This window comes from Equus quagga, chromosome 9 (assembly GCF_021613505.1).
Source record: "Equus quagga isolate Etosha38 chromosome 9, UCLA_HA_Equagga_1.0, whole genome shotgun sequence".
NCBI classification, from domain to species: Eukaryota; Metazoa; Chordata; class Mammalia; order Perissodactyla; family Equidae; genus Equus; species Equus quagga.
In genome coordinates this window covers 38,264,966-38,337,054 of record NC_060275.1, presented here as the reverse complement: position 1 = coordinate 38,337,054, position 72,089 = coordinate 38,264,966, and the positions used below count along the sequence as shown (strand labels likewise).

Below are 72,089 nucleotides of genomic sequence, written 5' to 3'. Positions count from 1 at the left end.
TTAGAACGGGAGGGGAGAGAGAGCAGGGATCAGTTTGTCTTTGTTTGGGGAAAACTTTAGGTCTGTAACAACAACAAACATCAATTGTGGCGGGTGGCCTCAGCCCTGCTGAAGGAAATCCAGGCCACATTAAAATCCAGGGAATCTGAAACGGCAGCATCTGTGGTGGCTCGCAGATTTCCACTGGTGATTTCTTGAAAGCCAAAGAATTATAATTAAAATAGAAATGGATCCAATTATATCTGCCTTCTGTCTGAAAGGATGTAGCTGGTAATGAGAATCACATGTCTAAACTTCAGCTCCTTCTATTTCCAAGCAAACTGTCCCATGAGAGAAATTCCTTCTTTTCAGCAAAGCTCAGTAAACCGTATTTCTCCCTCCTCCTTGGCTACTGTGGTTTTGCACTGATTTTGAAACGTTCCAGCAATGGAGCTCAGTCATGGTAAATGCTCTCATTTCTCCCTCCTTTCTTCTCTTTATATGACATGTCGGGGAGATATGTCATATTTTATTGTTTCAAAGAGACAGAGATCAGGAGAATAAGAATGCTCCCTCTTTACCAGCCTAGATGCGCCCTATCGGGAATGACAGACTAGGTAGCTCAGGCCATTGCCACCTGGGATATTGTTAGCCTGTCAGGATGTGGCCAGGTGACCCAGGGGAGGTGAGGAGCTTACTAGGTGGCCAGAAGAGGCCAGTCTTAGGGAGAATTTTACCCACTGGGTGCGTGAGACTCAGAAAACATGGTGACCCTCAATGTGCCTTGAAAATGGCACAGCCTGTACTGAGGCACAATGCCATGGTTGCCAGGAATAAATAGAGTATGTAATAGTGTTGTTCTTATCATCATTACTACAACGACTCAAGATAGATTTGGTCTGCGTAAGACAGATCCATTCAAACACAGCAGGGCGTCCAACATTCTCCTCTTTCCAGGAAGGCCTAGAAGCAAGAACAGGAGCAGAGCCAGCCCCCAGTGCCCAGCTGTTATAAACGATCACACATAAGTCTTTGTGTACACTTATGTTTTCATGTGCTTTTTAATCATTTGAGTATCTTTTTTAGTGAAATAGTTATTAAAATCTTTTGCCCATGTTTTAATTGAGCTGTTTGACTTATTATTGAATTGTAAGAGTTCTTTGTATACTCTAGATACAAATCCTTTATCAGACATAGATTTGCAAATATTTTCTCATAGACTGAGGTTTGTCTTTTTATTTTCTTAATGGTATCTTTTGAAGAGCAGAAGTTTTTAATTTTGATGAAGTCCAATTTATTAATTACTACTTTTGGTATCATATTGTGCTTTTTGTACAGTATCTAAGAACTCTTTACCTAACCCAAGGTCACAAAGATTGTCTACAATGTTTTCTTCTAGAAACCTTTTACTTTGGCTTTTACTTTTAAGCTTATAATTCATTTTGGGTTAATTTTTGTATGCGTTGGGAGGTAAGGGTCTAAGTTCATGTTTCTGCATATGGATATCCAATTGTCTCAGAAATATTTGTTGAAGACCATTCTTTCGCAACTGAATTACTGTGCCATTTTTGTTGAAAATCAATTGACCATTATTGTAAGAATTTATTTCTAAATTCTCAATCCTGTTCCATTGATCTGTATGTCTGTCTATGCCAATACCACATTGTCTTGATTACTGTGGCTTTGCAGAAGTTTTGAAATTAGGTAGTGTGAGTCTTCCAACTTTGTTCTTCTTTTAAAAAATTGTTTTGGCCATTCTAGGTCCTCTGTATTTTCATACACATTTTAGGATTTGGCTTGTCACTTTCTATAAGAAATTCTGCTGGGATCTTGATCAGGATTCTGTTGGTCCCTTTGGGGAAAACTGCCATCTTAATAATATTGTTTCTTTCAATCCATGAAGATGGACTATATCTCCATTTATTTAGATCTTTAATTTCTCTTGTAATGTTTTTTACTTCTTACTGTACAAGACTTACACTTCTTGAGTTGAGTTCATTCCTAAGTGTTTTATTCTTTCAGATGTTATTGTGAACAGGATTTTCTTAATTTCGTTTTGGGACTGTTCACAGTGAGTATATAGGAAAAACTGATATTTTGTATATTCATCTTATCCTAAGACTTTCTACATACTGGCTTATGCTGTCTGTGAATCAAAGTTTTATTTTTTCTTTTCCAATTTGTATATAATACATTTGGTTGATCTTTCTTCTTTTATTTACTGGCTAGAACCTCCAGTATTATGCTGAATAAGAGTGGTGAGAGCAGATATCATTTTGCTTTCAACCTATTTGTGTCTTTGAATTGAAAGTGTGTGTCTTGTAGTCAACATGTAGTTGGATTTGCTTTTTTACCCAGCCTGACAATCTCTGACTTTTGACTAGAATATTTATTTGATTTACATTTAATGTAATTATTAATATGGTTGGATTTAAATGTGTCATTTTATTTATTTTCTATATGCCTCATGTCTTTTTTGTTCCTCTAATCCTCCTTTGCTCATTTCTTTTGTGTTAAATAATTTTATATAATATTTTAATTCCTTGATTGATTTTTAAGCCATATTTTTGAGTTATTGTTTTAACATAATGCTCTAGGAATCACAATATGCATTTTAACATATCACAACCTACTCAGGTTAATACTAACTTAATCCCATAAAATATAGCAACTTTGTTCCAATATAACTTCATTTTCTCCCTTCCCCACCCTCACTTTTGTGCTGTTAGTGTCATATATATCACTACATCTGTATATGTTATAAACTCCAAAATAGACTTGCTTTATATAATTTTATGCCATTTAAAGAAATAATAGAAGAAAAGAGAAAAATGTATATTCATTAAGTCTTTTACAATTACACACATTTTTAGTCTTCATTTTTTTTGTGGTTTCACGTTACGAGTTAAAGTCATTTTCTTTCATCCTGAAGGACTTCCTTTAGTATTTTTCATAAGGCATATCTGTTAACATCATGTTATTTCAGTCCTTGTTTATCTGAGAATATCTGTATTTCACTTTCCCTTTTGAAGGATATTTTTGCTGGATATAGAATTCTTGGCTGACAATTGTTTCTTTCAGCACTTTGAATATGTCATTCCTCTGCTTTCTGGCCTCCATTGTTTCTGATGAGATTTAGCCATTATTTGTATTGTTGTTCCCCTATGTATGATTAGTTTTGCTTTTGCTGCTTTCAAGATTTCCTCTTTGATTTTGCTTTCAAGAGTTTGATATGACTAAGTGAAGATCTCTTTGTGTTTTTCCTACTTGGGATTCATTGGGATTCTTGGATCTATAGATTAATGCTTTCATCAAATTTGAGAGGTTTTCAGCCATTGTTTCTTCAATTTTTTTTCCTGCCCTTTTTCTCTCTCCTCTTAATCTGAGACTTCCATTATACAATTGGTATGCTTGATGTTGTTCTGTGAGTCTCTAAGAATTTGTTCATTTTTTTTTCTCTTTGTCCATCAGATTGGGTAACATTCTTTTAATCCATCTTCAAATTGACTGATTCCTTCTTCCAATATCTCAAATCTACTGCTAATCCCTGATAATAAAGTTTTCATTTTGCTATGATATTTTTCAACTCTAGAATTTCCATTTGGTCGTTTTTTTAAAAAAAATTCTATTTTTTATTGATATTCCTACTTATCGAGTCATTTTAATAATATTTTTCTCAAATTCTTTAAACATGGTTTCCTTTAATTTTTTAAACATAATTAAAATAGCAGCTTTGAAGTCTTTGTCTATTAAATCCACCATCTGGGCCACTCAAAGACAGTTTTCACTGCCTTTTTTCCCCCTGAGTATGGGTCACATCTTCTTATTTTTTTTGCACAATTCATGCATTTTTGTTGAAAATTGGATATTTTAGATAACATATTATAACAAATATAGATTCTATTTTCTTTTTATCCTCTGAGATTCTTAGTTGTTACTGCTTTTTGTTTGTTTTTAACTTGCCTGGACTTGATCTGCAGAGTCTGTCACCCTGCTGATGACTCTGCTCAGTTTTTCTTTTTTAGATTCTTTTTATGTTTTTTTCTTGGGGGACCTGACTTCTTTCGGGTCACCTCTGTGTTTTTATGGCTTAATGGTCACTCAGTGATTGGTCAGAAGTTGTGCTTAAACACCACCCTCTGTTGGTGGATTTATGTTTGCATTAGGGGATATATTCAAATTCGGCAATCTTCAACTCTGCTCCAGGCTTTTCCTTTATTGCCAGTCCCTCTTGGGTCTCCACTGTGCATGCACACAGGCTTCCAGACAGCCAGCGTCCTGTGGAATGCTTACCAAGACCTCAATGGCTGTCTCATTTACAGGATCTCCCTATTCAATTTCTGGCTAGTCTTATACTGCTCATCCCAGCCAGGACCGCAACTTCAGGCTAGGAAATCTGCAGACTTTTCTCATTTGCTGCTGGCTGTTGGTTTCTACTCTCCACTCCAAATTAAGTGAAGGCCAGTCCTATCCTGGTAGAACAACCATGCTGACGGGGCTGGGATGAAGGGTGGAGACATTCCCAGGCAAGAATGCCACATATCCCCACTGTTTTTACCAGAGTCTCCACAGTTTTTCATGAATCTATGTTTTTCAATTTGTTGTTTGCCTATGGTCAATTTACAGAGCCCTGAAATGATTTGTTTTTTACAATTGTGACCAGTTTTATAGTTATTTTTAGGGAGGAAGATTTATTGATCTCTTTACTCCTTCATAGCTGTAAGTCCCACCTACACACCATATATTTCTAAAGAAATGTATTTTATTATTTTTAAGCATAACCTCTTATCATTTTAGCTATGAATAAATATTAATAAGTTAAGCTAAATTCAGAAAAATGGAATCTGTTCTCAGCCTTTTGGCTAAGATCAAGTGTAGAAAAACTGTAGTTCACAATAATGTGATTGACATTTTATGATCAGAAATAGAAAAGCTTTTCAAAAGACATTTTAAAGTAATTCCTAAGATTTCAAGTCTTTGATTTGAAAAATCTACTTATCTGAATAGCAAGAATCTCATATTTTTACAGGAGAAATCTTTTCAAGCTCTTAATTTAGCAACAAGCATATGAATGAACTGGAATCTAAATTTAATAATTTCAAATTTATTCCCAAACTTGGTTGTCATTGAGGCATAATAGAAATATTTCCCTGGTGTCCTGTGTGGGGTTGAGGGAATTTGGGGGTCATGATTTATGTGTTTGCCATCTTCTTTTCAATGGATTCAGCTCAAATGTCTATGGCACCAGGAGAACGTAGAAGTCTGCCCACAGACCTGGACTGTGACCATTTCAGACACTCAGCCAGACCACCTTCCTGGATCCTTTCCAGCTCACTCCTCATTTTCAGCCTGTTCCTCTTGCTCCTGACTCTGATGGGGACGTGGAAAGAGGGGCTGCAGGATCTGGAGGACATCTAGCCCTGGTCTCAGAGACCACATGATCACAAGGGAGACTGAGACATCCCAGAACCCTGGAAGTAGGGCAAAGAGCCATCCATGTGGAGGCTGAGGGGACACCTGGAAAGGAAGGCCTTCCTCCTGGAACCAGCACAAACTTGTCTCTGGTGAGGTTTGAAGCCATTGGCCTTCCCATTCTACTTGAAGCTCTCCTTCCTTGTGTTTCCTGCAAGCTCTTATTTTCATCACTGACCAACCCATCTTTCCTTAAGTTTCACTCTCTCCTAAAGAAGAACTCCAAGGTTCATCTTTGTCTCCCCAAGGCTGAAAGCATCAGATAACCAGTTTCTACCCTCATATTGATGGCTCCCAATTCCTGACCCTTTCACCTTCACTTCAATTCCAGATGCCTCCTGATTTGTCCCCTTCATCCATCCCTGCCCAGCCCTAGGAGACCCTGTGTTTCCCACATCACTCCCCTGCTCAGGACTGGCTGGCTCCCTACTTCCTACCCAAGCTGTCCAGGTCCCGCTGGCTTCCTGGGTCTTCTAGGATCAGGCCTGGCCTCACCTACCCCACTTAATTCCCAACTGGACAGCATGATGGGCATGGGGTGACGAACAGTGAGAAGACCAGTCATTCAGGCCTGCACAACCGTAAGTGACTGCCCACTAACCAAAATGCCCTAGCCTTAGGAACATATAGATAATTTTTCCATGAAATCAATAACAGAAGCACTCAGAGTAATGCATGTTTTTAAAGGTCTTAATGGGAGTGATTCAGAGTCAGCAGTTCCAGGGTGTGGATGTGAGCTCAGAAGGGCTTCTCTGCTGCAGGATCTATGACTGGATCCCACAGCTGCCCAGTCCTTTCTAACCACTGTCCCTTTCCTGGCATAGCATTGCATTGTGGGTTAAATGTGTCCCCCTAAAACATGTGTTGAAGTCTTAACCCCAGGTGCCTCAGAATGTGACCTTATTTGGAAATAGGGTCGTTGCAGATGTAATTAGTTGGGATGAGATCATTAGGGTGGATCCTAATTCAATATGATTGATGTCCTTATGAGAAGAGGGAAGACAACATGAAGACAGACAGAGAGACCACCATGTGAAGACATGAGGAACAGATACAGAGGGAAGATGCCATAGAAGATGGAGGCGGAGATTGGAGTGATGCTGCCTTAAGACAAGGACTGCCTGGGGCTATCCGAATCTGGAAGAAGCAAGGAGGGCACCACCCCTAGAGACTCTGGAGAGAACCTGCCCTGCTGACACCTTGATCCCGGACTTCTGGCCTCCGGAACAGTGAGACAATCAATTTCTCTTGTTTTAACCCACCCAGTTTGCGGTACTTCGTTGTGGTAGCCCTAGGAAACAGGTAAACATGGTCTGCACGGTTTATCACGTTGGTTCACTCCATCTTCACAGCTAGCTCCCATGCCTGTTCCCAGTCTGGGACACCAGCCTGGCTGCCCCGTCCTCTTCTGGGCCACACAGTCATGCCATGTGGGAAGCAGGCACATTTTACTCCGGATTTCAAAAAGACAGGCTTTTTATATTTCCCACAATTTCTCACACTGTCAACATCTGGTATGTTACAGAGGAAAGCATCTTTCACGTTCACAGTGAAATCGCAGCTGTTTCTTGGGTACTATTGAAGAACTAGGCAGGCCTGACTCTGACTCGAGAGTAAGAGAAGTGGCAGGAGCATGAGGCCGGTGCCCTGATTACAAAGTACTGTCCTTGGGAGAGGCCAAGCCGAGAGTGGGCTGAATGGTGTGATGGTGGTGTGTGCCCCATCTCTGGGCCCTGTCCCACCTCCTCCCCAGTTCAGGGACTTCACACAGGCTGCTGCCTCTGCTGGTGACTCTCTAACTTGGCTCCTTCTCCTAAGGCATGGCTCAACCTAAGCGTCACTTTTTTACCTAAGGGAGCACTCTTGTCCCCCTCCCCATACGTGCCCTCCCCAGCCCATTCTTTACTTGCTTCATAACATTCGTTATGATTTGTCACTATTCAATTTGTCTGCTCACTTGTTTTTTGCCATGGTGAGCTCTTTGAGTATAAGAGCAATGCCAGCTTTACCTGCCACTGTATCCCAGGTACTGGGCACAGGTCCCCAACACATATCAAGTGCCCAAAACCTCCTGAGGGATGCATTCCTACTTGAAAGGCTCAGTGACATACATGCGAACACCTTGGACACCACCAAGGGCATTTTTATTTTTATTGTACTTCTCAGAACTGTCTGCAGCTCCCCTGATCACCGAGAGTGAAATTTCAGGACATCACTGTGCCCACCAGGGCCTTCAGGGTCAGGTCCCAGCTACCCCTCTGACTCCTATCCCCTGCCCTCCTCCTGGCACACACTGTCCCTTGGTGCCCATTGAGCATGCCACATGCTTTTCTCTAGTTGGGCCTCTGCCAGGGACACTGTCTACCCAGATAAATGCATGTCTGTCTCCCCCATCTCTTTCAAGTCTTAGTTCAAACGTCACCTTCTCAGGGACCCACCTGGGCTACCCTATTTCTTTAAACTTTTTCTTGTGAGACAATTACAGATTCACATGTAGTTTCAAGAAATAATACAGAAATATCTCACTGTGCCCCTTACCCAGTTTTCCCCAACGGTAACATCGTGTAAACCTATAGTATAATAGCACAACCAGAACATGGGCATTGATATGGTCAAGATACAGAACATCTCCATCCTCACAAGGATCCTTCATGCTGTGCTTTTACAGCCGCACACACGTCTCTCCGACCCCACCCCCTCCATAACCCTGGCAACCACTTGTCTGTGCTCCATTTCTCTAATTTCATCATTTCAAGAATTTATATCAATGGAGTCATACAGTATGTAACCCTTTGGGGTTGACTTTTTTCACTCAGAATAATTCTCTGAAGATTCCTCCAGATTGTCGGGTGTATCAAGAGCTCATTCCTTTTCATTGCTGAGTAGTATTCCACAGTAAGGAGATGTCAGTTCGTGTGATCATTCACCCAATGAAGAACAGCTGATTTTTTTCCAGTTTGGCTGTTACAAATAGAGCTGCTATGGAAATTCACGTATAGGTTTTCGTGTGAATACATTTTTTTTTTTTTAAAGATTGGCACCTGAGCTAACATCTGTTGCCAATCTTCCTTTTTTTTTCTTTTCTTTTCTTTCTCCCCGAAGCCCCCCAGTACATAGTTCTATATTCTAGTTGTGGGTCCTTCTAGTTGTGGCATGTGGGACGCCGCCTCAGAATGGGTTGATGAGCGGTGCCACGTCCATGCCCAGGATCCAAACCGGCGAAAGCCTGGGCCGCCGAAGCAGAGTGTGCAAACTTACCCACTTGGCCACAGGGCCGGCCCCTGAATACAAGTTTTAATTTCTCTAGGATAAACACTTGAGAGTACAATTGCTAGGTTACATATTAATTGCATGTTTAATTTTTCAAGAAACTCTGGCCATTCTATTTTGAACTGTAACTCCCCCCACACACCCAAAAACATTCAACACATTTTACCCTGCTCTACTTTTATCTTTTCCACTGCATTTCACCTTCTCATACATTATATAAGGGGCGTATTCATTTTTTAGGTGTATTGTGTTTGATCTGTCTTTCCCATGCCGCCCACTGTCTTTCCGGGCCAGCGCAGGCATGAGGAGCACCCATGCAGGCAGTAGACCTGAAGTCAGACTGACCAGTGTCCTCCATCAGCGGAAAGCCTGCTGGGATCATGAGGGCACACAGAGGCCAGCATGCCCATGAGCCGCGTCCTATGCTTGTGATGACGAGACAGAGCCTGCGAGTGACTTCCCCAGACGAAGCAGTCTGCTAGGTTTATAAGCAAATCACATTGAGCTCACAAACCAAATTAGTGCTCTCCCTAATAAAACTTACTGCACTGGAGTGTTTTAACTCAGAAACTCTGTTGATTTGTAACCTGATCAAGCAGAGTTGCGGTCCCTGCCGACCCCCGCTCCCGGCCAGCAGTGATTTTAGGCACCCGCCAGTCCCAGGGGAGAGAGTCTTTTTGCAAATAACGGGAGAGGATTCTAGTTAGAAACCTTCAGAGAGACCCAGAGGCAGGAGAATCAAGACAAGACTGTATTTCATACTGAAAAGTGAAAACCAAATAAACAAAGCTGCCTGTCATGGCAACTGGCCAGCTCAGCTGTGTAAGTGAACAGCGAAAACATTCCTCCACTCTGTGGAAGCCCCTGGAAGAAATCCAGAACCTTGTGTACTTAGCCTGACTGTGGGGGTGGGGGGTTGTTGTTATTATTATCATGACCATAAATTCATTTATTTCTTAATACATTGGTTTCTTTCATTTTGAACATATGCTTGACATTTGTACTGATTAGGCGGATGCTGGAAGAAATGATTAAATAATATTGTAAAATAATGCTTTGGCCTGACTCAAAGTGGAAATGTTTATAGTGTTCTCATTAACACCAGATGATGTCAGCGCAACTATTGTGCTGCTTTTTCAAAAACACACAGGGCTGGAAAAAACCTTCACAAACAATCCAAAAGAAGTCAAGGCTCTAAAAGACTTTTTCCCCATAAACACCCTCCTCTGTGATTTGGTCTTGGCAGCAAAACCCATGAGGATATCGGGAGTGCGGTGGCTCTGAATGTTGGGAACTCACATGTCCCGTCATCCGAAGCGTCATTCAGAGAGATGACTCAGGTCACTGTGCACAAGTGCTGTCCTCCCCCAGCCTGGCCCTGCGGGGTCTGACGTCTCTGTGCTCTGATTCCTGAGACAGCCACTCTCTGTTTTTCTTCCTGACCCTTTTTCACCCTCTGTTTCTCCCTCTTTTTCCTCCCTCTTCTCCTCCCACCCTAAGCTAAACCAACTAAACTAACCAACCAACCTAACTAGGCCTGAGCCTCAGGTCATCAGCGCCCATCAAGGAGATAGAGCTGCAGCCTGGATGCCATAAACCACCAACCTCAGCTGGGAACTGAGACATCCTCAGCCCAAAGGCCCTCAGCCCTGGGCAACTGGAAGGAAGAGAAGGTGTCTAGGTCCAGGGAGTGACGTGTGCCAGGGGACAGTGCTCAGTGCTCCTCTCCAAGCAGAGACCAGCTTGCCCTGCCCAGACCCTCTCCATACAAGCCCCACCTCGACCCCGTCCTGGCCGCCTTGGGCTCCCTCAGTGCCCCAGAGGACATAAAAGACAATCACCGTGGTCTCCTCACAGTGTCCTGGGGTGGAGGGTGCAGACCTGCGGAGGGAGGTTTCATTGCAGGCTTCAGTGTGATCTCTGGGGATGACTATCAGATTATCAACTTCTGGGAAAAAGCAGAGCCCACTTCCAGCGGGTCTTCAAAGACTAAACTATAAATGCTCAGTGAGCACTACAGGCCAGGGATGGGAGAACAGACAGAGACCTGCCTAGGCCCGCAGCCCTGGGTCAAGGAACCGCTGTGGGGACCATTGTCTTCAGGATTCAAGGCTCTGGAGCCTGGATCCATGGGCCAGGCCATACTGGGCCAGTCTCATGGTGACTCCTGTACTAGTCTGCTCAGGCTGCCGTAACAGAAGACCACAGACTTAAACAGACCAGGCTTAAACAACAGAAATTTATTTTCTCACATTTCTGGAGGCTAGAAGGCCAAGATTAAGGTCCGGCAGGGTCAGTTTCTGGTGAGGACTCTCTTCCTGGCTTGTTGACAGCCACCTTCTTGCTATGTCCTCACATGATGTTTCCTCAGCGCATGCACAGAGAGACAGAGGGAGAGGGAGAAAGAGCAAGAGCAAGAGCAGGCCCTCTGGTGTCTCTTCGTACAAGGACATTAACCCTATGGGATCAGTGCCCTACTCTGATGACCTCATGTAACCTTAATTACCTCCTTACAGGCCTCATCTCCAAAAACAGTCACGGGGGTGGGGGGTGTTAGGGCTTCAATGTACGAACGGGGGGGGGACACAGTTCAGTCTACAGAGCTCCCCAGGAACTGATGTTCCATTTCCTCAGTTGGAAGAAGGCCAGGGATTCCCCAGCATCAGTTTCAGTTCTGCTCGTGAAGCATGTCTACTGCTCAGGCTGGGGGCTGGGGCCATAAAGGGGTCAGAGCACCCCGAGTGCCCCTGCCCTGGGAGAATCCCAGATGAGAATGGGGAACGTTACGATAGATGAGTTCCTTCCAGATTGAGCTGATGTGTAAACTCAGGAGCTGTGTGCTGGCCCTCAGTCTCGAGAGCTTCATGGGAAGGAGGGGTAGGCCATGGGGCATCATAGACAGCCCTCTGGCTGCCCAAGGCATCCTCTCCCCAATTCCTCCTCCATGCAGTGGGGATGATACAGTGGGTGCCAGGCACCTGCAGCCTTGTGTGGCACTTGCATGGGCTCATGTGTGTGGAGCCCTGAGAAGTGCAGGGAGAAGCTCTCAGGAGGTGGAGGCAGGAGATTAATCTCCTCACTTTTTCATCGTGCCATGGGAAGCCAGGCCCTGGAATGACAGCCCCAGCTACCATCTGTCTCTCTGGCACTTCAAGGTATTTGTCTCTAAACCTAGACTCTGATAGAGCCACCACGTGTCTTGTGACCAAAATTGGAGGCCTGCCACCCTTGCTGCTGTTGAATGAAGAGCAACTCAGAATGTGTCCTGGAAGGGCAGGGCAGCAGGGTGGGTCTAGCAGTTGTCGTGAACCAGAAGGAGAGCCGCTTACCTCAGAAAAGAGGGTGTGGGTGGTGTGTGTGCGCGCACATGCGTGTGCTAGAGATGAGGGTTGTAGCCATGAGTCCCTCTAGCAATTGGCTAAGACTCTGGGAGGCTGGAAACATGGCCCAAGCTGACTCTAAGATTCAGCACCTTGGGTCCCATTGTTCCCAAAAGCCTGTTATCCTCGCCTAGGACAAGGCCCCTGAAAGACTGGACGAGCTAAATGGAGGTGACATGCATTGTGACAGACGTCTGAGCAGCATGTCCCCAGAGACGAAGGCCCTCTGTAGAAGTGTGTATATGAGTGTGCAAATGAGTGTGTGTTGGGGGGGAGGATTGGTTGGTGCTGTAACACTGACCTCCTCCCTCCCCTGTCCCCTGGGAAGGGGTAACCCAAGAAGAAGCTTAAACAGAGACTTATCGCCCTCACTCCCCTGCAGCCAGTTCTCCCAGCCATGGTGGTGGGAGAGGGTCAAGGGGACTCAAGCTTTTGGGAAAGATCACAATATTTTAAAAGTAGATAAAAATTACTTAGCTGGAGGCCACAGATGGGTGTCACGAGTATCCCACATAGTGTTGGCAGACCTAATTTGAGTTACATGAAGCATGCTGGCCCCTCAGTTAACTGAATTGGTCATGGAATATGCTGTTCTCCACAGGATAACATTTGGAAATGTCCATTTCACTCATGCAACAGGTTTCTGTAGAGCCCCAGGCTGTGCCAGGCCAGTGCGGCACTAGAGACGCATCAGTACACAAATGGGACAGAGTCCCGTCCCATGGCGCTTGCACTTAAGCAGGAGGAGACAGACAGTGAGCCACTAACAGAGTCAATCAGTAAATTTCACTGTGTACCACAGGTCAGATAAGTGCCACAGGAAAAAAAAAAAGACAAAAAGAAAAAGAAGAGGGATGGGCAGTGACAGGGTGGGTGGAGCAGTGTATAATTGTGGTCAGAGAAGGCTCATGGGGAAGGTGACATTTGAGAAAAGACAGAAGAGCAAGAGTAAGCCAGGTGGATATATGGGGTAAGAGGCTTCCAACCAGAAAGAAGAGCCAGTGCAAAGGACCTGAGGCAGGTAAGTGAGGGCTCATGGATAAAGTTCACGTGGCCAAGAAGGAAGAGTGGAAAGAATATGGATACCCACATGGTGTCCTGGATCAGAGTCTCCACCATGTGATCTTAAAGATGTCCCTTCACTGCCAGGTTCTGCAAGCCACAGGCCTGCCCCAGGCCACGAGGCCAGCACCTCATGAAGACAGGCTTTATCGCACTGGGCTCACCCCACACTCAGTCTCTGGACTTGATTCCAGCTCCCTACATTTCAGTCCTAAAGACTCGGTTTTCCAGCAGCTCCTGTGGTGCTCTGCCCTTGTGTCTGCTCTATCTTTCACTTCCCTCAAGGGTCGTGGTCCACACTCAGCTAGTTACACCCTGCTTGGATGCCTTCGTGCCCCTAGGAAAGGTCTCCTGACTCAGTCCAGCTCCAAGAATCTTTCACTGCAGAACCTGGAAAACACAATCTCATGTCTAGGTTTTTCCTGGACCCAGAGTCGGGGTCACGACCATGCAGCTCTCAGAGAGCATTAAATTAGATGATTCATTAGATCCTTTCAAGGTCTCATATTCCAGGATCCTAAGAGAAATCTCTAACAATGTAATATGCTCCTCACCGCCTTAGCAGCTGGTGCAATGGACACATTTTATCCTTTCTGTAAAATGCAAAGTCGTAATTACAATATTTTAGAATCATAACAGTTTTGGATTGCCCTCTGCTACAGGGAAGCAAGGAAGATGTGGGGTTATGTGAATGCTGGCCCCAGGAGAGACCTTGAAACATACCTGCTTGTACAAGCCTCTGCTTTCACGTTGGTTTTTTTGTTTTTGTCATTTGACTTGTTCTCATAAAATTAGAATGAAGACCTCAGTTCTCTGACCTTCTGAACAACGTCCAGAAAAACTCATTACTGATTAAAAGAGGCTGTTTTCTCTCAACGCGTTTTCTTCCCCATAGCAACTCTTCACTGTTAACCAAAACCCTCCAAGTACACTTAAACCCATACCTTGTACTGTCATTTGGGCTTCCCGCCTACAGAGATTCTCCCTCCAGTTAGACCGTACTCTCCCTCAGAGAAGGAGAAGAACGTCATAAACCTCTCTGCATCCTCTATGGCACCGAGGAGGGCCTATTACATACCAGGCCCTCAACAGACTTGCTGAACCAACTCTAACCCGTTTCTGAGGTTCCTATCAGAATAGCCCAAATATTTTGTCACTTCTACGAGCCTGAACTCTCAGGCCCCGCTGAAAAATTTTTTCAAGTCCCACAGCAAAGTTGTACAGAGTAAAATTCTTTATGTGGGATTTGTAACTGACGCGTAGCTATGCTGGAAAAGCGAACACCTGCAAAATCTGGAAAAGCAAACATCCGCAAAAGCAAATACCTGAAAAAGTTTCCTTTCTTGCTCCTACTGCAGGTCCGCCATGGTCGGCTAGGGGCGCTGCTTTGCTCTCTGTCATTCACTAAGGAATACAGGCTGACTGCCTCCTTAGTGCTTGGAGCAGTGCTGTTGCTGTGACGGAGTGGGTGGGGTGTATTAGTTTCCTATTGCTGCTGTAATGAGTCACCACAAACTTAAGTTACTGGACGCAACACAAATTTATTGTCCTACAGTTATGGAGGTCAAAGTCTGAAAGGAGTCTCCCTGGGCTGAAATTGAGTTGTTGGCAGGACTGCTTTCCTCCAGAAGGCTCTAGAGGAGAATCTGTTTCCTTCTCTTTCCACCTCTAGAGGCCTCCTGCATTCCTTGGCTCATGGCCCCTTCCTCCATCTTCAGAGCCAGGAGGGTAGCACTTTCAAATCTCTCTCTCTGTTACCTCTGCTTCCAGCCTCACATTTTCTCTCCTTCTGACTCTTCTGCTCACCTCTCATAAGGAATCTTGTGATTACATTGAGCCCCACTTGGAGAATCCAGGATAATCTTCTTAGCTCAAGATCCTTGACTTAACTGCATTTGTAATATCCTTTCTGTCATGTGAGGGAACATATTCACAGGTTCCAGGGATTAAGATGTGGACATCTTTGGGGGCCATTATTCAGCTTCCATACAGAGGGGAGTGGCAGTGTCCAGTCCCACACAGCCTTAAATATACTGCCCAGAATTGTTCACAGTTCACATTTCATTGGTCAATCAAGTCACATGGCCATGCTTAACTTTTATGACACTGGAAGTACAATCTCCCTCATGTATACAGAATGAAGAGGATAAGAATAAACACCCTGAATTCTTCAGGATTAGGATGAAGAGGGGTGCAAAAGGCCTTCACTACTGTGGTAACAGTAAGATAAATCTAAATAAATGAAGAATCATACTTTTCTATTTGGTGAGTGAGTTGTAGATGCAAGGAAGCCCTGATTAACTGAATTTCAGGTAGGGATGAGCCCCTCATGGTTGAACCAAAAGCTCTAGCTGAGGTGAGCCCCTCCCTGGTGCAGGCAGGTGGAGTAACAGGCCTGTGCTAGAGGAAGCTGATGTGGGTGGGAGGCAGCCAAGCTTTAAATGACAGTTAGGCTAGGATTAAACCAAAGAAAACAAATATAAGCCTACAGACCCAAGAAGCTGAACCAGTCACAAGCAGAATAAAAATAAAGAAAAATCATACTCAGGGACTTCGTAGTCAAAATGCTGACAACATAGTTAAAGAAAAAATCTTTAAAGAAGCTGGGGGAAAGACATTATATGCACACAAAATTAAAGCTGACATCTCATCAGAAACAATGAAGGCAAGAAGACAGTGGAACAACATCTAAGTGCTGAAAAACACCTGCAACTTAGACTCTATAAGCTACCAGAATATCTTATAAAAATTAAGGCCAAATAAAGACACTTTTGGTTAAACAAGAGCTGACAGTCACCTCTAGTAAATTCACACCACAAGAAATGCTAAAGAAGGTCCTCAAGGCTGATAGAAAATGACATCTGATTGAGTTAACAAGAAAGAAAAGACAAATTTCAAACATCAGGAATACAAGGAGGTTATCACTAGCAGTCCTGCAGACATAAAGGATCAATAAAGGTTAATAAAGGGTTGTTGAACAATTTTATGCTAAAAAATATGAGCAAGTTAAATAAAATGGACAAATTCCTTGAAAAACACAACTTAGCAAAACTGACACAGGAAGAAATAGAAAATCTGAAGACCCCCATGTTAAGTTTAAAAATTGAATGTGCGATTAGAAAGCTTTTGCAAAGAAAACTTCAGTCACGGATGGTTTCACTGGTAACATCTATCAAACTTGCTGGGAAGAAAGTATACCAATTGCACACAAACTATTTCAGAGAAGGAGGAGAAAATCATGTCCCAATTTTTTAGTTTTTTGGCCAGCCTAACCCTAATACCAAAACCAGACAAAGACATTACAAAGAGAGAAAACCACAGACCAATATCCCTCATGAACATAGACAGAAACATCCTTAACAAAATATTAGCAAATTGAACACAGAATTTTTTTTTTAAAAAGGATAATATAACATGACCAAAACCTGGGAATTTTTCCCAGGAATGTAGGGTTTTTTATTTTTTTAATATCAATCAATCAATATAATTCATTGCATTATCAGAATAAAAGAGAAAAATTATGTGACCATCTCAGTAGATACAGGAAAAGCATTTTATAAAATTCAACACCTCTTCATGATAAAAATTCTCAGCACACTGGGAATAAAAGGAAACTTTCTCAACTTGATAGAGGGAATTTCAAAAAAACTTACAGCTAGCATCATACATAATGATGAAATAGTGACAGTTTCACCTTAAGATGGAGAGCAATGCAAGGCTGTCCACTCTTACCACTTCAATTCAACATTGTACCGGAGATCACTATTCACTGGGACCATGGGGGCGGCCGGGGGGGGGGGGAGTGGCGCGTGTAGAAAGAAATACTAGGCATAAAGATTGGAAAGAAAGAATTAAAACTGTCTAGAACTAATAAGTGACTTGAGCAAGGTCTCAGACTACAAGGTCAACATACAAATATAAATTGTACTTCTATGCACTAGCAGAAAACAATTGAAAAATTTAAAAAATACCATTGATAGAAAGGATCAGGTTGAGGGAACACTTTAGGGTGTTGGAATTATATTTATGCAGGTAGTAATGCACCATCTGAAAATAAACTTGAGAGAAATTCCATTACAATAGCATAAAAAAGGATAACATACTTAGGGATAAATTTAACCAAGGAGGCAAAAGACTTGTACACTGAAAACTACAAAACATTGCTGAAAAAGTTAAAGAAGATTTAAATAATTGGGAGGGCATCCCATTTTCATGGGTTGGAAGACTTAATATTGTTATGATGACAATATTACCCAAAAGCAATATACATAATCAATGCAATCCCTATCAAATCCCAATGGCATTTTTTTACAGAAATAGAAAAATGCCTCCTAAAATTGAGATAGAATCTCAAGGGATTCCAAATTGCCATAATAATCTTGAAAATAACAAAGTTGGAGGACGCATGCTTCCTGATTTCAAAACTTACCAAAAAACTACTATAATCTAAACAGTGTGGTACTGGCATGAGAATAGACATATAATCCAATGAAATAGAATAGAAAGTGATAGTCAACAAGGGCCAAGACCATTTAATGTGGAAAGGATAGGCTTTTTGACAAATGTTGTTAGAAAAATTGGATATCCATATGCAAAGGAATGAAGCTGGGCCCTTAACTTATACCATAAACAAAAATTAACTCAAAATGGATTAAAGACCTAAATGTAAGAGCTAAAACTATAAAACTTTTAGAAGAAAACATATAGGAAAATCTTCATGACATTAGATTTGGCAATGATTTCTTGGATATGACACCAAAAGCACAGGGAACAACAAAAAAATAGATAAATTGGACTTCATGAAAAATTTAAAGTTTTGTGTGCCAAAGAACCCTATCAAGAGAATGAAAGAAAATTTACAGAATGAGAGAAAATGTTTGCAGATCATATATGTGATAAGGGTCTAGCATCTAGAATTGTCAAAGAACTTTATAATCCAACAATAAAAAGATAAGAACCCAATTTAAAAATGGGCAAAGACTTGAACAGACATTTCTCCAACAAAGACATACAAATGGTCAATGAGCACGTGAAAAGATGCTCACCATCATTAGTCATTAGAGAAATACAAATCAAAACCAATGAGATATCACTTCATACCCACTAGGATGGTTATAATACTTTAAAAAGAACAACAAACAAGTGTTTGAGAGGATATGGAAGAATTGGAACCTTCACACATTGCTGGCAGGAATATAAATTGTGCAGCTGCTGCGGAAAACAGGTTGATGGTTCCTGAAAAAGTTAAACATAGAATTACCAAATGATTCAGCAATTCTACTCTTAGATATATACCCAAAAGAATTGAAAACAAGTATTCAAACAAAAACTTGTACAGGAGTGTTCATAGCAGCACTATCCACAATAGACAAAAGGTGAAACAATTCAAATGTCCATCAACTGATAAATGGATAAACAAAATGTGGTTTATCCACACAGTGGAATATTATTCAGTCATAAAAAGGATTGAAGTACTAATACATGCTACAACATGGATGGACCTAAAAATATTATGCTAAGTGAAGGAAGCCAGATGCAAAAGGTCACATATTACCTTATTCTGATTATATAGAATATCAAGAATAGGTAAATCCGCAGAGACAGAAAGCAGGAGGTGGGGAAATAGAGACTGCTAGTGGATACAGGTTTTATGGGGGGGGATGATGGAAATGCTCCAAATTCAAATGGGGTAATGGTTGCACAACATGTGCGTATACTAAAAACCATTGAATTGTACTCTTTAAAAGGGGTTTTATTGTATGTAAATTATAATTCAATTTAAAAAGTTCTATGCAACACAGAACTGTACACCAAAAAAGTGCATACTGCCACTATACATCTATTAGAATGGCCAAAATCCAGAACACTGACAACATCGAATGCTGGTGAGGATGTGGAGCCACAGGAACTCTCATTCCTTGCTGGTGGGGATGCAAAATGGTATAGCCACTTTGGAAGACAATTTAACAGTTTCTTACAAAACTAAACATACTCTTACCGTACAATCCAGCATTCTCTTTCCTTGGTATTTACCCAAAGGCATTGAAAACTTATGTCCACACGAAAACTCCACACAGATGTTTATAGCAGCTCTATTGATAATTGCTTAAACTTGGAAGCAGCAAAGATGACTTTCAGTAGGCGAAAAGATAACTAAACTGTGATACATCCAGACAATGGAATATTATTCAATGCTAAAAAGAAATGAAGGACCAAGCCATGAAAAGACATGGAAGAACCTGAAATGCATATTACCAAGTGAAAGAAGCCAATCTGAAAAGGCTACATAATGTATGATTCCAACTAGATGACATTCTAGAAAAGGTAAAACTATGGAGACAGTAAAAAGACCAGTGGTTGCCAGGAGTTGGGGGACAGGAGGGATGAACAGGTGGAGCGCAGAGTTCGGAAGGCATTAAAAATACTCTATATGATTCCATAATGATGGATACATGTTATTATACATTTATTGAAACCCTGACATCATACTCAAAATAATTAACTTAAGATGGATAAGAAACCCAAATAGAAAAGGGAAACTATAACGCTCCTAGAAGAGAGCATAGGAAAATTTCTTCATGACCTTGAAGTAGGCAGAGATTTCTTAGGCAGAACACAAAAATCACTAATTGTACAAGAAAAATAGTGATCAGAAAAAGGGCATCAAAATTAAAACTCAGCTCATCCAAAGACACTGTTCAGAGATTGAAAAGAATGAACAGCCTGATTAGTAGCAGCCAGCCCCAGCGCCATTTGCTGGCTTCCCACTTTCCTGTTCCAAAGGCTTAGACCTTTCAAAAGACCTTCTCAGCTCCTACCCATCTTTTCTCTCACTTAGATTGATAACATTTACAGGTTGTGAAGGATGCATCTGACCCTGACCAATGCAAGAACCGTCCTGTCTAACAATAAAGCCTACAATAACATTTCTGCAAATACCAAACAGCCATGGTTTTCTCAGCCTTCTTTATCATAACCAATTGGCCGCAAAGTTCCAAGCAGGAAAGGCCTTAAGAGTCACACTTTGGGGGCTGGCCCCGTAGCCCAGTGGTTAAGTTCGCGCGCTCCGCTGCAGGCGGCCCAGTGTTTCGTTGGTTTGAATCCTGGGCGCAGACATGGCACTGCTCACCAAACCACGCTGAGGCAGCGTCCCACATACCACAACTAGAAGAATCCACAACGAAGAATATACAACTGTGTACCGGGGGGCTTTGGGGAGAAAAAGGAAATAATAAAATCTTTAAAAAAAAAAAAAAAGAGTCACACTTTGAATGTCACCATGAAATTGACAGTTCTGAAACTGCCTGGCTAATACCTCAACTTGCGCAAGAAGCATCTTCTGTAATATTTTATACTATGAGTACCGAGGTACGTCATATCTGTAGCAGCTCACAAAGCACATTTATGTGAAATTTCACATAAGCTCCACGACACGCAGGAATTATTACCTTCATTTTCAGATGAGCGCATTAAGAGCTCTGAGCATTCTTGTAACCTGTCCTTTTGCCTGTCTCCTAAGGAAAGGCTTGGAGCCCAAACCCAGATGGTCAGCGTCCAGCTCCGCCACCTCCCACCTCACCGTGAGGCCTGGCCCCGAGACTGATGGTGGAAATAGCATCAGTCGCTAACTCTGCTTCATCAGCGTGGGGCTGAATTCATGTGCAAAGACGTTTAGCAGAGTTTACAGAACGGTGGTGGAAAGAATCAGACATTTTGCCTATCCCAGCATGACCTCAGGTGATGTAAGCAGCCAACATGGAGCCGCTGAAGCCTCTGGGAAACGTACGATTTTGTTTCATGGAAGAAAGCAGCGCTGGGACCTCCAAGGGGGCGCAAGCCAGCCAGATTTTGCTTAAACTGGGGATCCTTTGATCACCAGCTACCAGTGGAGGGGAAGTGAGCAAATTGCCCAGAGACGAATCTCATGAGGCCATTGCTCTGGGTGTTCAGAAAGGAGCTTTAAGATGTTGAAGTCACTGGGTTGCTCTGCAGCATTTTTAGCGGCTGATTGTTTTGTGAGCCTTCTAATCGCAGTTTCATTTTAAAATGCCAAAGCCATTGTTAACTAACGGAGACAAGCAATAAAAGTCTCAGACGGCCCCCCTGCCCTGAGGCTTTTGGGCCAGGTTTTCTGTGCTGACTCATACACAGGTGAGGGTATGTGCTGGACAGGGGCGAACATGAAACCAGGAAGGAGCTGGCAGAGAGGAGAAAACAGGATGCAGGACTGAGGGGTGAAGGAGCCCAAGAGAGCAAAGAGCTGGACAGATGGCTGGTAAGACAAAACAGGGAGATGCCAGGATTTCAGCCATGCGGCAGGTCTGTGTGACAGGGCTCGTGGTACGTATTTCAGTTTTTCAAAGCCTGTTTATTTTCCATTCAACATGAAGTCTTCCATAACTTGATTCCGTGATGGCACCATGATGTGTTGTATGCCACAAATAGGCAAATAAGACACTAATATTATATTTGAGACATTTCTACTGAGAACAAGAAAAGCTTCTCCCCAAATTTCCCCTTGAGAACATCTCTCCCTTTCTCAAATCCACCCATTCCCCATAAAACAACAGCACAAAAACCACGTGATGGATGAAGTCAGAGTAACACATATTTAAAGTGTCACAAATTACTCCAAGGAAGAATGCGCCAGACTTTGCATATGCACAGTAAGAAATGAAATCTACTTGTTTTGAATTTGTTGCACCTAGCTATTCCTGGAAATTACTGCTTTGCTATCATAATTCCTACAAGGTAGAATGTGGTGGAGTCAGTGAGCATTATGAGTCATTTCCAAAAACGCTTTTAAGGGAAGTTCTGCAAATAATACTATTTCTTAAGGAAGAAACAATTTTTTGTTTTCAAGTCACACCAAATAACGTATTGCATTTTGAGTCAGAAATAAGTCTAACCAGAATTTTTTTTTTCTTAAGATTGTCACCTGAGCTAACAACTGTTGCCAATCTTTTTTTTTTTGCTTTTTCTCCCCAAATCCTCCGGGTACACAGTTGTGTATTTCAGTTGTGGGTCCTTCTAGTTGTGGCACGTGGGAGGCTGCCTCAGCATGGCCTGATGAGCAGTGCCGTGTCCACGCCCAGGATCTGAACCAGTGAAACCCTGGGCCGCTGAAGCAGAGCCACTTGGCCATGGGGCCGGCCCTTAATCAGAAACTTGAAAGTACATATTAATAATAGTTCTTGTGGATTGTGTAATAGATATTGAAAACAGCAGTGAAGAAGGCTAACGTGGATGAGTTTCCACTTGGTAACTAGTTGATGCTTTATCATGCCTGTAGTTTGAAAGGCAGGATTTAGGATCCATGAGGAAGATTTTCTTCCATGATATGTGATCCAGCAGCAGCCGTTCCACTGGGGGTTGTAGAATGACTTTTTTTTTTAAAGTCTTTATTTTTTGTTCTAATAAACTTTTTTATTTTAGAATAGTTTTAGATTAACAGAAAAGTTGCAAAGATAGTATACAGAGTTCCCACATACCCCACACCCAGTTTCCCTGATTATCAACTTCTTATATTAATACGGTACATTTGTTAGAATTAATGAACCAATGTTGATACATTATTGCTAACTAAAGTCCCTACCTTATTCAGATTTCCTTAGTTTTGGCTTACTGTCCTTTTTCTGTTCCAGGACTCCATTTAAGATACTGTATTACATTTAGTCCTCATGTCTCCTCAGGCCCCACTTAGCTGTGACAATTTCTCAAACTTTCCTTGTTTTTGATGACCTTGACAGTTTTGAGGAGTGCTGGTAAGTTATTTTGTAGAATGTAGCTCAACTGGGATTTGTCTGAGGTTTTTCTCATTGGACTGGGCTTACTGGGTTTTGGAAGGAAGACTACAGAGGCCAAGGGCTATCCTCATCACACCCTGTCAAGGGTATGTGCTATGCACACGACAGCACCACGCATGATAACAGGATGAAGTTTTACCTCTCCGGGGAAGCAGGGAGCTCTCTGAAGGATGGGCCAGAATCTGGCCCCCATGTGTGTGTAGAAGAGGTTGTAAAGAGAGGGGTCTGAGGTCCAGACTCCATTACAGAATGAAAACAGTGGAGAAACCTGATGAGGCAGGGGCCTCTGCTCCTGGGAAACCCCAGAGAGTGCTTCCCAGGGGAGAGAAGGTCCCCTGTGCCCACTCCCACTCGGTGCCTGATGAGTGGATGCCCAGCAAGGGTTTTGACCGTTCTGCAGGGAAGCCCAGGGGTCCCGTGGCGGGTAGTGTTGGTTCAGGTGGCAGTAATTTATGAAGATGGCTACTTGCTTTGCAGGCAGAGGCTATGTTTAAAACGTGAGCCTGTTTAAGGGAGCATCCTAAGTAAACGAAGGCACAAGTATCACACAGATATGGCACAAACCGGGCTGGTAGGAGAAACGTGCCTGAGGTTTGAATCCATGGGTTAGAAGCCACAGAGCATGGGGACACCCCAGGCTAACCTGGAAAGGGTTCAGCACAGCTCGGGGCTGCAGGGCCCCAGAAGTCAGGAGCCAGCAGAGGCTGTAATGAAGCTGTCTGCACAGCGCACTGGACGTCAGCCATGCTTCCTCCCCAGTCTCCACTGTGGCTTGGTGATGGAGGGTTAGCATTTCCACACTTCTCTCCTTGCTCACCCTTGTGGACTCTGCCTGGCATGCAGGCCAGAATTCTCTCAGACTATGGGTTTCCACATATGCTCCTGCACGGAAAGTCCCCAGGTTGCTCCAGGATGTCCTCTGCAGTGCCCCATCCTGTCCTCCTTATCACAGCTGCAGTCAGCCTGAGCCACATTCCTCCTGCCTGAGTCACAGCTCCAGGCCACAGGCTGCCTTTCCTCCAGCTTGGCCTAGGAACCAGCCACTGTCCATTCCATCTTGTTGCTTCAAAAATACTACAGATTTATTTTTATTGCCTACATGGAATGGCTATTTATTATCCAAAGAAAATTTTCCATCCTGAAGTTATCCCCTTTCCCTTTCTGCATCCTTCTCAGGATCTAGCCTATCCCATCCCTCCTGGGCCCAGTCCTAATTGCAACATTATTTGTATACTTCTTTTTACCCAGTTTTCCTTAACTATTACAACACCATTTTGATCAAAAGTCTAGCCTGTCCTTTCAGGCTTGGTCCATGCGCTCCCACCCACCAATCGGTGTACTTCTGACCTTTTCCTTGTTGCTCATCAATGTCGTATCTCCTTGACCACCTTACTAACCCCGCTACAGCAAGAGGCTGCCATCCCCATATGAATGGATGGATGAATGAATGAAAAATGAACAAACACGATGGTGCCAAATGTCTAAACTAGGTGATTTTAAATTAGTTGAATTGACCAGCAATTTTGAGACCATGTGGATCTTATTTATCTTAAATAATTGGCAGATCCCTGGTGTCATGTCATATGGAATTTTAAGTTTAAAATACGTATAATAGATAATTTGGGGGTAAATTTTATGCTAATTACTAGATTTTAAATAAGCAACAAGGAATGCCAATGATTTCAGAAAATTCTTGGGAGGAAAACTTAAAACTGAAATATTCTCTTCATGACCATTGACATTTTTACCCACAAATGATAGTGACACTGCCTAGTTAGTCCCACAGCATGACTTCGGTCCGGGGATACTTGTTCTGAGCAAAACCCTCTCACTTTTAAGAATTAGTGTGTAAATGTTGAGTGCCCATTGTGTATCAGGGAAGATGAGTTGTAATTTCTCGTCATTTCCCCCTATAACAAGGAAATATCCCCTAGTGTATTCACTCCTATCATCTCCATGGTCTAGTCCACAAATGCTTACCCAGCTCTACCATATGCAGATGCTGCTTGGTGTCAGGCCCCTGCGTTTGAGTATCTCAGCCTGGTTACCATACCAGGCAGCAAACGTGGAGCCAGGTCTCCGTGGGAGCGCTCGGGTTGGGGGGTGGCAGGGGGCGGGATTCAGGGACAGGGAAGGGAGCGAGAAGCTTCCTGGAGGAGGTAAATGCTAAGCTCAGTGCTGGGGGATGAGGGAGCTCACCAAGCGATAGGACACAGGGAACTAGCTTGCCGCGCTGTGGGAAACAAAATGTTGTGTTGGACACGACTTATTTGAAAGGAGACGTTAGGCCGGAAATTTAAGTGGGAATTGAGAAGCTCTCTTCCCTATCCAGGACGATGCTCTGAGGACGGTGAAGCCCGGATGCAAAGTCTCAGTCCCTTCATCAGGATCTGCTCAAGAAGCCTGGGGAATGGGGATTCCAGAGAAGCCAGGGCTCGTCCTCCCGGACACCATGCTCCTTCCCAGCAGCCTCGTGACCAGCATGGACCACGACTCCTATGCAGCCTGCGGCAGACTGCCCAACATCCTTGAGCCTCAGTTTCCTTCATGGTTAAAGTCAGAGCAATGATGCGCCCCTACTGGGAGCTGTTTCTTCGGGCTCCTCTCCCAGCTTTTGTAAAACGCAAGTGCTGCGAGGCAAAATGCTTAAATGAGCTTATGCCGGTCTCAGCATCATGTACATGGTGACAAGGGAGAGTTGGCCCACGGAGAGGCAGTGTGTGGACAGAATGGCATTGGACCCCTCCTTAAAGAAGGGACCTGCATGGCGAGAGGTACAGGGCACTTGCGGTGGGACTGTCAGGCAACAGGGCCTGCCTGAGAGTTCTTCTTCTGGCTTGCCAGTCCCCATTTACTCTGATTTAAAAGACAAAACAAAAACTATAGTTTCTGGAGTGGTGGGTCATAAATCTTCAGAAATGGAAGGCATCTCACCACTCATTGCTCTCACCCTCCCTCCCCTGATTTAATCAAGACAATTTCTGTTCCTTTCCATTAGATTCAATGACTCAGAAGAGAACAAGACAATAGTTTCAGTAAATATCACATCTGGCAAAGGCATTGAGCCTCTTTGGTCTAGCTGTTGATTTTCACTCAAATTATTTATGAAGCATGAAAGATGTGCAAGCCTAACTGCTGGAGTGGTAATGCCAGTAAAAGGTAGTTTAAGTTCAATGTGTCCACCTAAACTTCTCCTGTAGAGAAAGTGTACTGGTCAGGGTTCTCCAGAGACCCAGAACTAATAGGATGTGTGTGTATGTATAGAAAGAGATTTATTTTATGGAATTGGCTCATGTGATTGTGGAGTTGCAAGACGGAAACCTGAAGAGCAAGCCAGCAGGGAATCCAGGGAAGAGCTGATGTTTCAGCTTGAGTCTAAAGGCAGCCTGGGGGCAGAATTTCCTCATTTTAGGGAGACCTCACTCTTTGTCTCTTAAGGCCGTCAACTGATTGTATGAGGCCCACCCATATTATGGAGAATAATCTGCTTTATCCAAAGTCTATTTCTACCCCAAATCTGCTCCCTTCTCCAAAGGAGACAACTAATAACTCCTTGGCATGACTCGTTTCACATCCTTTATTACTGATTTTTTTGTTACTACAAAAATAGAGTTCACGTATGGCTTTGTAATTTTTTTAATTCACTTAGCAATACACCATACATGTCTTTTCATGTTTAAATCTGGCTTTCTGTATAGTATTTTTTTTTTCTATTCACTTAAATTAGAGAAAAAGTATAAAGAAGGAAAATAAATAAGTAAAAGATGTTTTACAAATGAAAGATAAACCTTGCTGTAGGCCTAGGAAATCAGCTTTTTGAGAGTGTCCACATTGTCCAGCCCCATTTTCTCTGGAAGGGCCTGGCCCGGACACTGTGATCACGATGGGCTGCCTTTGCTCCTGCAGACTCAGTGAGCACCCAGAAGTCCCCACTTACACCTTCCATTCCTAGAGGGCTCTGTCTTGCCTTCCTCCTTCCCTCCTGTAGCCATGGTTGCCTCTGAGGCTGAACCAAAAGCTGTTGGCCCTCTGTCACACTATAAGCAAAGAAATGTCAGTGTAGAATTTCAGAGAAATTCCTAACAAGTGGGCAGAAATCCTTAGGTTATTGTTTCTTTACATAGCCTTCCAGACAGGCAAGCAAGGAGTTTGGGGGAATTGTACCAATGTGTACTTTTGGAACACCTCATTTTCAGGATCTGATGTTGTCTCTGAAGGGACTTTTTCTTTGACAAGACCAGAAACTCAGTCATCTTTATCTCTGGTTAGCAGTTTCCTCCCCAGTTGTCATTAGGGGAGATATCAGTCACCCAGCCTCGGTTGGGTCTCTGAAAACAGCCCTTGCACTATCCCATATCACAACACCCCAGGCCATGCCCTTCTGCATTCACGCTGGAAAGATCTGAGGCTCCGAGTCACCCAGACTGGTGGAGGTGACTCATCTTCCTGACTCTGCGTGGAGGAGAGTGGCGTGTTTGGTGCACACTGTGTGCCTGTCAGCAGTCGGCATCCTGTTGGCCAGGAAAACACTGCCTCTTCCCGGGACAGGCTTTGTCTGCCGCTGGCACAGATGCACCAGTGGACAGAGGCCACGGAGTCATGGAAGAAAACCAGGCTGAATCCACGGGTTCTGTGTTCGCAGTGGGAAGAGCGATGCCCCATTTTCCCACCAACTCTGACACCAAAACAAGCAGACAACTTGCCCCTTTTTTGTTTTTGAGGGTTTTATGGCCCATCATTACAGGAAATAAACAATGGCAGCATACACGACGAATACCAAGGAGGGTACAAGCAACACTGATTTTGAAGAGGTCCGGGGGTGGTTTCTTTCCCCTCCTCCTCTCCCTCTTATTCTGGAGGAGCTCATTCATCGAGTCCTTGACTATCCATCCCATGACTCCTCTCTTCCCCTAGCCGCAGTCAGATTGCTTATTTACTTAGCTAGTTATTTGCTCCTTCCCTTGCTCCATAAAAAAGTTGAGCCAGCTTATAAAAATACACAGAATAAAGGCTGGAATAAATGACCAAGATAAGCAATGAAGAACACAAGAAAGTAGTTGATAGAGCCAGCAATAAGATAAGCTCACAGAAATGTCTGTCGTTTGATGTTGCTCAGTTACTACAAATGGACTGGAAATTTGGATCTAAGAGTCCTAGAAGCCAAAAAAAAAAAAAAAAAAAAAAAAAAGAGAGAGAGAGAATAATCAGGCAAAAGGTACACGTCAGCAAGTCAGGAAAAGATCCACCTCGCTAAAGATGAGACCAGAGGGAGGTGGGGGATGGCAGTCCATACTTGCTGGGCATGTGGGCCAGGCACTGAGTTAAATGCTCTTCCAACATTTCCTCATTTGATCCTGGCAACCGGTAGGGTGCATACTATTATGATGCTCATGTGACAGAATAGGAAACTAACTGAGAGTCAGTTAGTAACGTGTCCAAGACCAGAGAGTTAGTCAACTGTAGAAATGAGATTCCATTCCAGCCTATCAGGCTCCAGGTCTGGGTGACTCTGCAGGACAGTAAGGGGTGCTAGGGGGATATTTCTGCAACAGATGCAATAGGGATGTTTGTAGGGCTGTGTCTCCTCACTTCTTTCAATGCAATTCCCTAATATAGGCACAAAAGCATAAATGCAGTTGAAACTCAGGGAAAGCAATTCCTTGAACCAAAAGTTTGTCTATGTTCTTAGTTCTCTGATGATCTAATTTCCTTCTCTGTGTGGATGTATAAATACAGACATGCGCTGCATGATCGCGTTTCAGTCAACAACGGACCACACGCAAGACGGTGGTCCCATAAGATTAGCACTATATAGCCTAGGTTTGTAGTAGGCAACAACGTTTAGGTTTGCGTAAGTACACTCTATGATGTTCACACAAACACAAAGTCACCTAACAATGCATTTCTCAGAACATATCCCGGTCGTTAAGTGATACATGACTGTATTGCAGATTCTGCCAGGAAATAGATCAACAGGTATTTTCTCAAACCACCGTCAGTCGTTCTAATGCATCTCAAACTCACTCCAGTACCATTTATTTACACGCCAAGAGAAACTTGAAGCTGATGACTTTGGTCTCTCCACTCCCACGCCTACCTCTACACAGGAAATACTCTCACAGCCATCCAAGACCATGGAATACCCAATGAAGACCTCTACTAAGAACACCTAAAGGACAACTTCACCTGCCTTGTGGTTCTTTTCTTCCAACCTACTCCCTATGAAATGAATTAAGAATTGGGTATTCTCTCTATTCAAGACCTCATCCTGTTCAGGCAGCATTTCTCAAACTTTCAGCATCCACAGCCACTTCAAGACCTCCAATTTTAGGTAAAAATTCATCACAATTTTTAGGAATGAAACATCATATTCTTTTTAAAATCTTTTTATTATGGAGAAATTCAAATGCATATGAAAGTAGAATAGAATAATGAACCTCTATGTACTCATCACTCAGTTTCAACAATTGTTGACTCTTGGCCAGTCTTGTTTCAACACTACTCCCATCTACTTCCTCTTTCCCATGTTATCCTGAAGCAAATCCCAGATATCATATCATTCCATCCATAAATATTTCAGTGTGTGTCTCTAAAAGATATGAATCCTTTCCTTCAACATTATAAGACCATTATCACAACTAAAAGTATTCATGAGTTCCTAAATATCAAATTTCCAACTGTCTCAAAAATTTTTGTGTTTTTGTTTGAATCAGGATCCAAATAAGGCCCACACATTCCTATTCAATACATTATTTTAAATAACACTAATTATTTCGTGCAGTTTTTTAATGTTCTGTGCTTTTTTTTTTTTTTTTGGCTGAGGAAGATTGGTCCTGAGCTAAGCTCTGTTGCCAATCTTCCTCTTTTTGCTTGAGGAAGATTGTCCCCGAGCTAACATCTGTGCCAATCTTCCTCCACTTTGTATCCGGGATGCCGCCACAGCATGACTTGACAAGCGGTGTATAGGTCAATGCCTGGGATCCAAACCCGTGAACCCTGGGCTGCTGAAGTAGAGTACATGAACTGAACCACCATGCCACCAGGCCAGCCCCTATTTCATGCGTTTTTAAGAGAACATCATTTTCAATCTCTTCCCAAGATATCTGTCCTGTCTATTCTGTCCTATTTGGTCAGGTTTCTTTCCTCCATACTCCATCAGTTTCTTTCTTTACTCTTTAATTTTTACTAAGTTAAGAACTGCCATCTCACAGATATCTCTTCCCAGTGGCCAATGGACTCAGAAATGAGAGATTTTTCATTGAAAACACTTTTGTCCCAATTACAAAACCTATTCAAAATCTGGATGGATGCACGCTTTAACTTGGGAGATAAGGGAAAAATGGGTCCCCCTGATCCACATGGTCTGCCCCCAGCTCTGGAAAGCATTTGTCCAATAGGACAGGTAGTTCCAAACTATGCCCAACAACAGACTGCTCTCCATCTCTTAAAGTGAAGACATGGATCAGATATTGAAAAAGGGTATGAACCCACTCAGAGCAGACGAGACCTCAGTTTGATCTTATGAAAACAATCTAATTCCTCAGCTAACTGGTTTCTCTTTTAAGGGGCTGAGTTTATCCTTTGGATACCAGAGGCCAATGCCAGAATTGACAAGGCATCTGAGACAAATCACCAGTGGACATGCCGTGATGGGCAAAGTCAAGTTCTCGCCCAAAGCTGTGGGAAGGCCCTCTGATGGCAGAGGGGAAAGCAGAGGGGTGGGGAACAGATGACCAGAGAGAGCAGTTGGGAGGACACCGAAATGTCCAGGCAGGAGACAATGTGCTCCTGAATTTGGGTAGGAAGAGGACCAGGTGGAGGGGGAAGGATCAACATCAGAGAAGGAGAGGGGACTTGGGGACTGACTGAACATGGGGGGTACAGATGGAAGAGGGAGGAATCTTCAGTGACATTCATATTTCCAACACCAGTGCTGGGATGCTGTGTAAAAAGGAATCCTAAATACACACACACTCACAAAAGGGCCCCCCTTCCAAATTGCCCAGGGCCCTGGGATGGAAAGAGCCGGTTGATCTGTGAGTTAGAAAACACCGCAGGTGAAATATCCTCTTTGTAGTTACAGCAAGGGTTCTCAACATGGGCTGCACGTTAGAATCATCTAAGGTGTTTAAAAAGTACTACGCCCAGGCCCCAGCTCAGGCCAGTTGAATCAGAATCCCTGGGTCTTTTTACACCTCGTCCCACCATCCCCCCCAACAGAGGTGACGCTAATGTGCAGCCAGGGCTGAGAACTGCTGGGCCAGGCATGGACAGCAAGGGCTATTTCAGCAGAAAACTACCTGCCTGTTTCAAAACCTGTAGGAGGACCCCTTTTGGAACTGTTCACAGCTGGAAGCTTTGTTTGGCTCAGCTTGGACCCCTGTTGCTTGGGGTGAGAACAACGACCTGACCTTTGGAACTCAGCTCTCCGGCAAAAAGAGGCTGGCAAGGAAGGCCTGGCAGGGGGACAGGAAAGAAGGGAGCCAGGTGTCCGGCACATGTGCTTCCCCTCTGCCCGGGGAAGGCAGCAGTTCTCACACTCCTGCACGTCACATTCACACTGGGATAGCTGTCAAATGCAGACGCCTGGGCCGCAGTCCTGTGTTGGTCAGAGGTCTAGGTGTGTGGCCCAGGAATCTGCATTTTTATGGGTCCCAGGTGACTGTGACAGAGCATTCACGGCACATACACCCCCAGAAAACCATGAGAGGCCTGCAGAAGCAAGTCTGTGGGCCTCCGCAGGGGACATGTGCAGGGCAGGGCTTCTCTTTCATCCCGGACCCTGGCCCAGGAGAGTCTGAATAGGCGGGTCTGAGGTAGTGCCCAGCACTCAGCATTAGAAATGATTCTGGGGCTCTATCCAACCAAGGGGACTTCATGGAAAAAAAAGTGGACCTGCCCCAAGTTTTCATTGTATAACAGAAGGTGGAAGCGAAGCAGGAAGGGCCCTTGGCTCACTTACTCCCTGTTTCCACCAAAAGGGAAACTGGGGGGTTTTCCGGGGCTGACTGCTGGCAGGAAGTGCGGGAGCATGAGCGCAAACCCAAGGAACAGCCTCTGGACTTTCCGAGAACTTCAGTTTCAGCAGCGGCTTTCAAAGTTAGGTCCCTGGACCAGCAATATCAGCATCACTTAATAGAAATGCAAGTTCTTGGACTCCCACCCCAGATCTACTGGCTCAGACTCTCTGGGCGTGGGGCCCCCAATCTGTTACAACAGGGCCTCTGGTGATTGCAATGTTGTTCGGGTTTGAGGATCCCTGTGCCACAGGTTCAAATGCTTCAGTGCTCCTGGGCTTAGCAAAGTTCCCACCTCTCCTGGCCATTCCCTCAGTCCCTTTTCGTGGAGGAAGGGAGGAGAGCCACACAGCACCCCTCCCACTCTCACCACCCAGTACTGGGAAGGTGCTGACTGACAGGGGCTGCTGCGCCAGCAGGAAAGGAAGCCAGATTCCGGGCAGCTGCCACCTGCCCAGCAGGCTGTTCTCCCAGCTGACACTGCTTTGTTTTCCTTTTCTCGGTGCCTGGAGAGGGGTGCAGGAGGGGCTTTCCCTCCAAGAGAAAGGGCACCTGGGTGCCTAAACCCCCAAAGCAGAGGTGGCTCTGGCTCAGAAGCCTCGGGGTCTGGTTCCACTGTCCTCCCCAGAGAAATACAGAAAATAGGCTCAGAGGAACTCGGGACACATCTCCACACTCCTTCTCCTGGTCCAGGAGTGCTTCCTCTTCTCAGGGGATGGGGAAGCAGGCTTCGGTCAGAGGGGCAGCATCCTGTACCAGGACACAAGCCCTTCTTGGAAGGGGTGTCGACGTTTGTACCCCACACCTCCAGCAACGAGGCCAGGGCTGGTGATGCAGTCAGCTCGGCTGCTAAGACGAAATGCCACAGACCGAGTGGCTTAAATCCAGCTGTCTATCTTGGTTCTGGAGGCTGGTTCAGAGGCCGAGGCACAGGGCAAGGACTGGCCCAGTGCGACAGGGCGAGTCACTCAGCTCTTTCTTCTCCAGCCCCAAGTCTGGATCTCGTCCAAGCATTCTGATCAAAGAGAAAGATTAACATGCTCGAAAGAGTGAGTCACGGGGATCCGGAATAATCCAGCCCTGTTGTCAGGATCCATTGTTGAGTCTTCAAATGTGTTATAAGAGAGTTCGGAGCTTTGAAGCAAAAATTCGGGGACTTACTTGGGTTACATTAAAAGCACAATTTTATATTTTCTTGTCAAATAACTTTACTTGAGGCAACAAATGAAATATAATTTAATTCAACAGGAAATATCACACTTAGAGGGAAAACATAGAAAAAAAAAAAAAGCAAAACCTTAAATTAAAGCCAAACATTCTTTCCAAGGCATGGCACTGACATTTCCAGATTGACAGCAGAATGAGTTTGTTTCCATGAAACAGAATCATGAGTCCAAAGTCTGCCTTTGAAACAGTTTTCCACTTCATCTCCGTTTCTCAAGGCTCAGGGTACGATGCTTGTGGCCTTTCTCAGGGCTAGGTAGCCAGTGACAACATCAGACGGCAGCCTCCGAATGTAAGAAAACTCTTCGATGGTGCTGAACCGCAGCTTGCTCTGGGGGTCAGTGTAGTTGGCCTGGATGAGAAACAGGCAGAGGGAAGGGCAGAAAGCTGTTGTTGGTGGCGATGTTTTAAGTGCAACATTTTTTTCTGTTTTACGGAAAGTGAAATATTTCTTCATCATGCTTTACTCTACCACCAAGAACACTAAATTGCTCACTTGGGCAAAGACTCATTCATCTTCCCAGACTTGAGAAATACTTCAGGGTGTGGACGGGAGGAAGAGGCATAACCACTGTCAGACACTAGGACCGTTCTGGTTGGTGCCTCAAGGTCTGCAAGGAACAGATCCCAAACTGAATCCATGATGATCCTCCCTCCCTGATCCCTGCCTTCAAACTCCTACCTGCTCCAAACAAATGTTCCAGATCTGTTCCCCAAGGCAGGGAGCGGCCCCTCCATGCGGGCTGGGCACACCCGCCCCTCCCAGCTACTGTCCACTGATTCCAAATGCACTCCTCCCCTGCTCTTCCATGCCCTCCTCATGCCACTTCCTTGGCTCCCTGGGTGACACTGCAGTGCTGGGCAGGCCACCCACTCTTCCACTGGAAGAGACTGCCGTCCTAACTTCAGCCATGGTCATTTACACCTTGCAATTCTGATCATGTCATTGCTCAGCGTGAAACCTCTCAATGGCTCCTCTCTGTTCTCAGGACAAAGGCCAAGTCCTCAGCATGGCTCCTCAGACCCTACAAGCAAGCCGGCGCCCTCCTCCTTCCCAAGCCTCTTCCTTAGCCACATGTCCCCACTCGCTGGTTCCAACTGCCCTGGCTCTCAGTACCCCCTCCTGTCATGCCCCATTCTCCTTTTCCTCAGGAGCGGTCCCCACCCTGGCCCACTCTGCTCAGAATCACTTGCTCATCCTTCAGGACTCAGCCTCCAAAGTCCTATCATCAAGGAAGCCTTATGCGCTCCCCTCCAGGAGGTCAGGACCCCATCTCCACTTGCACCTCACCACACCTCTCTCCTGGGGAATGCTTATCTCTGTTGCTTGTACATTTATCATCTGCCTGACTCTCACTCAGGTCTAGGCTGTGAGGCTCCAGGAGGCAGGAAGCCCGTGGTTTGCTTATCACTGTGTCCCGGCTCCTAGTGCAGTGCAGAGCGCCCAGGGGGCCGTCAGTCAGTGCTGTACAACCAATGATGAAGGAAGGAAGGAACAAACAAACAGCCGATCAGGACAATCACAGAAAAGAGCGTTTGCTTCCCATTGACATATCTAAATTCTCTTTTGGTCTGTTTTCCCCATGTGCAAAGTGGAGAAGATAATCTACTTACTATATACCTCAAGGCACATGGCTTCTATAGATTTTGAAACAGAAAACATGAGGGTGAGTCATTTGGAACTCCTTTGGAAAAATTATACAAGATGCCTTTAAAGTCTAGACAGATAAGGTCCAATTACTCAAGTGTGGACTGTCTGCCCCAGTGCTGACGATCTCTGCGTGGACCGAGGCTCGCAGCAACGCCGTGTCTCAACAAGGGGGGCTCGGCTCCGTGAAGAAGCGACAGGCTGAAGGGAACTGAGTCAGAGCTGTCTCATACTCTAAAACTTCTTCAGTCCTGCCACTGGGGATCTCCCTGAGCCATTTCGTGTCTGCATGTCAGGAAAATGAGATTATTCCTAAAAGCTAAGACTAATTAAAGCTCTCTATAAAATACAACTTTGATCCTTTGGCTTAATCTAGATATTGCCTTTCTGTACCACATTTCTTTTAATGACTGTAATATAATGGAAGGCTTAAAGAGAAAAACAGCCAAGTCCCTTTTAAGGGCTCCTGGCCATGAGGCAGTTAGATGAACAGCTGGCAGGGGGAGGCTGCCCTGCCGCTGTGAGCAGGGTGCAGGCATGTGCATCTGGCTTTGATCATCTGGCCTCCATATATGAACCAGCCCCGGCCCGGCTCCATTTCTGTGGCCGCCTCACTCCCACCACCAAACTGTGCTGAGCTGGCCCGCCCAAGTTCAGACCTCAGTGCCAAGGCTGCTGAATAAATAATGCAGAACACAGAGATACTGTGGCACCAACAAAAAGGTCACCAACAAAAACTTGCACAGATGGACCTGACCAGTGTGCTGAACAGAAGGAGGATGCCGAGTGACAGCCCAGAGTCGAACAAGTGAAGAATTGTCCTCCTGCAGTCTGCCCTCCTCCAGGTTCTGCCCCTGGACCCTGAACGAACCAAAGGCCACTTTCCCGGAGGGCAGCAGCGAACAGCTCCAAGGCCTCCTGGCTGCGGGGTGACAGACTGTCCACTGCTCCCCCATCTCACCCCGAGCCACAGTACTTTGCATAGCTTTGTAACAAGGGCTAAACACAAGTGTGACCTGCATGCCTTCCTGCCAGGCCCAAGCACAGGGCAAACAGTCACTTGGCCGGCCGGGAACAGGTGCGTCAGTGTAAACACGAGCTGGGCTTTATTTTTTAATTACGTTAACTTTAATTTATACAAGTAACAGATAAACATATCCTCCTCTAAAAAGAAAAAGAAAACATTATGAAGAAGACTAAAGTTCCCTTTTACCACCGTCTACCATGCAAAAGTCCTTTGCCCTACCCTGAGGAACCATGGTTAGGTGGGCACCCTTCCAGACCTTGTTTATATACACCCTTGCACACACGTATAAACACACCAGAGAAACTGCCCAATTTTTTTGTGAGTGCGTATTGATTTTCACTTAAGTGGGACCAGGCTGTTTATACTGCTTTGCACCTTTCAGTAAACAATATGTCTTGGAAGTTTATCCATGTTGTTACATATACATCAAGCTCGCAGAATAGTATGAACACCCCCCAAGTCCTCCCCATGGCCCACCGCTGGCTGACTTTTATGTTGTTGTTGATGCTGTTTTATGTTATTTCTAATATTCTGCTAACACATTTTCTCACAAGCATTACTGCATGAAGCTCCTTGTGCAGAGTTTCTCCAGGGAGCTGCCCAGAGGGCAAATTGCTGGGTCACAGGCTTTGCGTTTTTGTCTCAACACGTGGTGTCAAACTGCCCTCCAAGAAATTCGCACCAATGCAGATTCCCCCCTCAAAACAGCAGGGTGTGAGGATACCCGCTGCTCTACGCCGCGAACAATCAAATGTCTTCATTTCTTCTCCCTGATGAGTCTTTTTCCTAATTATCAGGAAGGGGGAATATCTACTTAGTGGTCATCCGTATCTCCTCCTTGTACCTGTCTCTTCATATCCTTTTAGGCAATTCTTCTATGGGGTTGGCTTTCAATGATTTGGTGGAGTTCTCTATATATTCAGAATTTCTTAATTCTTACATACAGTGGCACAAGAGGTTGCCTGTCATGACAAGCCCTTTGCCGATGGCATAAAGGGGCCAGGAACAATGCTTCTCAGGATGATTCTCATGCCTCCTATTGTGTGAAAGCCATTGCACCACAGATGCACTGCCTGCTGATGGTGAGGATAAAATACGCTCCAAGGGGCCACCCTCCAAGTCTGGCCATAAACCACAGCTTCCATGAGCTCAGCACAAAATGTCACAGGGAGAAATTTCCACTTTGGGCCCTAACAGAATAACTGGTGCCAGACTAGCTCTCTTACCATAAGCAACTATTAAAATGAGTCAAATACATAAGACAACTATTTTCAGGCAGTAGACAAGAGATAGCGTAAGACTACAACATTTCTCTCAAGTTGAAGTCCCCTCAGGGGGCATTTAGGAGGAGATACATGCCTGTGAATGGATGTGAAAAAAACCCATCACACACACACACACCATTTTATCGCACTTCCACTTTCCCTATCGTTTTTTAGGATCACTATATTTAAGGGTCTATGTTAAAAAGTTTGTAGTACACTGAGGAGTGTGTGCTCTCTGGAAGAAAAGCTAAAACATATGACTAATTCAGAGAGTATAAGACTATTTTAAAAAATATAATAAAAACTCAAATCTTTCCCAAAGTAGAATAGACATCATTAATTCAGTTTGTTTCAGAAGTTGGAGTCATACATTTTCATACAAAGTAAAGCATTTAAATGAACGGTATGAGGTTTAAAAAGTGAAGTGCCTCATTATTTCTACAGTAATGAGAAAAAGCCCATTTCCCGAATTTAACACTGATGAAAAGGATGAAGAAGGTGAGCTGAGAGTCCCACACTTCGCCTGCATCCGGAGAAGAAGGAAATGAGGTGCTCAGAGGCTCCTGAGGTTCAGCGACTGGCCCATATCCCACTCGTCCAACTACGCTGCTGGTTTTCAAACTGTGTTCCCCAGAAGCACTCTAGGGTCACTGTGGTGGGGCATGGGGAGAAGGTCAGAGCACCAGACCCACATGGGACCGCAGTGGTAGGTGGGCTCCAGGAGATTCTGTAAAAGATTTCATTTGGAAAAGGGGTTCTGATGCTTAAAAAGAAGTTTGAAAATGACTACTTTTACCGTAGTGCCTCTTTAGAGAAGTTTAAATATATTTTTAAAAAGTGTACTATCATCCCTAAAATGCAGGGAATTTTTAAACTTCAGCAGTAAAAAAAAGAAACAGTTGTTTCTTTCATGTTATCTCATATAGTTAACGAGCAGAGGAAAGAGAAATGAAACCTGGGTCTCCTGCTTTCTGGAGCAATCCTCTCTCCAGGCTGCCCACACAGATGCCCCATGTTGCAGCTCGTCTAAAATTAATGTGTCATCACTTCCACACAAACCCATTACCTCCTCAAAGTCTAGAGCATCCAGGCAGGACCAGTGGTGGTCAATATTCAACACTGTCTAAATCTTCATTTTAATTCGGTGTTATAAGACATAGAGATGTAATTATACTCACAAGAAGTCCTGAAACATCAGAATACTTCTTAGCTGGTTTAAAGGATGGAGGAGCATCAATACTGAAGTCTGGGGGGACAAAAAAGAAAATAACTAAACTGGCTTCAAAACATTCAGATCCTTTCCCTTTTTTTCTACAATATGGTTTGATAATATTCCTGAAATTTTTACTTTGTGATTAAGTACTCACAGCAGTCTCTGGGGAAATAATGCCGTATATGTCATAGACCAAGTGTGGGCTCCGGATCTTGCTCTGCCCTGTCCCCAGGGACCCCCTACTCCACCAGAAGCACCGGAAGCTCATCTGCCCACCAGCCACTTTCACTGTGTCAGGCTACATGGGCTGGTGGTGGTGAGATGCCAAACAACCCACTGACTGGATCTGAGCATCCGGACACCGGAATGTCCACACCCAGACAACTGACTAGCTCACTTGTCACCCGTCTGAGTCACCCCAGGAAAGAGGTGCAGTGGGAACGGAGACACAGGGAACTTGAACCTGTACTTTCCAATGATGCTGAACAGAACATATAGCAGCGCTTTACACATATTTGGAAACACTGCGGCACAAAGCATTTACTCTGAAAAACACCGGCTCAGCGAGTACAACAGAGTTGGCCTTTAAGCTGGTCGTCAGAAACCCTCGCAAATCTTGGGCAACTTTGTTCTTGGAAACAAATTTTAACAGTAGCCCTTGATTTTTGTCTAACAGAAACATTAATATCTTTTCTAACAGAAACACTAATATTATCATATCTGGACCTATTTCTCCAGGTGGAAATGTTAACAGTGACACTAAAAACCACACATCCATGACCACACAAACAGATTAAACACAGATATAGTTACGAGGAAATAGACACATAATCTCTTTACATTCATGCCACTCTAAAATTCCTAAGCTAAAAATGGTGTCCTACATTAACGCAAACACAATAAAATAATAAAAGAGGTTTGTTAAAAGAAAGTTCCTAGTCCAAACATTATAAACACATAGAAGGCTCTCGACAGCTCACAGTTAGGATCGTTCAGTTGCCATGGCAACGCCCTCTCAGCAGCGAGAATTTGTTTCAGGTTCTTCCAGGTTCTATTCTTCTTGCCAGCTACCGCACCACCATGGCCAGAGTGCTCGAATTAAAAGCATGGGTGAGAAGAAACAAAAATCAATGGAGACTGCCATTTCAGAATCTGACATTTATGCTTATTCATAATTATAACATGCCCCTCATTCTGTCAGCAATCATTTATACCCCAAGGCTTTTTTTTTTTTTTTTAAGTATTATGCTGTACACTTTAATCTTCCTTATAAAAAACAAAGCTTTTGGATGGTCAAAACTCAGGAGTGAGTTAGGGATGAAGTAGAAATAAAAAGTTATTTTTTTTTCCATGCACATAGCAAATCACCTCCCGTATTGGATCTAACTTTAGAGAATTCACTCATGAACTTCCCTTACTTTAAAATAAATTTACTACAAAGTTAGATTTAAACTCATGATCACATCTCTAAACCCCCTTTTGAGGGCAAGACTGCCTGCAAATTACTGATGATCCTGGAAAACCCACGTAAGCCTCAGTCACGGCATGGCAAGCCTTCTGGAAATTCTTTTTTTTTCCTTTTCGTCCTATGAAGATGACAAAATAAAATGGAAAGAATACTAAAATCTGTTGCAGGCATTGGTAACACCATATTTTCAAAACTAATTAATGAAACATCTTTTAATGGTATAAACTGAATTGCTGTCATTTATTATACTCCTTGAGGACGAAAGGAAGAGTAGCCTGTTTCTGCTTTACAGCACAATAGTTTAGATTTACTTAAAGAAACTAATGAGGTGCAATCTTCTTTTCGTTAGTTATTTCAAATCTCATCTAAAACTTATGTGAGACCAATGCAAAGGGAGGGTGAACAGTCATCATGGAAATGAACCACCCTCCAAATAGGATCCCTTAACAAATTCCACAAGGGGTACCCAAATCCTCGGGAACTGGCATATCAGGAGAGCAACAACAAGGGCCCTTCTGCTCCTGCCCCACCCCTCCCACAACAGCCCATGACAGAGAAGGTGGCAACTGGGACTGATGCAGAAGGGGACACCAGTGCCTAGCAAGATCAGAGGCCGACGTATGGTGGTTTGGTTTTTTATTTATAAATACCTTAGATGCTTACCACAAAGTTGGGATCCTTAAATGGCAAAGGTTTGGCAGCCTTTTCCATAGGTCCTGTGCTAAAATCAGAGGGCACCATTTTATTCTCACTCATGGCTTCCATGCTGATACCCTTAAAACACAGTAAGAATAGAATGAGGTCAGTTTCTTTCAGCTGAGTTCCCTAACTCAGCTCTCAACAAGATCTGAGATGATACTACAGGACATGCAAGGCAAGACAGTGTGCGCAAAGCTCCGGCAGGTGGCCTGCGCCAGAGGAGGGCGTGCCAGACCAGGAGCAGCACCTGCTGTGCAGAAGCCACAGGAGAGACAGCTGCTACGTTTCCCAGCTCCCCTGTGTGCCAAGCCCAAGGATGGGTGTCCTATCTGAGCTGGCTCATTTAACTCTGACAACCACTACAAGAAAACTGAGGCTCAGGGCGATGGTTCAAGGCTACACAGTGATTATCTTTGGATTCAAACCCAAGTGGGGCCAATTCCAAAGCCCCCGCCACCCCCATGACACCACATGGCCCCTACTCCTGCTGATCTTACCAAATTGTGTCTTGAAACATTAAGACAAAAAAGGTCCAGCCGCTTGAAGGGTCATCATCCAGAGAACCCAGGCTAGAGCTGTATGCTTAGGGGCACAACAGGACATGGGCATTCTGAGGGAGGAACATAGAGGGAGAGGAGGCTGGAGGGCAACGGAGTCAGCTAGCTGAGGCGAGAGTGCGCTGAAAGCAGGCTAATATGCTTTAAAATAAAAAAACTTTTTAATTTTTTTTTCAGATTTTTAAATTTTTTTCCTTTTTCTCCCCAAAGCGCCCTGGTACATAGTTGTATATTTTTAGTTGTGGGTCCTTCTAGTTGTGGCATGTGGGATGCTGCCTCAGCATGGCCTGATGAGCAGTGCCATGTCCACGCCCAGGATCCGAACCAGTGAAACCCTGGGCCACCGAAGCAGAGCGCACTAACTTAACTACTCGGCCACGGGGCTGGCCCCCCCCCCTTTTTTTTAAATATATGTATTTTTGTGTGTGTAAGGAAGACTGGCCCTGAGCTAACATCTGTTGCCAATCTTCCCCTTCTTGCCCGAGGAAGATTGTTGCTGAGCTAACATCCGTGCCAATGTTCCTCTGTCCTGTGTGGGATGCTGGCACATCATGGCTGGACGAGCAGTTCTGGGTCCACGCCCCGGGATCCGAACCTGCTAACTCTGGGCCGCCAAAGCCAAGTGTGCAAACTTAGCCACTACACCCCCAGGCCAGCTCCAAAATAAAAAACCTTTTAAGAAAACAATCACAAAGGAAAAACAAGCCAAGGTAAGAAATCACTTCTGATTTCTAACACAGTTTCTAATCTTCCCAGACTGCAATAAACTGTTTTCTAATTGATATAAAATTTACATACAGTGAAATGCGCAGATCTTAAGCGTAGGTTTCATGAGTTTTGCCAAATGTTTACACTTGTGTGAATCACGTCCCTATTGAGATACAGAAGATTTCCATCAGCCCAGAACATTCCCTCATGCCCGTTCCTAGTCAATACCTTCCGCCCTCAGGGACAACCACTGCTGATTTCTACCCACATTACCTATTCTAGAACATCATATGAGTGGAATCTGACAGCACGTACTGTTGTGTTTGGCTTCCTCAGCTCAGCATAAAGTTTTGGAGATCACCCATGTTGCTGCATGCATCAGTAAGCTGTTTCTTTGTATTTGTATACTACTCAGCAGAGTAGTGGTCCACCATATGAATTTACCACAATTTGTTTATCCATTTTCCTGTTGATGAACATTTGGGTCATTCTCAGTCTTCCACTATTATAAATAAAGCTGCTGTAAACATTCTGTACAAGCCTTTGTGTGGACATGTGTTTTTACTTCTCTTGGGTAAACACCTAGGAGTAGAATGGTTGGGTTATGGACTAAGTGTTTAACTACTTAAGAAACTGCTAGATCATTTTCCTAAATGGCTGCCCTCTTTTACACTCCCAGCAGCAGTGTACGAGAGTTCTGGTTGCATATATACATATTCCACCACCACTACTCCCAGCACCCTGCAATGGCATCCATGTGGTGGGAAGGACAGTGGTGAAAACAGGGACCACTGCTGAAATAGTTCTCTGAAAGGTCTCTTCTCAAACGCCTTCCCAGACTCCTCCTCAGGGTCTCTTTACAGGGGCCTGTGCTCCTCCTCTGTTCATGCATCTCTTGTGTCTGGACTGCCCCTCACCTCATCCTCCCCCTATTCAGTCTTTCCTAACGTTTCTCCCCTCCAAGGCTCAGCTCAAGTGTCAACTCTCTAAGAACTAAGTGGCCTCCAATTTCTCATCCTTTTCCTACCGTCTGTAGCCACAAGCTATCTTTCTCTTTCGTCTCTCCTTTTCTTCCTTCCCTCCCTCTCTCTCTCCTGACCCTTTGCCCCCCACACCGTCCCCCCTTTCTCCCACAGTCCTTTGCCCTTATCTGGCACCTTCCTTAGCTCAAGCTTCAGAGGAGGGACTCTGTAGTGCCCACTCCATTCTCTACAGCACAGTCAGTGACACACTTCTAAATGCAAGCTTGATGTCACTCCCCTATTTACAACTGTCAGTGATTCCCACTGCCCTTGGGATTAGGAACAAATTCTGGCCTCCTCTCCAGCCTCGCCTCTTGTTCCCCCTCCTTCCTGCATTTTGTATTTTCTGGTGCAAAATCCATGAGTCATTTTCTACACAGCACAAATAGTTTCCAATGTTTCCATTTTCATTTAAGCTTTACTAAAATTATTTTAATCGCGATTACTCCACATCAGTTTTAACTTTACAACAAAGATTAGATTTAGCATTTTGTACATAACTAAATTTTATTGCCCTTGTGACTTTTCCTTCACTGTCATAGCACGTCTGCCAGGTACACGTGTACTGGGAGACCAATTTGATGAGGCAGATTTGATTCTCCCATCACATTGAATCAATAACCAACGTTACCTCGTGCGGTTTTAGCCAGTTGGCAATGTTATTTCATGTGGACTATTTGTAAGAGTAATATCTATTATAAATTCCATCTGTGATTGATAGTTTGTATTTATGTCTCGGTCAATGAAAACAGCAGCTTTGTGAACAACAGACCGGAAGAAGGAGAGACAAAGTGCAGAGGTATGCGGATGAGGGAAGGGAGCGATTCAGAGTGGGAATGCACAGAGGGGTCAAGACATCCGGCTTCACTATAGCAATCAGTCTTCTGTCCTCTGCATCTAACCTAGTGCTGGCATAGAGTAAACACACAATGATCACTGACTGATTAACTGGAGTTAAGGAACAAGATAGCGCACCATAACTAAACGCCAGCATCAGTGTGTAAGATGTATTGGCTCTGGAGTTTACTGCAAGGAAGCATCTCCGGGTGGGATGCAGTGACTGAACACAAAGGAACACAGGGAGGATAATTCAAAAACGACTGGGCTTGATTACCGACGGGGCAGAGGGAACAGGGAAATGGGAAGGGAAGGGAAAGGAGTAAAACTACTCTAAGAATAGCTTTTTGTAGTTTTGACCTTTTGAACCATGTTGAAGTTTCACATACTAAAAATAATAATAAATAAAACCAACAAGGATGGGGCAGCAGATAGAGAAAAGAAATACAAACAAAATAAATCAACCTAACTGTGTTTTGAATGAATAACACAACCACACTGAAGGGGAGGAGGGGGAATTTGGGCACAGTATGTCGGCAGTAGAGCCTAAGGTTAAAGGCACAAAGAACCATAAACAGTTGGTAGGTTTGTTTCTCACAAGGGTACAGGTTGATAACTCTGAAACTACTTTATACATATTCTAAGATGAAGTAAGTAAGGAATGAGGGAAGGCTAGAGTGAGCCCTGCACCAGTGGACTGAAATCAGAGGTTATCAACAGAACTCATGGTCTTTAACATATACACAGACAGAGAAACACAGCTACAGAGGTGGGGGGTATACACACACACGCCTATACCTCCTAGTTCTCTCCACTGAGAGGGCTAGAAACAATGGACGATAGGCACACCAGTGTTCAGATCCTGGTTTCTAAACATCATTCCCCAAGAACTAGTGATCCTTGAAGAAATGGCGGATTCCAGGGCTGGGGCAGGAAAGTATGAGATGAGCCTTGTGGTGCCAGAAAGCAAGAAAATACCGTATTAATTTGCTAGGGCTGCCATAAAAAAATAGCACAGACTGGGTAGTTTAAACAACAGAAGTTTATTTTCAACAGTTCTGGAAACTGGAAGTCCAAGATCAAGGTGTCAGCAGGTGTGGCTTCTCCTGAGGCCTCTCTCCTTGATCTACGGATGAACATCTTCTCACTGTGTCCTCACATGGCCTTCCCTCTGTGGTGTCTCTTCCTCTTCTTATAAGGACACCAGTCATATTGGATTAGGGGTCCCCCCTTAGGACCTCATTTAACCTTAATTACCTCTTTAACAGCCCTATCTCCAAATACAGTCACATTGTGAGGGGTACAGGGGGTTAGGACTTCAACATATGACTCTCGAGGGGACACAATTCAGTCCACAACAGCATTCTCAAAAAATGATGGGAGTATATTAAAGGACACAAGAGTCAGTTTGAAGAGGCTTCCAGTAGCCGAATCTATAACAAACTCTTACGACTCAACAATAAAAGGACAAATAATTCCATTTTACAAAGGGAAAAGGATGTCAATAAACATTTCTCCAAAGAAGATATACAAATGGCCAGTGAGCACATGAAAAGATGTTCATTGCCATTAGTCATCAGGGAAACGCAAACCCAAACCACAATGAGATATCATTTCACACCCACTGGGATGGCTATAATCAAAGATGCATAATAACATGTGTTGGCGAGGATATGGAGAAACTAGAACTCTCATACATTGCTTGGGAGAACGTAAAAGGGTGCAGTCACTTGGAAAAACAGTTTGGTGGTTTCTCAAAATGTTAAATATAGAATTATAATATGACCCAATAATCCAACTCCTAGGTATACACCCAAGAGAAGTGAAAACATATGTCCAGGCAAAAACTCATACATATTCGCAGAAGATTATTCATAAGAGCAAAAAGTCCAAACAATCCAAACATCCATCAACTAATGAATGCATAAACACCATGTGTGCCTCCATATAGTGGAATGTTATTCAACCATAAAAAGGAATGAAGTACCATACATGCTACAACATGGATAAACCCTGAAAGCATTATGCTCACTGACAGAAGCCAGACACAAAAGGCCACATATTGTATGATTCCATTTATATTGAATCTAGAGTAGTCAAATTCATAAATACAGAAAGCAGATCAGTGGTTGTCAGGGGCTGGCAGGAAGGGGGAATGGGCAGTGATTGCTAATGGATAGGGGATTTCTTTTTGGGGTCATGGAAATATTCTCAAATTAAATAGTCGTAATGGTTGCACAACTCAGTGAATATACTATACGCCACTGAATTGTACACTTTAAAAGGGTGGATTTTATGGTATATGAATTATATCTCAATAAAACTGTTACAAATAAAAAATAAGTTTATGAAAGAATGAACGAATAAAGCTAGGAATGGACTGTAACCCATAGAATAAAACGAGAATCAATGAATACAAATACTGATTTTAAGAATGAATAAGTGAATGGGAGAAAAGAGAAAGCCCTTGCTCACAGTAAGATTCTGATTAATAATTGCAGAAAGAATAAAAGAATTAGAAAGTCACCATTTGGTAACCACCAGCATAATAACTGTTTCAGGCAAGAATCATCCACGGACACTAACAGTGGGTAGCAAAAGTATGAACAGAAAAAACATATTTACACAGTCTCAAAGTAACTCCCCATAAGATACTTTAATACAAACAGAAAATTAATAAGTTTACCATGGAGAAACCTGGCAGACACCACCTTCCTAAGTGCTCAAAGCTAACATCAACAGTAATGGGACATATTGACATCACGTGCCACAACACGATGCACCGAGAAGGGGACATCATCACTTCTCCCCCCTTGCCCAAAATGTATTACCCAAATCTAGTCATGAGAAAATATCAGACAAGCCCCAATTGAGAAACATTCCATAAGATAAATGAATGGTGCTCTTCAAAAGGGTCAAGCTCATGAAAGATAAAGACTGAAGAACCGTTCTACATGAAAGGAGACTAAAAATGACAACTAACTATGACATACGATCCTAGATGGGATCCTGGACCAGATAAAGGACAAGAATAAGGTCTGTGTATTAGGTACCAGTGTTGCTTCAAAGTTAATCCCCTAAATTTGATACTGTACTGTTGTTATGTAAGGGAACGCCTCTGGTTTTAGGAAATCCACATGGAAATATTTAGAGGATTTTTTAAAAAATGGAGTGGCACGGAACCCGAGGAAGAAGTCGCAGCTGGTCAAGAAGAGTGACAGCCACCTGCTCTTTCAAGGTGATGGTCCAGGGGCAAAGGGGAGAGCACAGGCCCACTGGCTGGAAGGCACATGAGGGGAGTAGGTCTAAGGAAACCTGCCAGTGTCGGAAGAAGGAAAGGGGCCATTCTCCAGAGGAATCTAACCACACTTCATAAGGGTGCTCCACAAGACTACTCAGTGAGGAACCGGCTGATGGGCGTGAACTGTCAGGAGGCTGGGCCTACAGGGTGGCCTAAATTAAGAGAGAGAGAGAAAAACCACCCTCAGAACTGCGCAGTGAGCACCACATCAGAACAGAGAAACCAAAGGGCTACAGATGACTCAGGAGAAACAGGCAGAATGCAAAAGAGGTTTCCTGGGCCCAGACACACTTTAAGTTTCAACTTTATTGTTGGAGTTTTTCACAAAGAAAATGACTACTTATATAATGTTGTTTCCATCTGGGAGAAAATAAACAAACGGAACTGCTAAAGAAGCAAAGAGGAGATACTCAAGAGAAATGAAGAAGCAGGCCCCAAGGCCTCCAGTGGTGAATCAGAAACATCCACAGAACGTGTCCACCTCACAGAGTGCCAGCCTCAAGCAGTGGCATTAGCTTTTTCTCCTGCATCAGAACTGCTGAAAGACTGTATTTCCCCCTTTCTCTTCATGCCTCTTCCCTCATTCCTAATGGGGAAGCTCACAGGTGCTGTGTGCACAGTGAAATCCTGGGAAGGAATACAGGGCATTCTTTTGACATAGGCTGTTTGTTCCCAGGCTCCAGGAAGACCCAGGAGGACACCCGCAGGCAGAAATGCTTCACTGAGACTCGGGCAGGTGGCGCTGCCCCAGAGGCCACTAAGAAAAGCAGGTAGCTCAGCAAGTCCATGTAGGTCGGAAGGTCTTGGAGCTCTGCCAGGGGAGAGGATGCACCGTCAGACAGGTGCACCTGCTGAGAGGAAGGGGAAGGTGGTGGGAAGAGAGGACCAGAAGTCTGTATCAGCATTCCGGGTGGCACGCTAGAGAAGAGTCAAGAAGGGAATGAAGATGATGCGCTCAAGTGCTGGATTTCCAAACAGACCCTTCCTGCTTGTTCGGTCCTTCCATCCTCTCCTCTTCCATTTTCAGCAGGGCCAGAGCCCCACTGAGGAGTCAAGCTGAAGAAGGGGTAGAGAAAGGAAGCCACTCCAACGTGAACTGAGCCACATCATTCCAGAGCTGCACCCTGCCTCTGAAGCAGCAAGGGCTCTCTTCCCTCTCTGACAGCCTCTAAAAGAAAATACCATATGATCCAGCTATTCCACTACTGGGTATTTATCCAAAGAACATGAAATCACTAATTCAAAAAGATATATGCACCCCTATGTTCATCACAGCATTACTCACAACAGCCAAGACGTGGAAGCAACTCAAGTGCCCATGAACAGATGAATGGATAAAGAAGACATATATATACACACATATATAATGGAATACTACTCAGCCATTAAAAGACAAAATCATGCCATTTGCGACAACATGGATGGACCTTGAGGGCATTATGTTAAGTGAAATAAATCAGAGAAAGACAAACATTGTATGATTTTACTCCTATGTGGAAGATAAACACATAGATAAGGAGAACAGATTGGTGGTCACCAAAGTGGAGGGAGGTGGGGGGAGGATGAAAGGGGTTAAGGGGCATATATGTATGGTGATGGATGGAAACTAGATTTTTGCTGGTGAACACGATGCAGTCTATACAGAAGCTGAAATAGAGTGATGTACAGCTGAAATTTACACAGTGTTATAAGCCAATATGATCTCAATAAAATAATTAAAGAAAAAAAAGAATACCCCATTCTGGACAGACTCAGAACCGGGTTTTCTGCTTTTCCTTCCTCTTTAACCCCGCCCTCCATGCTACTGCACCCTCATCCTCCCTTCCCGAGCCTCCGCTAAGCTGAAACTCTGCGTCTGTCTGTGACGGGATGAGTGGGAGAGACCGTCAGCCAAAGGCAAGATTGAGTCTGTGAGGCTGGGATGCAATAAAATTGAAAATGATGTACAGTTTCCATATTACTAAACCACTACTGACGTTAAGAGACTTTATGAGATGAACTGTCCCGTCCCAAGACATGAACGCCCTAAAAAGAGGAAAGAAGTAACGCCTAGCACTGAGGGCTGTCCCGCCTCTGCAGCACCAGAAGAGCTGATGTAAGTCCTAGGGAAGAGAAACCTGGCCCGCTATCAAAGAAGCACACGCCTGCCCCAAGCTGAGTCAGGGAGGCCTCAGCTCTGCCCAACTGCAGAGCCCAAATCGATGGCTTCTCCTCTCCAGACAGCAGCCTGCCTGCCTCTGACTCAGACATAAGGATAACCTGCACCTTTAGTCTGTGGCTTTGTCTTATCACTAAAAAATCAAATGCCCACTTACATCTACCTAATAGTATTCTAGATTCAAACAGCCGACCCCAGTCTAAAACAGCAGGGTTACTTGAAACAGCAAAACTGGGAGATGCACCCCAAATATTCAGGGAAGTCAATTAAATAAGAGGACTTAATTCCTTAAGACGTCTATCAACATAGAGAAAGGTTCATGAAATAATCCTAAGCGAAAAGCAGGGGACACAATGTTATACATCAAATGCAATTAGGAAAAACTACAACTACACGTACGAAACACAAATTATAATACTTGGGAAGAAGACTGGGTGACTTTTTACATCCACTTTAAAAATAGAAAAAAAGGAACCTATAAAACAACATTATCATGATTTCTTTTAAAAGTTGGGGTAGAATGATGATTATTATTATTATTTTTTTTTTGAGGAAGATAAGCCCTGAGCTAACTGCTGCCAATCCTCCTCTTTTTGATGAGGAAGTCTGGCCCTGAGCTAACATCTGTGCCCATCTTCCTCTACTTTATATGTGGGACGCCTACCACAGCCTGGCTTGCCAGGCGGTGCCATGTTCACATCCGGGATCTGAACTCGCAAACACCGGGCCGCTGAAGCGGAACGTGTGAACTTAACTGCTGCGCCACCAGGCCAGCCCTAGAATGATTATTTTTAGATGAATAAATCACATCAGTCCAGCATTCTCCGGCTGCCTCCAATTACAGAAGTCTGCCGTCACCTGCACTCTGCGCTAACCTTCTGAAGAAGCAGCTGCTATCACCCAGCTTATTGAGATGTTTTGTTAACTTCTTAACCATTGCAAATTGGTCTATCATGTTAACCCTCAGTCTATGGGTCAATAAGGTTTCTCCGCAGATTTTATCAACTTGAATAAGCATTTGAAAAGGCTAAAATGCCCTCCACTGATCTAATAAAATTCCCCCCAAAAGCATTTGTCTGCAGCATGGATTTGGTTATATCAGAGACCTAATTACATCTTCTAAGGTGGAGAGTGATATCAAGAGAGGCAGTCAAGAAAAAAGAATGTGGACTCTTGACAGTCCACCTGGGTTCCAATCCTGACTCCACCATTTGTTAGCTGTGTGACCTTGGGAAAGTTACTTAACCTCTCTATGCTCCTGTCTTTTTATCTGTAGACTTACAATTCACAGAGGGCTGTTTGGAGAATTAAATGCGATAGCACTTAAAACGTGCTTAGAACAGTACCTGATACATAGTAAATGCCCAGTAAATATTAATTATTACTATTTATCATGATTTCTTTCACTTTAGCACAGTGTATCTGTTCTCCAACCCAAGTTAGCACTAATCATTTTGAAAGTATCATAACCAGAATGGATGGGAGATGGCACTATCCAGATTACGACATTACTGACCAATAACTATGTGAGCTACACTGAAAATATAAACCCAAACAGAGAATTGTAATTCTGTGACCGTGTGTACAACTCAGCAAGCATAAACACTTAATAGCAATTTCTGCTGAATGAAAGATTCATGTTGATGAAATAATAAAATTGTTTCAGTGTTACTAAACTATTTAACACGATTTCCTAGGACTGACATAAAGGAGACTTCTATAAATGCTTTGCTCATCATATTTTTAAATCAAAAATATTCCCTTCAATTTTGGAGGACTTCCAAGCATAAAGCCTTTTAAATTTCTTCTATCACTCAATTTTACTCTAGAAAGAGCACGCACATTCTGGAAAATAAAAGCCACCTTAAGAATCCATCAAGTTATTTTCGCCAATTTCAAAAAAGCCCTCTAATATCTATGTAAATGTCCTGTGTAAATTTTTAAATCCCACGAAAGTTTTATGGACGCTGCTTTTTTGTAAGAAATGAATCAAAATAGCTGAAACTATTGAATCAGGGAAATTTAGATACTGAAAGATCTATACAGTCCCTTTAACTCAAGAAATACAATCATTTCTATAAAAAAACATTTATTTTCCACTGATGAAAGCTTGAGCAACGTGAGACACGTGCACAGCCCTGAAGCTGGAAGGCCTTCCCCCTCCAACCCCACCACCCCTGAGAGTCCACCTCCACCCCCTCTTCCTCCCCACCTCTCCTCCTCCACCATCGCCTACCTTAGTCCTCATCTTCCTGTGTCCCACCACACTGGGGCACCAACACGAGAGAATACATATATTCTTTGGTACATGGTTAGAAATTACTATCTTTTCCTAATTGTTTCATATATGTGATAGGTAGAATTCTAAGATGGCTCTCAGGAATCCCGGCCAATGGTGTACACACACCTTCTCCCAGATATTCAAGCAAACACTAATGTAGGTACTGCTGTGAAGGGGTTTTGCAGATACAATTCAGGTCTCAAGTCAGCTCTCCTTAAACAAAGGAGACTATCCAGGTGGGCCTGCCCTAATCATGTAAGCCCTTTAAATCTGGGTTCAGAGGTGAGAGACAAGAGAAGTCAGAGATATTTGAAGCACGAGAGGGATTTGACGCAAGACAGACTCTCCATAGCTGGCTTCGAAGATGGAGGCGGCCACGTGGCAAGGAACGCAGGCTGACAGCAAGGAGACAGGGACCTCAGTCCTACTGCTGCAAAGAACTGAATTTTGCCAACAATCTGAATGAGCCTGAAAAAGATTTTCCCCCAGAACCTCAAGATAAGAAACTGGCCCAACCAACACTCTGATTTCAGTTTTGTGAAACCTTGAGCAGAGAACCAAACCCTCACATTGTGCCAGGACTTCTGACCCACAGAACCATGAACTAATAAGTAGTCGTTGTTTAAGCCACTAATTTGTGGTTATTTGTTAGAACAGCAATAGAAAACTAATACAATATATGAATGTCACTCTCTCCTCCTGGGAGATTTTTGGGAGGGCAGGGACAAACTATAATCCTTTGAAATGTCTTAAGCATACTCCTGGGGACAGAACAGAAGTAAATCACAATAAATTCTTGCAGATGGAACTGAACTGAAACAGAACAGAAAGGCTGAGCAAGGGACGCAGATAAAGGTCACCTCAGGAAGATTCCAGGCAGCGCTCAGGGCAGCACTGTGCTAAGGCCTGCATATGCTGGGGAACAGGGGACTAGGATCGAAGCCTATATTAGAGCAGGAAAAAAATCTAACACTCCTTTCTGGAGACAGATGTCAAGCTTTTTCCTTCCCCATGGGATTCTCAGGGTGGGAGGAGGGTAACTGGTTATATACCTCATTAGTTAAACACCAGCTGGGAAGAAGAGAGCAAAGGTAAAAGAATTCACTATTAACAGGGGAAGCCCTACTCTCTCCAGCCTGAGGGTTTGCTGAGGCCGCTGAGACGGAGAAGACCCACAGGGATTCCCTAGGCATCCCTTCCCCTCAGCAAGAGCTCTAAGGCCCCCAGAGCTGTGATTTCTCCCAAGTTGGGTTACTGGGGATTTTCAGCATCCTGAAGGCATCTGGCCACTCTCTGAAGTTTGCTGTGGTGGGATTTGATCAATGCTACCTTTAGCCTCAAAACAATCATTCCTCCCAATACGTATCAACTACATTCCTCAGTCTTGGCACAGTTGGATATCAAAATGCACCATGCACACACTGGGATAAAGTACTCAAAATGCATATATCTGGCAAAGGACTTCAATGAAGCGTGTATAACCACATCAAACTAAAAAGCTTCTGCACAGCCAAGCAAACCATCAACATAACGAAAAGACACCCAACGGACCAGGAAAAGAGACTCGCAAACCATACATCCGATAAGGGGTGAATAAGAATTCACACAACTCAACAACAACAAAAAAACTGACTAAAAAATGGGCAGAGGATCTGAATGAACATTTTTCCAAAGGAGATACATAGATGGCCGACAGGCACATGAAAAGATGTTCAATATCACTAATTATTAGGGAAATGCAAATCAAAACCACAACGAGATATCAGCTCACGCCTGTCAGAATGGCTATTATTAAAAAGATAAGAAATAAGCGTTAGAGAGGATGTGGAGAAAGGGGAACCCTCATACACTGCTGGTGGGGATGAAAACTGCTTCAGCCACTATGGAAAACAGTATGGAGATTCCTCAAAAAATTAAAAATAGAACTACTGTATGACCCAATTATTCCACTTCTGGGTATTTATCCAAAGAACATGAAAACACTAATTCGAAAAGATGTAAGCACCCCATGTTCATTGCAGCATTACTCACAACAGCCAAGACTTGGAAACAACCTAAGTGCCCATCAACAGATGAGCAGATAAAGAAGATGTGGTATATATATACACACAATGGGATACTACTCAGCCATAAAAAAAGATTAAATCTTGCCATTTGTGACAACATGGATAGACCTTGAGGGTATCATGCTGAGCAAAATAAGGTCAGATGGACAAAGATTAATACTGTATGATTTCACTTATATGTGGGAGATAAAACGAACAAACACAGAGATACAGAGAACAGACTGGTGGTAACCAGAAGCGAAAGGGGGATGGGAGGTGAAAGGGTAGAGCGGGACTAGACTTCTGGAGGTGAACACAATGCGGTCTATACAGAAGTTGAAACATGATGCACACATCAAATTTATATAATGTTATAAACCAATGTTACCTCAATAAAAAAGAGTATATCAAGAACTCCTACATATTAATAATTAAAAAAAAATAACCCAATTAGAAAAACTCAGGCATTTCACAAAAGATATCAGAATGGGGGGCTAGCCCTGTGGCCAGTTGGTTAAAGTTCCGCACACTCTACTTTGGCAGCCCAGGGTTCGTGGGCTTGGATCCCAGGTGTGGACCTATCTGACTCATCAGCCATGCTGTGGAGGCATCCCACATACAAAGTAGAGGAAGAGTGGCACCGATATTAGCTCAGGGCTAACCTTCCTCACAAAAAAAACAAAACAAACAAACTAACAAAATATTAGAATGGTCAATAAGCCTAAGAAAAGGTGACTGATATCACTAGTAATCAGAGAAATAAAAATAAAACAACAATGAAATACCACCAGACAGCCATCAAGCTAAAATTAAAGATGGACAATGCCAAATATTGTTGAAGATGCAGAGCAACTGGAACTCTCACACTTTTTGGTGGTGAGAATGCACAATACTGCAACTACTTTGGGAAATAATGTTTAACAATCTCTAACTGGGTTAAACGTGTGTCTACCTCATGATCCAGCAATTCCACTATTATCCATCTACCCAAGAGAAGTGAAAGCATATATCTACCCAGACTTGTACAGGAATGTTCAGAACAGCTTATGTATAAAATCCCAAAAACTGTAAACAACTCAAACGTCCATCAGTTGTGTGGTATGTTCACACAGTGTACCAGATACACTGATACAGGTAATAACATGAATGACTCTCAAAAACATTGTTTCACAGAGAAACCTAAACAGACATAAAAGAAAATGCTCTCTGTAATTCAATGTATATTCTGTTCAAAAACGCAAAGTCAATCTATAGTGAGAGATGTCAGAATAATGGTTACCTCTGGCAGGGAGAGAAGAGAGTACTGACTGGAAAGGGTCACCAGGGAATTTTCTGGTGCTCTTGGAAATGTTCATCTTGCTCCAGGTGCTGGCCACATAACTGCATACATATGTAAAAAGTCATGGATCTGTAGTCTTAAGATTTGTGCATTTTTGGGATGCAAATTGTACCTCAATAAAGTATTTAAAAAGGAACCCCAATAAAAGCAGTACCAATTACCAATGCAAGAAGCAACAGGCAGTTAACATCTCTAGAACCTTGTTCTGGGTGAAAGACGCCAAACCACGTGCTGGAGAGGACAAAGTAACAGACTCCATCTTTGCAAATAAAGTGCGGGAGCCAAGAAAAACATTAATCTAACCAAGCCACTCCTCTGCTGAAAATTCTTTGCTGGAATTGCGGAGCCTAGACTGTCCGAATATGGTGAAGTCTCTGCCATGCACTGTGCTCAGCGCTTTCCGACCATGATCTCATCGAATCCTTGGAACAACCTCATGAGGTAAGACCAAACTCACTTTGGGATGGGGAAACTGAGGGTCAAAAAGCACTTTTCTGAGGATGAGGGCAACCATCCGTTTCCATACATCTTGGTATTCCTCCCTGTAGGACATCAGGGAGCTCTGCACCTTACAGACACTCGGTCAATGTCTGTAGACTGGACCAAGGCGAGATACGCTAACTTCCGATGGACTGAAACTCAACAGAAAGAAAAGTCCTGAGCCTTGCTCTAAACGCCACCTCGACGGGAAGGGCGATCCTTCTGCTAAGACAGCAATAACCTCCCCACCTCTTCTGCTCTCCTCAAGGACAACGCCATGCGAGTGGTTCTTGAACCAAATCCCACAAATTCAAACCAAGCAAAAAGCGCTTCACTTGCAGCAGAAACCTGCACTACCAAACCAGAGCCACCGCAAAACCAGGCGCATGCGCCCCGCCTCCGCTCTGCCCCGCGCAGGCGCACGCGCACTCACTGGGCCCCGGACCCCGCGCATGCGCTCTCACCCCGGCCGGCACGGCCCCGCGCAGGCGCAGGGTAGGCGAGTGACAGCGTACCTGCGCAAAGCTAGAGGCAGACACTTTTTTCTTCTTACTGGCGCTATATCCCCCGGCGCTGCTGCCGTTGTGGGAAGGACTGGCGGGCCTCTTCTTGCTGTTCCGAGCTATCCCTGGAGTGGAAGGGGTGGCCACAATGGGAATTTGAGCCGCCATTCCTACCCTGAGTCTGCCACCTCCCCCCACTCCCCACTGCTTTCCCTGTGCAGGCCCTGGAACTGGCGGCTCCCGTTGCTTCCGTCTTGATGCTTGAAAACCCGGCCTGGACTCGCAAAGCATTGGCTGACTTCTCTCGGCCGAGAGTAAAAGGCGGAGCTCGGAGCTGTGGGTCCTTTCCGGGCGGGAAGGTGACACGGGGCGGCGTCCTGCTGCTCCGCGCCGGGAGCCTAGGCACGTGGTTGGAAATCCCCAGTGGTTGAGGAATAGAACATCTCGCGATCTTTTTCTAATAACCGGGTTTTTAAAAATTAATAACTATGTTGCCTTTTCTCACGTTAAGTCGGAAGATTAATCACTTTTGATGTCTGTAAGAGTAAACTTAGGATCATTCTCAGTGGACTAGACAGACCGCCAAGCTGCTAGCATTCTACTTGGTCACTGCCTTCTCGCACGGAAGCAGTTTGTGAATCAGTGGTGCCCAAAGGGACTTGAAGAGTAGAGTGATTCCTCAACTTTTAGGGCTCAAAAACCCCTGTGAGCGTGTAAGCCCCTCCCCCCACACGCACCCCTGAATGTTTACGGGCATACACAAAATTTTACGTACAGATTTCAGGGAGTTCGTAGATCTGCCAAAACCTATTCATGAACTTCGGTGGAACAGTCCGTCCCCATTGTTATTTGCCACATGCTACTCTACTTCAGAAGCTTTACGACATAAACCACATGGTTTATAATTGGTCGGTTAATGTCTTTTTTGGCTTCTGCTAGAATGTAAGCTCTATGAGGGGAAGGCCAGTTGTGTTTGCTCACTTTTCTTTGCTAGGTTCACAGTACCTTGCAAATCATTGGTACGTTCTAAGTATTTTTTGTTAGTGAAGTAATTAATAAATGAATGAACCCGCTGCAGTAACTAGTTGAAGCTACTGTGTTCTAATACAGGAAAGTGGCATATATGGATCTGGATATTTGAAGGAAATAGGCTTTAGAATGACTCAGGTGAGAGAGAACAGTTAGGGAAATGCAATAATGTAACTGACATCTTTTCTCCTTTGGAGAAAGGAATGACCTACCAGTGTTGAAATGTTCTCTTCTGGGCCGCAGTCTCCACCCAGTCCTCACCTAAATCTAGTCTTCCTTATCCCTTATCCCAGTAACTGACAACTCTAACCAGCCAGTCACCTAAGCCAGAAACCAGATATTGAACCTAGGCCCACTCTCTCTACTATCCTACCCTCCTCCCATTCCGGTCGGCCAGCCCCTCAGCTCACTTCTACCCTGGTGAATCCATCTCCCCTCATCTGCATCCCTGCAACAGCCTTCTGATGGAGATTTGGGCCTCCATCTTTTCCTAATCCTCTCTAATCCCAGTCCCTCCTTCACACTGGCTGCCAGAGTGGGCTATCTAAATCACAAATCTAATCATGTCGCTTACTTTCTTATATTCTTCACGGACCTTCAAGGTGAAATCCAAAGAACTTTTTACCTTGGCGTATAAGGTCCCTCAGACCTGGGCTCTGCCCCCTTTCCTTGCTTCATTCCAAACACTTAATTCCCTGTGCTCCAGCGAAGGACTGTTTCCTAAAGTGTATTCTTCTCTTAACTCATCATATTTTGCTTCCATTATTTCCTCTGCTGGGAATGCTTAACCCCTTTGCCTCAGTTCAGATGGTACTTGCCATGAAAAGCTTTCTGCCATCTGATGCACCCTGCTTTCCCTGCCCCTCCCGTAGCCCCACCCTGTGCACTCTTCTCTGAGAGCATTTAGCACAGGGCACTCTGCTGGGCTGCTTCCTGTAATCCCTTAGTAAATGGTTATTGAGTTCAAATACCAATTTCCTGCTTTCAAGAAGTCAGACAAGTGGGTGCACCACCATCTGGCTTCCCGTTGCTAAACTCAGTTCTGATCTTGTCTGATCCCTTTCTTCCTAAAATCTTTCCCTTGGGATTTGGGACACCGCCATCTTTTTACTGTCCTCTTTCCTAACCACTTGTCCTCTCTTCGGCAGTCTTCTTCTACCATGTGGTTTCTAATCCTACTACAGGTTTTTCACAATATAAGTTATGTAGTCCCATTCCTCCAACAGATACACATTTTTAAAGTTTCCCAGGTGATTCTAATGATCAGCCCAGGTTTGGAACTAGACTCTTCCTGCTCAGTCTTTACACATTGAGAGTTCCTTGGTGCTTGGTCAAAGGCCTTCTGCCTTCCTCAGTCTATAGTCTTCCCCAGCCATCTCACCAACTCACGGGGCCTCAGGTGCCATCTAAATGCAGACCACTTTCGTATTTGCATCTCTTATCTGGATCTTTCTCCAAAGATGCATACCAAGATATGAAATTCCTCACCCAGATATAAAATTCCCCACCCAGATGTAAAATCAAGATGCTTACAGGCATCTCACACTCAGCACAGCAAAAACAGAATTGATCATCCTCCCTGCTCCTCTCAAACATGTTTCTCCTTCAGTGTTTCCTATCTCAGTAAGTGCCACCATTATCCACCAGTTGTTCAAACCCAAAACCTGGGAGTCACTCTTGATTCCTCTTCCTCATTCATCTCCGTGCCATAACCCTATTCCAGCCACCATCCTCTCTCTCAGACTTCCACATCTCCTTATTTGTCTCACTGCTTCCACCTTTGGTCCCTACAACCCAGCCACCACATCAATTCCAGATGACCTCTTAACAATACAAATATGCATATTTAGATCATGCGCTCTACTTAAAACCCTTCAGTGGCTTCCTGTGTTCCCTAGAATAGAGTCAATGTCCATAATGTGGTTTCAAAGGCCTTTGACCTGCCATCTCTTCAACCTTGCCTCTCTCCCAGCTCTCTGCACTCTGCTTCAGTTCACTTTTGTCAGTTTCACCGACCAGCTATGTTCCCTGCTCCCTCAGAGCCTTCACACATATTGCTACTGCTTCTGCCTGGGAGCTGCTTTCCTCCCCACACCACCCTCCTCTAGTCTCATTTACTTCCACCCACTCTTCCTATCTTGGCTGACATGCCATTTTTTTGAGCCTTCCTCATCCTTCTAGTTTGGTTAAAATCCCCTGTTGCCTGTTCCTGTCAGCCTCAGCCGTCCAGTACCTATTAATTGCCTGTTTTATGCCAAGCCCTGAGGGTGGAGACAAGGACAAGCAAAAACAGGATAGTCCCTGCTCTCAGGGAGCCCCACTCCAGCAGGGGAAGAGAGACGTTAGATTTGTCTTCTCAGCTGGACATAAACTGCCTGTGGGCAGTTGCCAGGGTCATCAGGATTGAGTGGCGGGGCACCAACAGATGATATTAACAAGGAGAGTGTGAGAAATGTGGGAGGACATCCATGCAAGGGAGCAAAAGCTCTGGGCTGGGGAGAAACCTGTTCCACATCCACCTTGGCGGTACCAGTCACTGCACAGTGGTGGCACATGTAGGGACTCCATGCACTCTGTTGCATGTGTAACTCGCATGCTCCCATATCTATTGGTAAGGAGAAATTAACACCGATGACACATATTCTCCTAGCTTTCATGTTGAGGCAGGGCCTAAGTCTGCCCCAAGTTGTCATCATCCCTCCCCATCCCCCGCCACCCCCCATCCCCCCCCATGTTCCTGAGAACTTGCAGGGTGTGTCTTGCCTTTGCTGTAGTGTGAGCCCTCTCTTGCATTTCCTCCCCAGCCTCCTTGATAGTACCTGCTGCTCCTGTGTCCCTCACCAATGCCACACTTCCTTTGGCGAAGGCTGCTGGGGCCTCCCCTGGAATGCTGATGCCCTCTCTGGGGCCTGCCAATTCAGCAGCCTCAGCCAGAGTTTGGATCCCAGTTAAGACTTAATGATTAAGAATGAATAATGTACTTGTTAAGCTATCTCATATCATTTGAGACATAAAGTACCCACTTGGTTATCGCTCAAAAATCTCAGGAAACACAGCAGATATCTGGGATCATGCTCCTGGATGGAAGACACGCTGTCTCTTGATAACTTGTGTAAAGTATGATAGTCATTCCTCACTGTATAAACAATGGCTGCTCCCGTCGATCTGGGACTCCTTGAGGATGGGAAGAAACTTTGAAGCTGGAGTCAAACCCCTCAAAATCCCCAACTCGCAGCTGCCACAAGAGGCAGCAGAGTGTGCAGTGCATGTTCTGAACTATGGGGAGGTGATCAAACCCACTGCGACGAGAAGCTGATGGAGCCCCTCAAAGACCACCATAGTCCTCTCTGAAGTGGGAGAGCAGCACGTACAGGGGTTGAGGGGCTAACTTCTCCCTCCTCTTTGGAACTTCTGTGATCTCTGTTCCCACCCTGTAAGCCAGAGTTAGATGTCCCGACAAGGAGGCGCTGGCAGCAGCCCGTCTCCTCCCTCACAGACCGTACTACATCGTGTGGTAAATGCCTGTGGTTGCCGGCTCATTTAGGCAGAGACAGTTTCTTCTTCGTCACTGTTTTCAGAGCATTACAGGCCCTCAGTGATGATCGCTGAGTGCCTCATTTAAGCAGTCATTGTCTAGGAGAGAGCTCAGGCCAGTGAGGGCTGGGGCCTTTGTTCACATAGCCGTTTGCTTGTTTTTCACTTAACAGATGCATGGAAATATTTAAAGTCAGGAGAGAGAGAGAATGATTGAAATGGGCCTGACCCTAACATTGGCAGGATCCAGGGCAGGAATACAAATGGAGGCTTGCATACCACATGTCTTGATATTTATATGTACAAATCAAGCTAATAAACTGTAAAATAAAATACTTTCAACCCTTCTGTCTTGGCAAATATACTTTCATAATGCAGGAGGCCAGAGCTGGATTTAGAATTCTCAGATTCCTTGGAGTTTCACTCCCTTCTGACACATCCCCACCTCCCTTTCATCCCCTGCTCCACTGGGCATCGTGAGGTGACACATGTACGTGTGTGAAAACCCCAACTCAAACATCCAGCTTCATCCATATTCTCCCCCACCCTCACAAATAGCCTCCTCTTTACCTCAGGGCTGGGGTATACACATCGAACCCAGGGACGAGGCACACAGAGGCCCTGGAAGTAGGAACAGAGCCATTTGGGAAGGAGATTCTGAGGTCCCCTGGACCCAGAGCATGTTCAAGAAAGGGGGAGTTGTGGACCCAGCTGGGCATGTCCCTGTCTCCAGACTCCTTGCGCGGTGCAGAAGGGCATGACCAGAAGAGGGCCCTCTTGTGCAGGCTAGGGACTGACCTGTACCATGGTTGAGTCCTGAGGAGACATCAGATGAGGAGCAGGAGTGAGGGGCAGGGAGCTCCAGCTTCCCTTGAAGCTCAGGTGGGACCAGAAAAGGCAGGCCCAGGTGGAGACCCAGTTTTGGATGAGGTGGCAGGAGCTTTATGTGATCTCCATCTCTGAGCCCAGGTCTTCTCAGTGAAGGGAGACGTAGCACCACGTGCTACATGGAGGGAGGCAGGGGCTTTGGAAGGGTCATAGGAAAGTTTGGAAAAGCCAACGTCTAACAGTATTGTGAGAAAGGGCTGAGAAGGAACCCGTGAGATGCTTCCTGGTGGTGCTGAGGGCCTACTGATGGTGCCGAGGACCTGCTGCGGCTGCCCGGGTACACTTGGGTGGGTTGGGCACAGCTCGACTCGAGGACGCATCTTTTACACGGACCACCATGTGAACAGCAGCCCCTGAGTCGGGCATTGTGCCTCTTGCACAGCCACGCCTGAGGGATCCAGGCTCGTGCAGTCTCTCTGAATTTTGACCTCAAGAGTTAATAGTGGTTTGCAAAGTCTGAATGAGAGAAAATAGTTTTAAGAGCCCTTTTGCTTTGCGAAATTACTTCTTAAATCCATGTCTGTTATATAAACACTAATTTAACATTACAAATGTGGCCCAAAAAGGCTGACAAAGGTCTTCCCAAACAGTGGGATACATGCCTCTAATTCTGAGAGCTAAGCTCATGCTCCCAGGATGGTACTTTCTTCATCCTTGTTACCCACCTCAGTGAATCTTCCTCGGAGCGCTGGTCCTTCCCTCCTCTCTTGCCAGAGTCCCCACCCATTACTTAAAATGAATTATTATTTTAACGCTTACTCTTTGTGCATATCATAGAGAAACAAAACAATTGTAATCACTATAATTCTGCCATGGCTGGGATTCCCGCCCTATTTTGCTCTCCCCAAACCTCAAATTTGCTAATCCCCGGACTGTGACAACACCTGCCTTCTTAAGTTGTCAGCCTGCTTGGATATTCCCTCCTGTATGGTGGGTCCTAACCCTGCTGCTGTGTTGTTGAATTTTATTTGTTTTTCTTTACATGTCATATTTTGTTCCCATCAGCTGTACTTGCACTTTGAGACAGTAGCTGGAGAAAGTCAGTCCAAAAGCTTTGGGGACAGTTGGTTGCGGAATAAAACAGATGATGTGGAGACTCAGAGATGTTCATTTTCTAAAGAAAGAAATCCTCAAAAGACTCTGAGAAGCTGAGGCCTCCTCCAGGCTGCCCTTCATTCCACATCTTCACAGGACGTTGCTGCTCCCGCCTGAGGCAGGTGAACCAACCAGCCCAGTTCCCAGAGTGGGCCCCAGCCCTGGGGACAGGGGCTAGGGCCAGAAGAGGTCATGGGTGGCTGAGCCGGGGACCCATTCTGAGCAAAAGGGTAGTGTCAGCCACCTTCTTCCTCAGTAGGACCCTGGAGAGGCCCAGAGGCCTGCAGGACACAGAAGCCCCTACCCACTCCCCCACCTCCTAGCTTCCCCACCCCCCCACCGCCACCCCCGTCCAAGGAAGCCTGGTTTCCTGATGAGGCTTCTGCCTGCCATGTTTGGAAGAGCAAGAAATGGAACATGTGATTGTGCCCAGAGTTTTTTTAGAAAACCATTCACTCTATGAAGTCTCAAACTACTTATGATGCCTTATCCTTCCTTTTTAACTCTCCCTGGGGCACTTGAATGTTGAGTGGGTTCTGACCAAGTCCAGCGGCCCCACCCTCCATCTCACTTCTCTCAGTGCCCTTGGAGGGGGGCGTCCCACCCCACCCTGGCTGAGCTCCTGCTGTGGCTCCTGTGAGCTCAGTCCCTGACCTGTGTGCAGAGTGGCTTCTGGCCTCTTGCCTTAGCCCATGTTCACTTTTGCAGCTCCCTAACCCTGCCGTGGTGCTCGTTCTGAAATGATCTATTTGGTTCCCCACCTACTTGCACTAAGGATCTGAACTTTTGTAAGGATTGGGAATCGTCAATGAATTAAACATCTGAACGTTTGCACTCTGCTCTAACATGAAGAAGTTCTCATGGGTTATAGCTGGTGGATGAGGCATTTTCCCTATACTAAAGGGCCCTGAGCCAATATGCAGTTTAAGTTCTTGCCTTCTGATTTTCATTTCTGCTTTCTGATTTCATTAAGAGTTGGCTGTAGACATCTCTGCCAGCACTTCCACATACTTAGCAGATTGTCTGTTTTCAATTTACTGTGGACCAAAGTGACAGATCCCCAAAGGTATTAGAAGTATGTCTAAAATCATCACAAATACCTGAAGGTGAGGCCCTGGTCGGGGCAAAGTGGGCGTCCAGGGACCAAGGGCATGCCCTTCAGTGTGTGGACTTTGGGAGAATTAGTTTGGCTGGTCAAGGACTTTTTGAGTCTTGTAAATTTTTTTTACCTCACTTTCCTTATCTCTGAAATGAGTTATCCAGTTTTGTTTACCTGAGATTTTTTAAATAAATGTTTTTATTAGAGCAGGACTCACATACAAAAAGTACACAAATCGTAAGTATACAGTCGGACAAATTTTTACAAAGTAAACACACTGATGATCCAAGTCAAGAAACAGAACACTATCAGCACCACTAAAGCCCCCTGTTTTATGCTCATTGTCACAACCTTCTACTCCCCAGAGGTTACCACTGTCCTGGCTTCTGATGCCAGATATTCATTCTGAGGTTTTAATAAATGCAATCGTACACACTGTATTTCTTTTGTGTTTCTCTCTTTGGTGAGACTCGTCTTTGTGTCATGTAGCAGTGCTTCCTTTTCATCGCTGTATAGTTTTCCATTGTGAGAATATACCATAATGTATCCATTCTTCTGCTGGACATTTAGGTTGTTTCCGGGATCTTTTGGCTCTGTTGAATTAAGCTGCTATGAACATTGTACACATCTTTTGGTGCACATATATATTCACTTCTGTTGGGTTATACTAAGAATGGAATTCCTGGATTGTAGTCTATGGCTTAATAGATACTGCCAAACAGTTTTGGTAAGTGATTGTACCAATTTACCTTCCCACCAGCATAAAATGAAAGTTCCAGTTATCCCAAATGATTAAGAATTTTTCATTGAACTTTATAATGAATAACTGTGTTTGCCAAAGAAATGACCCTAGCAAGGGGAGAGGCAGTGGAGTATGACAGAAATCATACTAAAATGAAACCCCAGGTGAAGCATGCAATCGTTCTGGACCATGAAGTCCTCATTTCTGAGACCATGTTCATCCATGAAAGTCTTGGCTTATTTTGTGATTTTATGGGAAGTGCTGGTTCATCATATACTGTCTGGCGTCTCCCTGTGCCGGGCCAGGCCTAGCTCTGGGGGGATGCTAAAGAACAGACACATACACGTGTGCCATAGATGCACTGCTTCAAGTGCAGAGATTGAATTGGAGCAAGGACACCGACCAGCTAAAGACTTAGAAAGGGCAGGTGGGAAATGAATAAATTCGAAAGAAGAGTTCTTGGCCCCAGAGTGGTGTTATTTTGTTCTAGGCAGCAAGGCTGAGCTGGCAGAATGGTCAGAGTCCAAAAGGAGCCAAGGGCAAGGCAGTGCTTAGGCCTCTGCAGGTGAGCCACCTCGCTGCTCAGCACACACCTACCTCCTGTGCGCCTAGACAAGACAGGAGGCAGCCACCACCTCTGCCAGCCTCCTGCCTACCTACAACATTCTCCTGCATCAAAGTCCGAGCTGGGCCATTGGGTGGATGGAGCCTGTGGCCTATGCTCAGGCCCTAGCTGCAAGTGAGGATCGAAGAATGAGGATCTGGCGTTTTCAGCTTCTATAGAGGGAAAGGGGCCCCAAACACAGGAAAGGGTTCAGATATTAGACCACTAAGGCTATGGTTACTGATGATAACAAGAGTTAAGGCAACTGTCACTTGTTCGTTCTTCCTGGATTTTTTTTTTAATCACAACTAAAGAGCATCAAGATATTCTTTTATTCCTCATTGTTCTCTACAGTTAAACCTGTCGGGATCCACACCTTAGACCCACCCCACTCCCAAAGGGCACAACTGTCACGAGTTCAGAAGTGACACAGCTTCTCAAAACCATGCAAGGTATGCAGGAGGACTGGCCAAACCGAAAAGTGGACGCAAGAAGCCCCTGCAGTTCCCCACTATCTGAAGCAGCTATCAAATAGGGCAAGTGTTTGTTCTTAGACCCGGAACGTAGTGGTTTGTGATTCCTCAATTAAAGGTTTGAATGCATTCACTGACTGCTTCAAACAAAGACCTGATCGGGTCCTCATTCTAAGGGCCATGGAAATCTGCCCAGATGCACAGCTGCGCACTAACAAATGCGCACATGCCACAAACACACCCAGTGTCGTCCACCTTAGCCCCCAGTGCCCCTGTGGCTGGCAAACTAGCTGGCTTCTGTATCGCTGAGCCCTCCTCACAGGGCCAGTTATGGACAGACTGTGAAACAGTCACATCTGTCCTTCCTCTCCTCATTCTCACCTTTCCCCCTCGTGGTGCTTCCTCCGGCAAAGTGGCCTCATTTTCTCAAGAGGTCTTTCCCCAAGGCAAGCAATCAATCAACGCAGTCTGGGAGGAGGGGACTCTTGCAGAAGAATGTGACCTAAAATATCTCATGGGAAGGAGCCCCAGCGCCTCCCCAAACTCCTGGAGAGCCACTACAGGCACTGCCGTCTCTCTGGGGCTCTTTTAAAAGGCAGATAATCCCAGAAGAGGTCAAGTGTTGAGTTATCAGCCCCTGGTGTCCCACTGTGGGTTATCTTCATCAGATCACCTTCCTCTAAACCAGGAGGAGTCTTTAGGGATGGGGACAGCTTCTAAAGGCCAGCAAAGGGAGCAGAACAGCAAGCATGAAACCCTCTAACAGCTCTGATCCATGGCTCTGGAGTCCCCATTCCTCCTCCGCACCAGCCTCCACGCCCTGCTTTGCCCTCACAAGAGAATGAGAGGCACAGCCCAAGCTGCCTGCCCACACAGCATGCTCTGCTCTGGGCTCAGTCTCGCTACAACTTAGCAGGTGTTGTCCACATCTCTAGCCCTATCCCACTCTGCATTTTGCTCCTCCAATCCCGAACCCTCACACCTACCTGCCTGTATCCTCAGCACACATTGCTCTCCTCAGCACTCAGCGCGATGCAGCAAACCCAGATGCTGTGACGACTCTTGGCAGTTTACAAGCATTTTTACACGTATATTTAGTCCATTTAGCCTTCACAACAAATCTGCCAGTGGGCTGCTGTCATGCCCATCCCATCACATAGGAAACTGAGGATCTAACAGAATTAAAAATAAAATGAGGAGCCGGCCCGGTGGCGCAGCGGTTAAGTTCCCACGTTCCGCTTCTCGGTGGCCCAGGGTTCGCCGGTTTGGATCCCGGGTGTGGATATGGCACCACTTGGCAAGCCATGCTGTGATAGGCGTCCCGCATATAAAAAGTAGAGGGAGATGGGCACGGATGTTAGCTCAGGGCCAGGCTTCCTCAGCAAAAAGAGGAGGACTGGCAGCAGTTAGCTCAGGGCTAATCTTTCTCAAAAAAACAAAATAAAATAAATAAAAAATTAAATTAAATTAAATAATCCCCCCTACAGAGGATGTTTTAAGGTCACACAGCTATAACAGTGGCCAAGCTGGTTTGTGTCAGCAACTTATCTGATGTCCAGTAGTGTGCTGGAGAACATCAGAGGCATTCCTGGAGGACCCAGCCCCTCTTCTCAGTGTCAGGCCTGAGGCACTCAAAGCTTTGGTCCTTGTTTCTTGCTTATTGCACTGGCCAGAATCTCCGGTTCAATCCTGAATAGAAGTGATGAGAGCAGACATCCTTATCTTATTCCTGGTCATAAAGGGAAAGCATTCATTTTTGACCATTAAGTATGATGTTAGCTAGGGGGTTTTCATAGATGCCATTTATTAGGTTGAGGAAGTTCCCTTCTATTCCTAGTTCACTGAGCGTTTTTAAATCAGGAATGGAGGTAGCATTTTGTCAAATGCTTGTTCCGCATCTATTAGGGTCATCATAGTTTTTCTTTTAGTCTGTTAAGACGATGAATTAGATTGAGTGCTTTTTGCATGTTAAACCAATCCTGAATTCCTGGCTTAAGTCCCACTTGGTTATGAGGTATTATCCTTTTAGTATATTGTTATTTCAATTTGCTAAAATTTTGTTAAGAATTTTTGCATCTATGTTCAGGAGAGATATTAGTTTGTAGTTTATTTGCCATGTCTTCGTCTGATTTTACTCTTAGGGTAACACTGGCCTCATAGATTGAGTTTGGAGGCATTCCCTCTTCTTCAATTTTCTAGAAGACTTTGTATATTATTCCTTTCATAAATGTTTGGTTGAATGCACCAGTGAAGCTATCTGTGGCTGTTTTGAGGCTCCTTAGTTGTGATTTTTAAAACAGCAATAATAATCCAAGGAAATGTCAACAACTGACAATCCCAATTACTATCGCTAGCATCACCATCCTCACAGCAGTAGATGGTGCCCTTATTGTTTATCGTCCCCGCCAGCTCCCAGGAAGAGTGAAGCCAGCATCCGAGTGATGCTCTAGTGGTACCTCATGGGGCTGAATTCACAAAGAGCTTGCTTCTACCTGACCCACACATTCAGAAACCAATGACTTCTGAGAATTAGTATTAACTCTTCCAAATGGCTTAGTGATGTTTTCAGATCCCCCAGCCCTGGACCCCCCAGTCCCTTTACCCAGGACCCTCAGCCAGGCCTGGGCCCCCAGTGCAGTTGGGTTCACATTCCTTCCTCTGCACTTGAGGTCTCACTGCCCCTACCCCTCAAACAGCATATTCTCTCGTGCACGTTGTTCAGATTTTCTCCATCCTTCTAGGCCCAGCTGGTGTCCATCCTGACTTTCCTGATAATCTGTCAACACCACATGGGCCTGTGTCTGAATTCTTGTCACCCTGACAGCCAGAACTACACAGTAAGGCCTCTTGTTAAATTCTGTCTTATGATAGTTTCTCATTGGCTCCTGTGTATGTTTCTCTCTAACTAGATTATAAACTACGTACTTGTCTCATATTGCATCAGAATACCCGATGTGACGTTGACTGATTTAAGGCTGGTCATTATAGCATACGGCATAGGAATTTCTCATCTCACAATGTCTGCTTATTCAGCAGCAGCTCCACTAGAAAACAAATACCAGGGAGAACATCTTTTCATATACAATTTTCTCTCATAAATGATTGCATATGTTGTATGTCAGATCTGCATATCTCCTAAATATTACTTGGTTTTCCTTTTGGCAAAATGATTGACCTGATTTTTTTTTAATGAAAACTCTAAAAGTATATAAGGAAAAGTTAGTATTGCCTAACATCTGAAGCATTTTTGCCTACATTTCATTACACTCCACCACGAGGTGGAGAGAGCAAATCTCATGCTCATCCTTTACAAGGCTCGCAGTTCCAGCCCTGGCACTGTCATGCTTCCTCTGTGCTCAGACTCACCACTCACTTCCTGGGCCCCCACCACCACATGCTGTTCCATGCCCCAGGCCTCATGCTGTTCCCTTGACCCAGAAATCCACCAGGGTCCAATTCTGATATATCTTCAGGTAAATACTGTCCACTCCCAGCCCCAAGCAGAACTAATTGTTCAAATGTAACTTTCTGAAATCACGCTTTTACTTGCTTCATCACATCCTACTTAAAAAAAAAATCTTTAGAACTCATTAATAAAATATACCTTCATTTCAAAAATAAATTTTGAGGTTGAAAGTCATTTCAATTGTTGGAGAGTTTGTCAGTATTTCAAAGGGTAGTGATCATTTATTCTGATGGCCCAAACCCAACCTATCAGAAGTTGTTAAAGTGAACATGTTTACCACCAAAATCCCCAGAAGTCTCTAAATATCGTCTCCTTGTTTTCCAGTTCCTCCTTTTTCTGATCCTTGTTTTTCTGTGCAGACAATCCTGAGTGTCTCTTTGTATCTGCTCCTGGCTCTGCCTTGGACCGGGTCTCTTGCCTATTTGGTTTCTCTTCCCTTTTCCTGCCTTTCTCTGTTGCTTTCCTAATCCTTTCATTGTTGTCATAACTTGGGCTGACTCAGCATCAGGTCACACCAGGTCTTGGCCATCAGAAGCCAAAAAGGACAGTGACTCTCAGAAATTCTTGTAGCCACGGAGCCCAGCCCTGATGAGGGTGTTGGGGTAGACACCATGCTTTCACTTCTTGTCCCAGAGAAATCCAGCACCTCCACGAGCCTGCATAGTTATCTCCTTCTCACCTAATCACTGGAGACCAACTGTTAGCCTAAGACTGAGTGACATACAGCAGGTGTCTTGAACCCCCCGATCCTGAGTGTCAGAGGCACTCAGCTCACACACCCTGGCTCCAGCCAGTACCCAGATCATGGAGCGGGTTAACTGAAGCTATGTTCATGTGGATTTTATGTGATTATATTTTTGCTCCTATTAGATTAAAAACTATTTTGAGATAAAATAACACTTTAGCTTTAAAAGTCCAATGTTGCGTGCTCGCTTCAGCAGCACATATACTAAAATTGGAACGATACAGAGAAGATTAGCATGGCCCCTGTGCAAGGATGACACGCAAATTCGTGAAGCGTTCCATATTTTTAAGAGCAGAAATAAACAATATTGAAACAAAAAAGACAATAGAAAGGATCAATGAAACAAAGAGTTGGTTCTTCGAAAGAATTAACAAAATTGACAAACCCCTAGCCAGACTCACCAAGAAAAGAAGAGAGAAATCGCAAATTAATAAAATTAGGAATGACAGAGGAGAAATCACAACAGATACCAATGAAATACAAGAGATCATAAGAGAATACTATGAAAAACTATACGCCAACAAATTGAACAACCTGGAAGAAATGGACAAATTCCTAGACTCCTACAATCTCCCCAAACTGAATCAGGAAGAAATGGAGAACCTGAATAGGCCAATCACAAGTAAGGAAATAGAAACGGTAATCAAAAACCTCCCCAAAAATAAGAGTCCAGGACCAGACGGCTTCTCCAGAGAATTCTACCAAACATTCAAAGAAGACTTAATACCTATTCTCCTCAAACTGTTCCAGAAAATTGAGAAAGATGGAGTACTCCCTAACACATTCTATGAAGCCAACATCACTCTGATCCCCAAACCTAACAAGGACAACACAAAGAAGGAGAACTACAGGCCGATATCACTGATGAACATAGATGCAAAAATCCTCAACAAAATTTTGGCAAATCGAATACAGCAATACATCAAAAAGATTATACACCATGATCAAGTGGGATTTATACCAGGGACACAGGGATGGTTCAACATCCACAAGTCAATCAACGTGATACACTACATCAACAAAATGAAAAACAAAAACCACATGATCATCTCAATAGATGCAGAGAAAGCATTCAACAAGATCCAACACCCATTTATGATAAAAACCCTCAATAAAATGGGTATAGAAGGAAAGTACCTCAGCATAATAAAGGCCATATATGACAGACCCACAGCCAACATCATACTCAATGGACAAAAACTGAAAGCCATCCCTCTGAGGACAGGAACAAGACAAGGGTGCCCACTTTCACCACTCCTATTCAACATAGTACTGGAGGTGCTGGCCAGAGCAATTCGGCAGGAAAAAGAAATAAAAGGAATCCAAATAGGTAACGAAGAAGTAAAACTCTCGCTGTTTGCAGACGACATGATCTTATATATAGAAAACCCCAAAGAATCCATAGAAAAACTACTAGAAATAATCAACAACTACAGCAAAGTAGCAGGGTATAAAATTAACGTGCATAAATCAGTAGCATTTCTATACACTAACAATGAACTAACAGAAAAAGAACTCAAGAACTCAATCCCATTCACAATCGCAACGAAAAGAATAAAATACCTTGGGATAAACTTAACCAAGGAAGTGAAGGACCTATACAATGAAAACTACAAGACTTTCTTGAAAGAAATTGACGATGACATAAAGAGATGGAAAGACATTCCATGCACATGGATTGGAAGAATAAACATAGTTAAAATGTCCATACTACCTAAAGCAATCTACAGATTCAATGCTATCCCAATCAGAATCCCCAGAACATTCTTCACAGAAATTGAACAAACAGTCCTAAAATTCATATGGGGCAACAAAAGACCGCGAATTGCTAAAGCAATCCTGAGCAAGAAAAACAAAGCCGGCGGAATCACAATCCCCGATTTCAAAACATACTACAAAGCTACAGTGATCAAAACAGCATGGTACTGGTACAAAAACAGGTCCACAGATCAATGGAACAGAATTGAAAGCCCAGAGATAAAACCACACATCTATGGACAGCTAATCTTCGACAAAGGAGCAGAGGGCCTACAATGGAGAAAAGAAAGTCTCTTCAACAAATGGTGCTGGGAAAACTGGACAGCCACATGCAAAAGATTGAAAATTGACCATTGTTTTTCACCACACACCAAAATAAACTCAAAATGGATCAAAGACCTAAAGATTAGGCCTGAGACAATAAGTCTTTTGGAAGAGAATATAGGCAGTACACTCTTTGACATCAGTTTCAAAAGAATCTTTTCGGACACTTTAACTCCTCAGTTGAGGGAAACAATAGAAAGAATAAACAAATGGGACTTCATCAGACTAAAGAGCTTCTTCAAGGCAAGGGAAAACAGGATTGAAACAAAAAAACAGCTCACTAATTGGGAAAAAATATTTACAAGCCACTTATCCGACAAAGGGTTAATCTCCATAATATACAAAGAACGCACACTGCTTAACAACAAAAAAACAAACAACCCGATCAAAAAATGGGCAGAGGACATGAACAGACATTTCTCAAAAGAAGATATGAATATGGCCAATAGACACATGAAAAGATGTTCATCATTGCTAATCATCAGGGAAATGCAAATCAAAACTACACTAAGATATCACCTTACACCCGTTAGATTGGCAAAAACATCCAAAACCAAGAGCGACAAATGTT

The 72,089-nt window shown here is 44.3% G+C and overlaps 1 protein-coding gene and 1 non-coding gene across 2 annotated transcripts; one reads left to right on the top strand and one right to left on the bottom strand.

Moving 5' to 3' along the window:
• Positions 1 to 33,204: 33,204 nt before the first annotated feature.
• Positions 33,205 to 59,602, bottom strand: INO80C (INO80 complex subunit C). The gene is made up of 5 exons (XM_046671897.1): positions 55,774 to 59,602; positions 40,495 to 40,605; positions 39,344 to 39,455; positions 38,329 to 38,396; positions 33,205 to 33,562 (listed from the first exon to the last, which is right to left on the bottom strand). Exons 1-5 carry the CDS (start codon positions 56,050 to 56,052, stop codon positions 33,431 to 33,433), a joined length of 702 nt encoding a protein of 233 aa, XP_046527853.1. The 5' UTR covers positions 56,053 to 59,602; the 3' UTR covers positions 33,205 to 33,430.
• Positions 59,603 to 69,616: 10,014 nt separating this feature from the next.
• On the top strand, positions 69,617 to 69,723 carry LOC124245211 (U6 spliceosomal RNA). Its single transcript, XR_006890216.1, has one exon. It is a non-coding gene; the product is annotated as a U6 spliceosomal RNA (small nuclear RNA).
• Positions 69,724 to 72,089: the final 2,366 nt, after the last annotated feature.

Coding starts and splice junctions, on each gene's coding strand:
- INO80C (XM_046671897.1), bottom strand. CDS start 56,052: ATGCTTTGCGAGTCCAGGCCGGGTTTTCAAGCATCAAGACGGAAGCAA. Junction 39,456..40,494: donor TTAAGGATCCCAACTTTGTG/GTAAGCATCTAA, acceptor TTTTAATTCGAG/CACTCTGGCCATGGTGGTGC. Junction 33,563..38,328: donor CTGATGTTTCAGGACTTCTT/GTGAGTATAATT, acceptor TTTCTCATCCAG/GCCAACTACACTGACCCCCA.